Raw genomic sequence first — 72089 nt, 5'->3', positions numbered from 1 at the left:
TAATCATGCCATTTTCAGGACTCAACACATTTCTGTCAGGGTCAGCTAAAACAAACACAAGCAGTAAATGTCACCAAAGATTTGCTTATTTTTTTTTATTTGATAAAGGTTTCACACATTGTCTGGCATATTGATAGCCCCCCTACCCGCAAAGAATTCAAGGTATCTTAGCTGGACATCACGGGCACTCAGGGAGGGCAAGCCAGGACGGCCACTTTCAAGCGCCGTCAGGGTTGGTTCATTTTGAATTCCGGCTTCAGGCCCAACTGAGCCAGCATAGTTGGCAGAATGTTGCCGTAAAAAGTTGTGTAGAACACAGCACGCCAGGATAATATGATTAAGTTTATACTCCGCCATGTGTATGGGTGTAAGAAATAGGCGGCGGAACTGGCTGCCCATGATTCCAAACGTGTTCTCCACCACTCTTCTGGCTCTGGCCAGCTGGTAATTAAAAACCCTCTGGTCCAGGGTGAGGGTCCTCATCAGGAATGGCCACATAAGATGATCCCCCAGCGCAAAAGCTTCATCCGCAATGAAGACGAATGGGAGTCCTTCCACATTGTCTTCTGGAGGTGGCAAGTCCAAGCTGCCATTCTGGAGATGCCTGTAGAACTCCGGGCGATGACTCCACCATCGGACATCCGGCCATTCTTCCCCACGTCCACATACAGGAACTCATAATTAGCCGACACCACCGCCAACATCACAATTCTATTGAACCCCTTATAATTATAATAGTACGACCCCGAGTTGGGTGGTGGGACAATGTGGACGTGTTTCCCATCAATTGCCCCTCCGCAGTTAGGAAAGTCCCACCGCTGGGCAAAGTGGGAGGCCACAGTCTGCCATCCCTGTGGCGTGGAAGATAACTGTTGAGGAAAACAAAAAAAAATTAGTCTTTGTGCACATTAAAACATGGAAAGCAGATTAGACACAAACATTCTTGGCCAACATCAAGATAACATTTATTAATGGTAATTTTTAAAGACCAAAGTATAAGGTACACCTATCATATCCCCCCCCCCTCCTGGGCCATTTCTAACATTATGGGGGGGAACTCTTGGACAGGTAACCCTCTCCACTTCATTGAGAGATGAATGCATAAATAATGAGTATTACTTTGAACAGCCCCTCCTTAGTTACACTATTGGCAGCCCACTGGACAGGTAAGAAGTGTCATAATACAAAGATATAAATACACACTGTACACATTTGAGCACATGTGGACATTCTGCTATTACCTATCAAGATAATAATAGGATAAAAAAACTTTAAACAGTACCATTTGAAAGTATTCAGGCAGGTCCTTGCACTACATGCTTTGGGGAATTCATCCATACATCTGAGCACAAAAGAGATGGGTATAGTGTGTATGGGTTTGGCAAAGTCAGCAGATAGATGATTGAGGATAGATAGAGAATTGGTATCAGCTGACTTAGCAGTTGGGGGGAGGGAGGGTTCCAAATGATTTGGGGACCCCTAAAAAAAGCCTCTGTCACTCTGCCTGAATTTAAATTACAAATCCCATTTAAAAACATTTTAGGGGTGTTTGGGGTAAAGCACTACTATGGAGCTGATAAAATACATTGTTAACTGACTACATGAGGTGAATATAGGGCCAGGAGAGCATGCTGGGGAGGTAAGTGAAGGCAACTATGTCTGAAGGACAAAAAAAATAATTAGATAAAAATCCAGCATACATGAGGACAAAGGGGACATTCACAGCATATTACAATCATGGTAATTAGGGAACGAGGAAAGAAATACAATATATTATCAAACATTAAATACAATAAAATGTGATATAAAAGGATAAAAAACTTACCTTAATATAATCCTTCTGCAGGACCTGTATGATGGCAGAACAGGTCTCTGGGATAATGATCCCCAGAGCCTGGGGGGGGGGTGCCTGTCGAGAACTTCAAGTCCTGCAGGCTTCTCCCCGTCGCCAAGTACCGCAGGGTGGCAACGAGCCTCTGCTCCGCAGTGCTGGCTTGCCTCATGCAGGTATCCTGCCTGCTAATATAGGGGGTCAACAAAGCCAACAAACGGTGAAAAACGGGGTCCGTCATCCAGGGAAAGTTCCTGAAATCATCAGGATTATTCTCACGGATCTCACGGAGCAAAGGCATATGACAGAACTGGTCACGCTGGAGCAACCAATTCTTGGTCCATGAACTCCTCCCCACCCTGTTTGTTGACTGAACTTGTGTCAAGGTCAGGACCCCAACACCAAGCCCCCACACAGCACAAACTCTACGAGGAGAACGTATACGCAACATGGCTAGAAAACGGTCGGCTGCTCAGAACGAAGTAACAGAACGCACTGAAGAACAGCAGGGCCTGTGAAGAGCGACCTGAAAAACAGTAACAAACGAACAAGAACACAATGACTCAAATAAGTCACGCGGAGCTTGCTTGCACGCACTGAAGAGCAGATACAAACCCACAAGCACAAACTGAACAGCAGAAAACGATCTGAAAGCCACGAGTCTGAAAAAGCACGAATCGTCTCTCACCAAACTTTTACTAACATGAGATTAGCAAAAGGATCCCAAAGGGTGCCACGCTTGGTTCTGAACTGGCCTTTTCTAGTCTCGTCCTACGTGGTTTACGTCACCGCGTTCTTGGCGATCGGAAATTCCAACAACTTTGTGTGACCATGTGTACGCAAAACAAGTTTGAGCCAACATCCGTCGGAAAAAATCCTAGGATTTTGTTGTCGGAATGTCCGATCAATGTCCGACCGTGTGTACGGGGCATTATTGTTTGTTTCAGAATAAAACTTGCACTGTCCCTCCCTCTTACATTTTGGCCTATATATGTAGCTATGTTTTTCAGATATTGCACTCTCATTTTTATTGCAAGATTAAATCAGCCTTGTCTCTTTCAATTTGTTGCCTATTCAAATGTGTTTGAGTATGGTCCTGTTGCTAGCCAAATTCTTTCAAACACATACTGTATATTAAACATATATTTGGCTATTTTATCTTGTATAGTTGCCTCAATTTTCCCATGAAACATGGCCTGCTTTATTCTAGCTGTGGCCTCCAAGATACAGAGCTTAAGGATCTTCCAGGCCATTGCAACTGGTTGTTTGGCAGCCATGGTGATCTACAGGAGTAATTTGAATTGTGATCTTGTGAGCTCTGCTATATTTTTATTGAGGAGAGCTATAGTAGGAGCGGAAAAAAGGGCTATCCCAAACACTGCCCAGTACTTCTTGATTAAGGAGCATAACCTGAATTTTGGTTTTAAAGTGTTTTTGTTCACTCAGTTTTGACATTTTATTACACCTTCTAAACAATCCAGTGTGGTACTGCAAAAAGGTAGCTCATAAACTATACTATAAAACTGTCCCCCCCCCCCAGTTGAGGGTACGAAGTTGAGGGTTATAGATTCAGTTTTTAAGAGTAAACATTTTAATAGCTTTTTGTAATTTAAAGTATAGGAAAAACACCAATCTTACCTTCAAAGTCACATCGAAAGGAGGACCCTCTCTCTGCTCATTATTTTTGCATGGGTATATGTCCACATTGCAGCGCCCAGCTCCTTATGCCCCTTTTGACAGTTCCTTGCTTGTTGACCTTGGAACTTACCTGAATTGATGATAAGATTTCCTCCTCTCTATAGATACCAGTGGGAGTCAATTTTAGGTTTTTCTGCTTTCACGCAGGATTCGACAAACCCCCCACAAAGCAAACCAAGCTCATTCGCTCATCCCTACTTCATAAACACCTAACATTGCAAAAAAATTCAATGAGTAATGGTGATAAAGCGCACACAAGATGGGATTGCTGAATCTGTGACTGGTTTGCTATTGAACCTTGGGAGACAAACTGCTGCTTTCAGGTATTGTTCCGCCCAAATGAAGATCTCTCCTGCTACTTGAAGGAGTGCCAGGCTCTTCACTCTTCCTTGTTTTGCCACATAAAGCACTGCTGTTTTTCTGTATGACAAGATCCTTGTGAAAGGCTTCCAGAGCTCCAGTATTGCCCTTAACTCTAGCTGACTATAGCTCATTAAATCTGTGACAGGCAATTGTCCAGCATACTTCTCAGGACACGCTTCCAGAGGAGGCTGCCCTTGAAATGGATATTATGGGGTGAAATGTGATGCTTTCTAGAGACGTGGAAGACTTAGTATGTTTCCAAGATTTATGCTTGGAAGACTTGATGACTCAAATAAGCAGGCAATGTGGGCAATCAGTTTAACTTGCTGGGCTTTCTTCTGTCCTTGGCTCTTCTCCTATTAAAAATGGGCACTTTTTTTACAGGAATACATAAATATCTACTCTCTTCAGTACTTCTCCTTCAGGTCTGGGTGGACGCTAAGTAAAAAGGAAATGAAATCTAGGGAGGCACAGACAGGCAGCCATTACCTGGATCCAAAAGAGAATAGTCACCTATATGGAGGAGACCTTACAGAGATAACCACGTGTGCCCATGGATGGACTGTAATAAATACTACCCAGCTGCCATACATAGTATACTAATGTATATTAACCATGATGCCTCTGCCCATCTTCTTTCTCCCCCAGCCATGAACTACAGGTAAAGACCTCAGACTCTACTCGGGAGTAAAAGCTTTACACAGGCCTTTTTTTCTCAGAGAATAGGTGCAGGAACCCCCTTCTGAGTCACTTCTTGTCTCCGCCCCCTACCCACATCCAAGCATCATTCCTTGGTTCCACCCCCTTTCCACCTCCCAGTAGCACCCCTTTTAGAGAATACAGAGCGATGTATCATTTTGTGGTGCTAAGTAATTTGTATGGAATTTGTTAATGATATGAGCAGAAGCAATATGAAGGAAGGTAAAAAAGCAATGTGAGCCATATACACTGCACGAGATCAGTACTTCATGCAAGGTATACTAGATGCCACTCCACCACAAGGGTTCTTCTGCCTAGGAGAGGCAGAATTTAGGCAGGCTACTTAGCAAGCAATCTTCATAAAGAACATTGGGGAGATTTATCAAAACTGAAGCAGAGTGGGTTACAAGGCATGGTGGGTGTACTGCAAGATGAAATGGTGGGCGCCAGACACTTTTTGAGTGCAAAGAGATTTATTGTCTCTTGAACAGAACTGGGGGAGAGAGGGTTAGGGCCAGGATACCCTTAAGTAGATGAAATGATAATTGTCAGACTCCGAGACTTCTATAGGTAGACAGCTATACAGATGAAGGTCTCCATCCAGACACGGCTTCTGTATAGGTAGGACTGCTGTCTCCTATGGCAACAATCTTGTAGCAGTTACTAATGGTAGTTGTATTTAACTATTGGCAACACAAGCGGTTCTCCTCTTACTCCATAGTCACTCACTGTGAGTCTTCACTCAAGGAACTCCCAGTCTTTCACTAGACTTCATATCCAATAGCCACTGGATCCCCTGAGCTCTTCCACTTTTAGCACTCAGTATCGTACTCAAGTGTTGCCCCCGCTGGGTCCCTGGCTTGGCACTCACAGATACTCTTCAAGCGTCACCCCCGCTGACCCACTAGGTCCCTGGCTTGGCACCCTCTGATACTCTGCAGGCATTACCTCTGCTGTCCCGCTGGGTCCCTGGCTTGGCTCTCATTGAAGTTTTCCCATTTCTGCACCATCTCCGGTTGGTGAGATGACTGCTCTGGTACTGACTTCAGCTTACTCACAGTGATCTCCGGTAACAAGGTGGATGGTCCCTTAGTGGCGGCAGCTTCCCCTTCCACCTCTGACCACAGCTGGTTCCCTGTCCGGCTGAACCGCTACTTTTGGTTGGACTACAAGCCAGAAGTCCCAACCCTACGCTGCTCTCCTGCTCCTGGAAAGGCCCTCAGGAAGCCTAGCGGCCAAATGTCCCCGGGATAGGCCCCATGCTTCTGGCCTAGAAGCCCAACACACATACACCCAAATGGCCATCCAGGTGACACAGACCCCCGATCACCTGACTCCACCCAAATAAATAGACTCTCCCAGCAGGCCAAGGGACCAAAGAAAATCCCTGCCCATTGTCTGAGACACCCCATCCATTCATGTCTTAGCCTGCAAAGCCCCTGTCTTATCTAATGTCACTAGCATAGTGCCACCTAGTGACAGAAGAGACAGGGTGCAGCAAGTCCAGATTTAGAGAGGAGTCAATTTATCTCCTAATAATTGACCAAGGCAGTTATTGCCTGGCAACTAAATTTGATAGCAACCCTGCCTCAACATCAGGGTGCTACAAATGGACAATTATTTGTCCCATATTTTTATTGTGTGTGTACTAGGCCTTAGTTTTGGGCGAACAGTTCGAGCCGAGCAAAAGTTCGGCCCGAACATTGCCTGTTCGCCCGTTCAGTGAACATCCAAATATGTGGGATATTTGCCCACCGAGCGCCCCACAATGCACTGCACACTTCACGGTGCATTCTAGGGCCCTAATTGGATGAAGCCTTGCATCTGACTGCTGGTCAGGTGCAAGGCTTCGCCAATTAGGGCACCAGACACTGGCCCACCCCACACTATAAAAGGTAACTTCCCATAGGAAGCTTTTGCATAGTGTTGGAGTAAAGATAGATATAGAAAAAGTCACTCTAGGGAGAGTGTGTATCCTCTAATGGGACTTTAAATTGGGTCACTGGCAGGTAGGTTCTAATATATAAAGTGAGAAAGTAGTAATTAAAAGAGTATATTTATTATAGAAAAAAGATAAAAAATGATAACTATGACATAGCAAAATGAACGTCTAAAATAGATTCACATTCATGGATATAAAGATTGGATACAAAACATTAACCAACTCTATTCTGTAATGGTAAACAATAGAAGAAACCTAACGTTTCGAGGTATTTGTAGGTCAACCTCTTCTTTAGGGGTAATAGGTTTAGTCACGATAAGATTTACATCGTATGTTTTGCATAAAGGTTTTCAAGAACATCCACAGCATCCAATGTAGGATAGGTCAGCCGCAGCTCCACAGAGCCAGGAAGGGGGAAGGAAGAGAGCTGGGGCGGGAAGAGAAGGGAAAACGGAGGAAGAAAAGAGGACCAGGATGGCACAAAGGAGCCCCAAAAAGTGGACAAGGGTCCCTCAAGTGGACAGGAGTCCCCAGCCGTCACAGCAGTTCCACAAAGGGAACCTCCAATGGCGCACGTCCCCACTCCATAGAGGGGTAGGATAGGACCATTTCAAAAGAAATGGTCCACCACCGCTCCCAATCACCAAAACCCTAGCTCTCAGTTGTATATCCACAGATCAATGAAGGGGGCGATTTAATCAGTTGGTCAGAGATACAATGAAGGTTAAATTAAAACCTCCTTCTGGTGTATCAAGTAAGACTTTGGATCAGACTACATCTAATGCCCCAGGATATCTGTGGTATGCTGCAGCGTATTGGAGGTGCCCTTTGTGGAACTGCTGTGACGGCTGGGGACTCCTGTCCACTTGAGAGACACTTGTCCACTTTTTGGGGCTCCTTTGTGCAACCCTGGTCCTCTTTTCTTCCTCCGTTTTCCCTTCTCTTCCCACCCCAGCTCTCTTTCTGCCCCCTTCCTGGCTCTGTGGAGCTGCGGCTGACCGATCCTCGATTGGATGCTGTAGATGTTCTTGAAAACCTTTATGCAACACATACAATGTAAATCTTATCGTGACTAAACCTATTACCCCTGAAGAAGAGGTTGACCTACAAATACCTTGAAATGTTGGGTTTCTTCTATTGTTTACCATTACACAATAGAGTTGGTTAATGTTTTTTATCCAATCTTTACATCCATGAATGTGCATCTATTTTAGACGTTCATTTTGTTATGTCATAGTTATCATTTTTTATCTTTTTTCTATAATAAATATACTCTTTTAATTACTACTTTCTCACTTTATATATTAGTACCTACCTGCCAGTGACCGAATTTAAAGTCCCATTAGAGGATACACACTCTCCCTCAAGTGACTTTTTCTATTTGTACTAGGGATGTGGGTTCACTGACTCCATAGTTCCATATAGGGGTGACACCGCTCTCCGAGTAAAGATAGATAGAGCAGGGCTCAGTTTGCTACTAACGAGTTAGTGTAGAGCAGGGGTCTCAAACTGAAAGCTTGTAACTGTCAGCCTTGCAATGCCTCATGGGACTTGTAGTTTTGAAACAGCTGGAATGCCGCCAGTTTGAGACCCCTGGTGTAGAGTGTTAGTGTAGTTTTAGTGTAGTACAGTGTTTAACAAAGCTTTGCATAACATTTGACTCTTAGTGTAAAGTGTTAGTATAGTGTGTGAACAGTGGCCCGTCCATAGGGAGGGCACGGCCCCCTAATCTACATGCAGGGCGACGGACACATGAATTTCAATTTTCATTTTTTTTCAGAGCACTGCCCCCTGAGCCCACCAACTTGTGTGACAATAGCGAATTAATGTTCGATATTGCCCTCCTGATTCTCCTCCTGGCCAATCAGGAAGCAGTTCCTGAGACCCAATTGACCAGGGAGTATTAGGACTCCCGGTCAATCGTGTCTCAGTCAGGACCCACTTCCTGTTTGGCCTGGAGGAGAAGTGATGGCCCCGGAGCGAGGAGCTGCAGGCAGATCCATGGAAGAGAAGGATAATAAGTAATTCTGCGCTGCCAAGAAAGAGGGATAAGCAGCTAACACAGCCAGTAGGATATAGGCATATAGCAGTAAAACAAAGAAAAATTGTGTAGCGCTAAAAGTTCAACATGAAAACAATGTCCAACCAATGATGAAAGATATCCAAGCAAAACTTAGAAGAAAGTCCTCCATGTATATAAGACTCATAGAATAGTCGTTGTAAATTCAATGACTTTGTGTGAGGAACATATCAAAAATGTGACATCTGGAGTGAACACAGAAGAAACACACCACCACCAACAATAGGGAGGCTTATCACGTGGAAACAAGGGGGGCATACGCCCAACTGGGTAAAATCAGGCTTGGGTGGTGGGTAATGGTGGATGTTCCGGAGGGTTGGTGAGGATGGAAATCCAAAAGCAAACCGAATGCTAGTAGGTCCCTCAAGGTGATGTTGGGAAGCGGGTAGCAGTGTTATATAGCAGGAAGGAAAAAAGGCCACATAGTGTAATTCCATAAAACAAGTACCAAATTTATTAAAAAAGAGATACACTCACATGAAATTCTTAAAATCAGCGCTGTGAAAGTATGGCGGCAGTGGGGTCCTACCCGACGCGTTTCGTCCTCTTAGACATGGTCTGGGGGGGTCCCCCCACTGCAGCCAGCAGGATATATATAGGTGGAATGATCAGGATGATGGGAGGCCACTCCACATTGTGTACAATTGCTACTTCCGTTTTTCGGGCAAGATGGCTGCTCCACGCCTCACTATGAAGCCTGATGCCGGTACCGGAAGTAAAACCAATGGGGTTAATGAGAAACCAAGTAAACAACCCAAAAATGTCACATTGTAACCTATATCTAGTTTCTGTTGCATATAAGGATCAGATGTGCGTGCGGCTGCTAGAAACACAATGACCATAGATGGAATTACGCCTCAAAACTACCATCAGTGACGTGCACGCGCACCACGATGAACGCCCGCTCGTATGCAGCACAAAACCAACAGGGATGTGCACGAGCACTGCGCGCATGTGCACAGGTTGGATAAACATAGCTAGGACATCATATTATTCGGACAGCGGTCCGCCCTCTGTGTTAGGAGTACGCACTACGTGAGTGACCTTTCGCATATGCAAAACAACATGGTCACATGTATTTGTGCGGTGGCCCCAAACAAACAAATACTATGAGGTCAGCGTGGTGTATGAATATAATGTGATAAATACACAAAAATAAAGCACAATATTGTGTGTGTGTGTCTGCATGTAATATGACAGAAAATATATGCATGTAAAGTGTATGAAAGATTGTTAATGTTGTCTCTGCCTGTAGGGAGACAACATAAGTATCAACACATAAAAATGTGTGGATGTGATGATATCCAAGGGACAATATATGTCCCTATATATGGATATCTAATAACAGTGCAAGGCCAATAGCAGTGAAGGGACTGCCCATATGCAAAAAACTTTTTTAAATAGTGCACACATGTGAAGTGGGCTCCCCTCACGATGTACAGGCAGATATCATACAAGTGCAAAACTGGAAAGTGAAATATATCTACATAAGTGCATTATACCAAAATTGTGAAAAACAATGGGAAAATATAAATAAGAAATAATTATAAAAAGATTTTTTTAATGAATAAAAAATACTAAAAAATATATATAAAAGAGAGAGAGTATGCTGAAAATAATGGAAATAATGGTGGAGCTGGGCATCAAGCCCTATTAATAAAGGCATTGATGTCCAGCTCAACGTTAATACCCAGAGGGAAGTACGTTCGGAGCTCATGGATCCAGAAGGTCTCCAAACGTGACACCCCTCTGGTCCTAGCACCACCCCTCCATGGGGGAATGTATTTGTCGATTACCACAAATTGCGTTCCCTCAATTACCCGATTATGATTTAGCTTATAATGTCTTGGGACAGTATGTTTGGTATCACCGTTCTTGATGAGGGCAATATGCTCTGCTACTCTAACCGCAAAAGAGCGGATGGTGCGGCCCACATACTGTTTCCCACAATGGCATGTGATCAAGTATACAATATAGCTAGTGGTGCAGGTGCAAAACTGCTTGATGGGGTACCGTTTTTGGGTGACCGAAGATGTAAAGGACACAGTTTACAGTAATAGGAGGATTAATAACGTTTGGGGCAACTACAGAGCAAAATTGCCTCAAACGTTATTAATCCTCCTATGCGCCAGCCTTTCTTCCATGAGATGGAAGGTTTTTACTCGTGCAGAAAGTGCATAGTGTGTCAGCATAATTCTGGGATAGGACAGAAAACTGTGTCCTTTACATCTTCGGTCACCCAAAAATGGTACCCCATCAAGCAGTTTTGCACCTGCACCACTAGCTATATTGTATACTTGATCACATGCCATTGTGGGAAACAGTATGTGGGCCGCACCATCCGCTCTTTTATGGTTAGAGTAGCAGAGCATATTGCCCTCATCAAGAACGGTGATACCAAACATACTGTCCCAAGACATTATAAGCTAAATCATAATCGGGTAATTGAGGGAACGCAATTTGTGGTAATCGACAAATACATTCCCCCATGGAGGGGTATTGCTAGGACCAGAGGGGTGTCACGTTTGGAGACCTTCTGGATCCATGAGCTCCGAATGTACTTCCCTCTGGGTATTAACGTTGAGCTGGACGTCAATGCCTTTATTAATAGGGCTTTATGCCCAGCTCCACTATTATTTCCATTATTTTCAGCATACTCTCTCTCTTTTATATATATTTTTTAGTATTTTTTATTCATTAAAAAAAATCGTTTTATAATTATTTCTTATTTATATTTTCCCATTGTTTTTCACAATTTTGGTATAATGCACTTATGTAGATATATTTCACTTTCCAGTTTTGCACTTGTATGATATCTGCCTGTACATCGTGAGGGGAGCCCACTTCACTTGTGTGCAGTATTTAAAAAAGTTTTTTGCATATGGGCAGTCCCTTCACTGCTATTGGCCTTGCACTGTTATTAGATATCCATATATAGGAACATATATTGTCCCTTGGATATCATCACATCCACACATTTTTATGTGTTGATACTTATGTTGTCTCCCTACGGGCAGAGACAACATTAACAATCTTTCATACACTTTACATGCATATATTTTCTGTCATATTACATGCAGACACACACACACAATATTGTGCTTTATTTTTGTGTATTTATCACATTATATTCATACACCACGCTGACCTCATAGTATTTGTTTGTTTGGAACCACCGCACAAATACATGTGACCATGTTGTTTTGCATATGCGACAGGTCACTCATCACTCACGTAGTGCGTACTCCTAACACAGAGGGCGGACCGCTGTCCGAATAATATGATGTCCTAGCTATGTTTATCTAACCTGTGCGCATGCGCGCAGTGCGCGCGCACATCCATGTTGGTTTTGTGCCGCATACGAGCGGGCGTTCATCGTGGTGCGCGTGCGTGTCACTGATGGTAGTTCTGAGGCGCAATTCCATCTATGGTCATTGTGTTTCTAGCAGCCGCGCGCACATCTGATCCTTATATGCAACGGAAACTAGATATAGGTTACAATGTGACATTTTTGGGTTGTTTACTTGGTTTCTCATTAACCCCATTGGTTTTACTTCCGGTAGCGGCATCAGGCTTCATAGTGAGGCGTGGAACGCACGCCGAGCAGCCATCTTGCCCGAAAACCGGAAGTAGCAATTGTACACAATGTGGAGTGGCCTCCCATCAACCTGATCATTCCACCTATATATATCCTGCTGGCTGCAGTGGGGGGACCCCCCCGACAATGTCTAAGAGGACGAAACGCGTTGGGTAGGACCCCACTGCCGCCATATTTTCACAGTGCTGATTTTAAGAATTTCATGTGAGTGTATCTCTTTTTTAATAAATTTGGTGCTTGTTTTATGGAATTACACTATGTGGCCTTTTTTCCTTCCTGCTATATAACACTGCTACCCGCTTCCCAACATCACCTTGAGGGACCTAATAGCATTCGGTTTGCTTTTGGATTTCCATCCTCACCAACCCTCCGGAACATCCACCATTACCCACCACCCAAGCCTGATTTGACCCAGTTGGGCGTATGCCCCCCTGGGTCTACATGATCTGGTAAGCCTCCCTATTGTTGGTGGTGGTGTGTTTCTTCTGTGTTCACTCCAGATGTCACATTTTTGATATGTTCCTCACACGAAGTCATTGAATTTACAACGACTATTCTATGAGTCTTATATACATGGAGGACTTTCTTCTAAGTTTTGCTTGGATATCTTTCATCATTGGTTGCACATTGTTTTCATGTTGAACTTTTAGCGCTACACAATTTTTCTTTGTTTTACTGCAGGCAGATCCATGTCTGCCTGATCTGCCTCCTTCCTAAGGTAAGGAGACCTCTGATCGCCGCCGCATTCCGTCCATCTCCCCTGTGGGATGTGGGGTTGTCGTTGGTTTGCTGCCCCTCCCCCAAAAGTTTAACACAGCATTACATAACATTTAGTGCTGTATACAGTGCTGTATACAGTGCTGTATACCCTTTCTTTTTTCCGCCGCTTTTTTTCTGTCAGCCACAGTTTTTCTGACTGCAATGCTGGTCTTCCCCCCTTTTTAATTTTTTGTATAGTTTTTACATTTCTGTCAGCGTCAGTCCACAATTTAAAGTGCACCAAACACCACTTTTCATTCTATAAAGTGCATCCAATTACATATTTCCCAGTTTCTATTAAATTTGGGTGATAAGATCCCCCCATTCTGTCTGGGAGGCCAAAAAGGAGAGGTAGACGTTCCCATGCCACTATGAGGGGGCCAACAACGCCTGTGTCCACAGGCAAAGGTGAACATGGTCTGTCCTCAGGCAGGGCACGTTTGTCTCTGTTTAGTGATGTTGCCCGTGCTATCCAGCCAGAGCATGCAGAGGAGGTGGTGGACTGGCTTACTAAACCATCCTCATCCTTCTCTATGATCCAAGCTGACACTAGTGCGCAGTCCACCGCAGCTGCCAGAGCTTATTCTGCCTGGTTGTCCACAGGTACTCCTGCCATAGCCCCAGCATCATGCACGGAGGAGTCAGCTGAATTATTTGAACACAGAATCAGCCACTTGCTTCTTGAGGATGTACAGACATTACTTGATTGTGATGTTGGTTCTGAGGTAGAGGAAGGGAGTAACATGAGCCTACAGAATGGGGAGAAAACTGATAAACAATAAATTGGCAGTCATGTTCCCCCAGCCGCAGCATATTGCCAAGTTGGCTCCAGTGATGATGAGGATGGAGGGGATGATGATGATGAGGTTAATGATGCAACTTGGGTGCCGGAGAGAGCAGAGGAGGAAAATGAAGGGAAGAAACAACCCAAACGAGGCAGCCATCATGGAAGAGTAGAGAGCAGCCACCCTATTCCATCAGATTGTGGAGCTGTTATCTCCCGGGCCACTTTTCACAACTCAGCTGTCTGGGCTTTTTTTAGCACATGTGCAGCTGATCGCACATTTGTGATTTGCAATCTCTGCCGCAAGCAGATCAAGCATGGCAAAAACACCAGCCATTTGGGTACCACTTCATTGACAAGGCATTTAACCTCCCACCATTCAGCCCATTGGCAAGGGCACCTGAAAGCCACACACAATGGACACAATTCTTCTCCTCCTCACTCCTCACCTTTCATGTCTACCCCACTATATCTCATGACCTCTCAGCAGTCTTCACTGACAGGGAGGGTCGTATAGCAAAGGGTGTCATAGGTCCTTGCAACACCAACTGAGTATACCAGGCAAACTTCTCTGCCCCAGCTTCTGCAGTGAAAAAAAATACACTTCTTGCCACTCAGATGCCCAGCTTCTAAATTTCAGCTTGTCCAAATTGCTGGCTTTACAACTCCTGCCTTCCCGTCTGGTGAATTCTGCCCCCTTCCGGGAATTTGCAGAATGTGCTATACCACAATGGCAGGTTCCCAGCCACTATTTATTTGCACGTAAGCCCATTCCAGCTCTGTACCATCACGTGGAAGGCAATATTTTGGCATTGCTGGGCAAAGGAGCGATTTGGATACTGTCTCTTTATATGATGCACCTCCATCCCTAATTACATACAATACAACAAGCTTAGCCCATGGGACTTTAAATGAGGTGATCATAGAGGTAACAAGTAAATGGAGTAAATCTCAGGATTTATTGAAATTATAAAAACAACATAAAGCATATAGCTTACAACCATAGACATGTTTGGTACAATGCTGGAAATACAAAGTATGCATATACATCTGTAAACTCAACGCTGTTGCGAGCTCTGCTCGCTTCCTTAGAAGTTGATGCATGTGCAGGGTGTCTATAAAAAAAATATCAGTGAGATATAACATTCAATGATGGTTGTGGTTAGCGAAGAAGCAGGGGGCCTGAATAAGGGACCACATACTTACGTTTTTGTCGATTGGTCCCAAGGACTGATTCCCAATGATGACAACGAAAAATAATCCAACCAGGAGCTGAAGGAGCAGAATCCGCAGCAGCCAACCGGAGGCCAGGTGGAGGGCGAACATGGCAAAGAATTAGGGTGAAAAAGAATGTGTTCCTTGATGTGCCCCATAGGCCATATATATCATGACAACTGTAACAGAAATATATATCGAAGTCCATTCATAGTTGCCACAATAGTAATCTGCGAGTGTAGATATTTAGGAAGTATCAATGTTATGTAATGAGGTCCATGGAAATATGGGCAGGGGTGCAAACAGGGGAAGAAGGAATGAGGAAAAGGAGAGGAGCATCAAGTGTGAAAAAAAGTAGAAAAGATAGAAAAGAAAAGAAAAGAAAAGAGAAAGATTTGTCCCTTGGTGTGCCCCATTGGCCATGTATACCATGGCAACTACAGTAATACCTCGGATTGCGAGTAACGTGGTTAACGAGCGCTTCGCAATACAAGCTATTTTTTTTTTTAAAATGGTGACTCGGTTTGCGACTGTTGTCTCGCAAAATGAGCAGGATTCAAGATTCTTCGGTGTGCAGTACCGCATTTGGCCAGGGGTGCGGGGGCGCCGGTGACACTCTGAGCCGCTCAGATGCACTCGGAAAGGCTCGGAAACACTCTGTTCCAGAGTGTTTCTGAGCCTTTTTCGAGGCTTTCCAAGTGCATCCGAGCGGCTCCGAGCGGTCTCTCCAAGTCTCTCCGGCACCCATCCACCTTTGGCCACATGTGGTACTGCATACAATAGAAGTCAAAGTGGAACGAATTATCTTAGTTTCCATTGACTTCTGTGGGGAAACTCGCTTTGATATGTAAGTGCTTTGGATTACAAGCATTCACCTGGAATGGATTATGCTCGTAATCCAAGGTTCCACTGTATAACAAAATATATATGTAAAGAAAAAGAAATGTGTCCGCTCAAAGGAATAAGTACCAGCTCAAAAGTTGGAATTATTTAATGGAACTGCTGCCTCTACCAAATTACTACCACTAGGTGGAGTAAATGAAAAATAGAAGAAACGAAAGTAGATATTGCGCTGTTCTAATACTAGATGTTATTGTTAAAGGGTTAATTAAAACCACTGATGTTACCAATTAGTGGAATGACTTAATGATAGGGAGAAAGAGGTAGATCACAATTGGTACTTCTCTGCTGACAGTAAAACCCCACATAAGGGTAAGCAAAGGTGCCTGTTTAAAAACAACTTAATCTCCCAAATTTTCCTGCAAATGTGATGTGAAAATTAAATGAACTAAAAATAACTAGAACGGGTGTGGTGATACTAAGTGTATAGTACCCCGAGGACTTTGCTTCCCATGCCCCTTTCGGTGCATGGGCTCCCTTATTCTTCAAAGCCTGCAAAAGGACCCAAGATTTTGTGGCATCAAGGAGAAGGATCATTATTAGTTGGCAACCCTCCTTGACCACCGTTACAAGGGGAAAGTCTTGAAACTCATCCTTCCCTCGCAGAGGGAGCACAGGATGAAATATCTTGAGGACACCTTAAAAGAGGGTTTATGTAATGTATTTCCAGACTCTGGTAGGTTACAGTCTCATGCAAAAGCTAGTTTTGAGGCTTCTGTTGGTCAAAGGAGGAGTGGTGGAGAAGAATAAGAATACTAATGCCCTGTACACACGATCGCACAATCCGACAACAAAATCCAGGTTTTTTTTCCCGATGGATGTTGGCTCAAACTTGTCTTGCATACACATGGTCACACAAATCTTGTCGGAAATTCCAAGAATGTGGTGACGTACAACACGTACAAAACGAGCTGAGAAAAATGAAGTTCAGTAGCCAGTGCGGCTCTTCTGCTTGATTCCAAGCATGCGTGGAACTTTGTGCGTCGGAATTGTGTACACACGATTGGAATTTCCGACAACAGATTTTGTTGTCGGAAAATTTGAGATCTAGATCTCAAATTTTGTTTGTCGGAAATTCCGATGGAAAATGTCCGATGGAGCCTACACACGGTCGGAATTTCCGGCAACAAGCTCCCATCGAATATTTGTTGTTGGAAAATCCTATCGTGTGTACAGGGCATAAGAGACAATCTCCAGTGTATGGAGCGCAAACACAAAATACTGTATTGGCAGACTCAAGGAGAATTGTGTCAGATTCATTAGCAATTGAGGGATTTGGAATTCGTTGTTCAATTGTCATCTCTTCTGATGCAGAAGAAGGATCATAAATAATTGGAAAGGTACAAAAAAGCACACTGCTACCATAAAAAAACACCACTCCACAAAAATATGAGAAAGAAATGGGGAAATCAGTTAAAAAATTTGCTCCCTGCTTAACCAGCTGAATTTTGACTAGTGTCATCTTTAGATTATCTTTCTCTAACTGAGAGTACAGAGTAAGGCTAGGTCCACATCTGTGTGGGTGGTTCCCGCTGCAGGTTCGCTCCTTTTCCCACAGCCGCAACCACCCGCACAGAAAAACCTGAAACAATAATCCTAATGACACGCTGCATGCACTGGAAACTGCACTGTACTTGTGGTTCCCATGCGGGCTGCGATTCCAGAAATAGAATTTCCCTGCATTTCAGGAGGCACGGCAGCCCGTTCAAATAAAAGGGCTGCCATGCCCGTGCAGCTCGCAGCTCTCAGATGCAAACCAATGTGAACCTAGCCTAACAAGATGACTGCTTCAGAGACCTCAGAAACAGAATGTTCAACAGACAGAAACAGCAAATTCTAATCAGAGGGCAATGCCAATTATAATGATTTTAGATTCAATTTATATAAATGTTTTGAAGTAGAACTTTTGGCAAAACTTTTTTTCATTTTGGATAGAGTAATGGAAGGTTATATCCCCTGCCAGGTTTGTTTTTGCCATCTGTTTCTGAGTGGGGAGATTTCCCTATACTTCCTGTCCAATAACCAAAACACCAGGGTCGCCAGATCTAGTGTCCCCATTGGAGGATTTCCCATCTCTTATTGTTCTGGGGACAACCCAGAATGTTTTTTTACTTTCAAAGATAGCAGCAAACAAGTGTAATATAGAGAGTGAATCTCTCTAACAGGGGCACAGACAGCAAAAAAATCTGATAGGTGTCCTAACCCCTCTCAACGCTATCCAAAACTAAAGAAAATGTTTTGCCTTTAAGTCGGCCATACATGGATTGAAATTCGGCTGCTTTAGCAGGGACCAGCCAAATTTCGATCCATGTATGCCCAGGGAGGTTGTACACAAATTGAGCTAGTGATTGACTTGTGTACAACAAGCCTGTTGGAAATTTTTCTCTTGAGGAGTGTACTCTGACAGCAGAGAAATCTCCCCGTTGTCAGGATACAATAGCTCAGTGGGAGGGATTCCCCCATCCACATCGAATGTGTGGACGGGGTAACAAAACAAAATGTTTCGTGTATGGTCAGCCTTAGTAATACTTTAACCGCTTCTGGACTGCCTACCGCATATAGACTGATTGGACATAGCGGGAGCCCATCAGCGGGTCTGGCCACCGCGACCCGTGGATTTTTCAGAGGAGAGATGGAGCAGCGGTCTGCCTATGTAAACAAGGCAGACCACTGATCTGTCAGGGAGCAAAAGAGAGATCTTGTGTTTAAGCTAAGCTAAGCTGAAACACGGATCCCTCTTTTCCTCTAGTGTATCCCTCCCCCACACAGTAGTAAGCACCTCTTAGGCCTCATGCAGAGGCGGCTCTCTAATTAGGTGAAATAGGCAGTGGCCTCAGGCCTCACAGTCTTAGGGGCCTCACACAGCTGGCTAGTTTACCTAATTAGAGAGCTGCCTCTTCCAGCAGCAGAGATATCCACCATCACACAGTCCCGTATCCCCTCGCTTTGCTACAGGAGAGATACGGGCTGCGAATGAGACGTGTGATCGGAGCTCACCTACATCTCCGGATCACACACAGGGAGAGCCGCTCAGTAGAGCCTGTTCTGACAGATCTCCCCCCTCCCCCTGCTGCCCGCACAGTCAGACAGAAGAGGAGAGAGAGCTTCTGCTCCTCCTCCTTCCGCCCTCTCCTCCTGCCCCGCCCACTCTCCTCTTGTGTCTGCCCCACCCACTCTCCTCGGGCAGTGTTCTCTGTTCTGCCTCAGAGAAGGGGATGTGTGGGTGGGAAGATTGAAGCTGAAGCTCAACAAACAGAAAACTACAAAGGGAGTCTGATCCATCCATCCATCCATCCAGCCCCTCCTGCCTGCCAGTGAGTACACTGATGTAGGGGATGTTCTTCCTTCCCTTCTTCCTCCATCCCCCTCGCTTGCTTTCTTTCTTTCTTTCTTTCTTTCTTTCTTTCTTTCTTTCTTTCTTTCTTTCATTCGTTCTTTCTCTTTCTTTCTTTCCTTCCATCCTTCTCTCTCTTTCTTTCTCTTTCTTTTTCTCTCTTTCCTTCCATCCTTTTTTATTCCTCTTTCTTTCTTTCCTTCCATCTTTTTTTTTCTTTCTTTCCTTCCATCCTTCTTTCTTTCTCTTTCTTTCTTACCTTCCATCTTTCTTTCTCTCTTTCTTTCTCTCTTTTTCTCCTTCCTTCCTTCCTTCCTTCCTTCCTTCCTTCCTTCCTTCCTTCCTTCCTTCCTTCCAGAGGAGCTCTGCTTGAGGAAAATATATCTTTATTATGCCCACTTACCTACCCCCTGTACTGTCCACTCCCCTATACTATACCATCCTAATACAGTTAATTTTCATCCCTTGAATTATTTTTCCCATTATGGGAGTGAGTGGGGCCTCATGTCTAAGCTTTGCCTAAGGCCTCACAAAGTCTAGAGCCGCCTCTGGCCTCATGCTGGTAAACAGACGTTCAGAGGCAGTTGGCTGCTTTTTTCAGCTGCCCCTGAACTCATCCAATGTTATCTTATGTGTACATGTCACTTCATATAAAGTCCCAGGGCAATCCTTTCTGTATATATGTTATAATAGGGATGGAGGTGTGTCACTGGTGACACCAGACCTTTCTCATTGTTTAAATTGAACCCGGGTGGAAGACACCCATACAGCCTAAAAACTGGTCTGCTGTCACCCTGTGTTCTACATTTCCAGTATACATACATTTTTCAGCCTTATATGTTGTTTGGATCAGTGGTGATTCTCTATGGCAGTGGTCATCAACCCTGTCTTCAGGGCCCACTAACAGGCCAGGTTTGCAAGATAATTGAAATACATCACAGGTAATATCTTTTGCTGCTCAGTGATTTCAGTATTCTAGTCTGCATCTCCCCAAGATAATACATAAAACCTGGCCTGATAGTGGGCCCTGAGGACAGGGTTGATGACCACTGATCTATGGCACTGTATTCCCCTCCTGCCTCCCCTGGCGGTCATTGGTGTCATATTTGGTGTGGGAGCTGCGATATGCAACAAGGGAGTTTCCTGTCTACTGCTGTCCCTTCCCTATCCTTTGACGGGAGGGGCCACCTGCATATCGGCGCCATATATCCACACCTTTTGAGTGGCGTCCGCGGCTGCGGCATCGCCTGGTAGGGTATGGTGCATCATCACGGATGGACGGGAAACCACTAAGCATGTGTGCTCCTGTTGACGGCTGACGCTTCTGCGGGTCTGACCATCCTCGTATGGTGTTGGGGGCAGAGCTTACCGGACCCCTCCGGGGATATAGGCTGGGCGGTATGACATGGCTGTGATTACTTTTTTCACCTATTCACACTTGATACATCAGAGAGGTTTCTGCTGCTGCTGCTGCCAGGCGGTCTACAAATGTAAGGGTAAATACACTTGCTTTACCATATCACTCATTTGATGTTTTACTTCATTCACTTCACTCATTTACACCCGTCTACCCGTGCATTGCCTCTCATATACTTTGTTTCTTCTATTTCAGGGATTGCCCTCCCACATATATTTTAGGTCATCTAATTTACCTACGGTCTCTATGTCTGCTCCATTATTGGATCAGGTCAGTTCACATATGTTCTCATACAAACAATTGTACTATTTTTGTCTACTTTTGCTTACTTAGCAATGATTGACATATTGTATATATATTTGTATACTAAAGAATATATACTCATATATATATTTATATATATATATATATATATATATATATATATATATATATATATATATATATATACCTATAATATACTATATACTTTTTGTTTACTCACTTGGCTACCTACTGAGAGATATACATTTGTGTTTCAGCTGATATCCACCAATTTTCATATTGAGACATCCAGGGCCATACACTTATCTATGCCATGTCTGCCGCCCAGCTGCTCCCTGGTGGTGTCTGTGTTCGTTTTTGATGTCGTTTTTAGGCAGTTGAGTTTAGAGGCCTTTTTTGGAAAGCAAAAAAATGAGTTCAGACACTAAGTTTAGAGGCATTTCAAGCGCCAAGTGCTTCTAAATGCGGCTAAACGCAGTAACTCGCGCTTAGCCGCTTTTCATTTACAGGCATTTTTCATTTTTGGCTATTGTGAAAAAAAAAATTTTTTTTCAAACGCTTCTAAATGCAAAGCTAAACATGGCGAAACAGACGTTTTAAACGTGGGTTACTATCTGTCAAGTTAAATCGTTCAGGAGAGGTTGTAAAAACATCCCGTGTACATTAAGCCTTAGGGACACACTTAACCCTTTGATCGCCCCTAGTGTAACCCCTTCCCTGCCAGTGTAATTTATACTGTGACAGTGCATTTTTATTAGCACTGATCACTGTATTGGTGTCACTGGTCCCCAAGAAGTGTCAATTAGTGTCAGATTTGTCCGCCGCAATGTCACAGTCCCGCTACAAATCGCTGATCGCCGCCATTACTAGTAAAAACAATTTTTTAAAAAGTCCCTAGATCTATCCCATAGTTTGTAGACGCTATAACTTTTGCGCAAACCAATATATACGCTTATTGGGATTTTTTTTACCAAAAATATGTAGCAGAATACATATTGGCCTAAACTGATGAAGACATTAGATTTTTTTACATTTTTTTATTGGGAATGTTTTATAGCAGAAAGTAAAAAATATTGTTTTTTATTCAAAATTGTGTTTTTTTTGTTTATAGCGCAAAAAATAAAAACCGCAGAGGTAATCAAATATCACACAAAGAAAGCTCTATTCAAAAATGACAGGGGAACCCTGCCTGCTCCTGCTATCACATGGTGATACAATTAAGCCCAATGTTGGTGAAACATGTCAGAGGGGTGTGACCAATGCGTGGGAATTTAAGATGCAGACTGTCTTTCATTTACTTCACACTGGAGCTGAATACAGTGTGCGATGATACTTGTATGCTTTATGGTGCAAAAGGAGATGTCAGGGCACTGTTCGCAGCAGAGGTGTTCGAAGACCTGTCATTCCTGCCAGTACTTTGCATGGCCTCAGGAATGCGCATTGGCGCATAACTATGCGTGCCCCCGGCCTTTATAAGGAGGCCAGTCACTCTACAATTGCTGGTTGATCTTCAGCTCTCCTGTGCATTTGTTCCTGTGTACCCCTTGCATCTGTGAATACTTGTTACCGACTTGGCTTGCCTCTGGACCTGTCTTCTACCTGCCTCCTGACCTGACCCCAGCTTGTCTAACGGATCTTCTCTCTCTGCTCTCCTGTGTATGACCCTGGCTATCTTCCTAACTACACGTGCTGTTATCCATACCTGGTACCTGACCTTGACTTCAAACTGACTTCTCTCCTGTTCTCTGTTCTGCTTGAAACCTGCTGCTTTTTACTGGGACCACCTATCTGCAGACACCATTCCAGTGCATCAGTTGTATACCTGGACGTTCTTCTGACAACGTCTCTGTAAGCACTCCAACAGCCGACCTGTGCTTCTTTGAGCCTGATTCCTCCTGTTCCACCTTCGGGGGAGTCTGAAACTTAGTCGCAAGGGAAGCCCCCTCTCTCTTTCAGCACCAGGTACTTGATAGGTGACCTTAGCTTTGAAAGTGGTTCTAAAGCCTACATTTTTTTTTAACCTTAATGCAGGGGTCTCCAAACTTTAGAAACAAAGGGCCAGTTTACAGTCCTTCAGGCAATAGGAGGGCCGGACTGTGGCCATTGGGCATAGAAAAGGTCCTGATGTTAGTGAAAAAAAAGCAATGCCCCACCTTTGGTGTCACTGGGCCCTATTGTTGGGAGAAATTGGGCCCCATTGTTGGTGTCTTTGGGCCCCATCATTGGTGTTATAGGGAGGAATTGGGCCCCATTGTTGGCATCATTGGGAGGAATTGGACCCCATCATTGGTGTCATTGGGAAGAATTGTGCCCCTTCATTGGTTTCAGTGGAGGGAATTATGGCCCACTGTTGGTATCAGTGGATGAAAAAGTGCCCCAAGGGCCTGGATAAAAGCAACAAAGGGCCACGGTTTTGAGACCACTGACTTAGCGCATACCCTGCATTAAGATAATGTTTAGATAAAAGTATCACCCCTTCTTATAGCTAGGCCAGCCATAGACAGAACAAATTTCTTCCTGCAACCACAGAGACAGTGCTGACAGATGAATCCTGTCCTTCTGTTTGTGCTCTACAAGCACATGGTTTCTGGCTTCTTCGGGAGAATGTGAAGATGGAAAACATGAGAGATTGTTAGATTCATAACATACATGTGATAGCAGCTTCAACATACTATGAATTATATGCTTGCATGTATATATTCAGTATCTCACAAAAGTGAGTACAACCCTCACATTTTTGTAAATATTTTATTATATCTTTTCATGTGCCAAAACTGAAGAAATGACACTTTGCTACAATGTAAAGTAGTGAGTGTACAGCTTGTAAAATTTGCCGTCCCCTCAAAATAACTCAACACACAGCCATTAATGTCTAAACTGCTGGCAACAAAAGTGAGTACACCCCTAAGTGAAAATGTCCAAATTGGACTCAAAGTGTGAATATTTTGTGTGGCCATCATTATTTTCCAGCACTGCCTTAACCCTCTTGGGCATGGAGTTCACCAGAGCTTCACAGGTTGCCACTGGAGTCCTCTTCCACTCCTCCATGACGACATCACAGAGCTGGTGGATGTTAGAGACCTTGCACTCCTCCACCTTCCCAGTGCCGGCAGCACTCATGCAGCCCCAGACCATGACTCTCCCACCACCATGCTTGACTGTAGGCAAGACACACTTGTCTTTGTACTCCTCACCTGGTTGACGCCACAAATGCTTGACACCATCTGAACCAAATAAGTTTATCTTGGTCTCATCAGACCACAGGACATAGGGTGCGACAAGTTGCTCTGGTGTGAACGGGGAGTCTCTCTCTAATGGACACTCCAAACAGATCTGTATAAGCTGTGCATCCATCTTTCAGAGGTAGAGATCCTCGCCTGCCTTCAAGCCTGCTTCATTACAAATATAATACTGTAGGTCTACCGCACAGGACGTGCAGGGTGGTAAAGCGGGAAAAATCTCAGAACTGTATGGACAAAAATACAACCAAACTGATAAGAGGCATGGAGGCACTCAGCTATGTGGAAAGATTAGAGGAACTGAATTTATTCTCTCGTAAGAAGAGGAGGTTAAGGGGGATATGATCAACAAGGACAAGGGGACACTCTTTACGTCTGGAGGAAAAGAGATTTCATCTCCAAATACGGAAAGGTTTCTTCACAGTAAAAGCTATGAAAATGTGGGATAGACTCCCTCCAGAGGTGGTTCTGTCCAGCTCAGTAGATTGCTTTAAAAGAGGCCTGGATTCTTTCCTAAATGTACATAATATAAGTAGATACTAATATTTATTAGTAAAGTTTATCCAGGGAATATCTGATTGCCTCTCGGGGATCAGGAAGGAATTTTTTCCCCTGCTGTAGCAAACTGGATCATGCTTTGTTGGGGGTTTTTTGCCTTTCTCTGGGTATAGGATTGTGTATATAAGATCGTATGATTTATTTTTTTCCCCCCCATTTTATTGGTTCAACTGAATGGACTGGTGTCTTTTTTTTTTTGCCAGACTATGTAATAAATCCTTTTGAAGGTAAAAAACCTTCTGTACATGCATTACACTTGTGTATTTAGTGGTTTTCCTGGGCTTTCTGCTCTAAGCCTTGGTTCAAACCAGTGCAATTTGACAGTTCAAAAATCGCATGACAAGTCGCACCCCATTGCCACCAATGGAACAGTTCAAATCACCACGACTCATGTCGCAGCAACTTTGAAACAGGTTCCTTCACTATTTCTGTGCAACTTGCATTGACATCTCTGTAAATGAACTCGCACAGATGTCAGCAAGCTGCACATGAAATTGCACGGTTTCAAAGCCGCACTGGTGTAAACCAGGGCTAAAAGTAACTATAGAGAAAATGATAGAATTTTTTGTCGAAGTTTAGGCGATAACCATTAAACTTTCTGGACGATATCAAACGAATAAAGCACAAGTATAACCTGGAGAACATGGAACCACAAACCCCAGACAGAACACGGAACTGTCTTGGATTTATCCTTTAATTAACAGTCAAGTACCTATAGGTAATAACTGCAAGCAAGACACATCTCCAATCCACCATTTAAAAGGATTTTGAGGGAGGGTGTAATTGATTCTTATTTTACTCCCATCATTGATAAGAACCTGCTAATATAGAATATTTATGACATAAGCTGCTTATCCAGTAAACAAAAGTAATGACAATCATTTGCACTTTAGAAGTTTATCCTGCCAGTCAGGTCAATGCTTGAATTCCTCAGTAGCAGACAGCTGTCAGAATCCACTGGTATATAATGGGGAGGGTAATATTAAAGTGCTAGAGGAAAGCTCATTTAGAAACTTACGGGTAATAATGTCTCATACAAAAGGAGTGGCTTAAGTTCATAACAATGAGACTTTGTGCTCCTGTGCAGTAAAGCTTACCATTACAGGCTCCATTTAATGCCATTAAACCAAGCCTTTCATTGTTTTGCGAAGATGTTAATATTTTTCCTTTAAACAACTGTAGGAGAACTGCAGGCAAAATACAGAATCCGGAGGAAGTAAAAAATGTGCCAACTGGAAAGCAAAAAAAAAAAAAGTAACATTTTGGGTTTGTAACAGAAGTAGTATATAATATCTATCTATATCACACATCAGATCTCTGCGTTTTGGACGTTAGCCATCATACACAATGCAGTTTGAGTATTCTTAACCCGCATTAGATGCTTGGACAACAAAGTACACACTAATGTGATGTATGCTTACAAGTCAATTTTAGAGCACATGTAGAAGACCCCAAGACCCACCTGCATCACCCTGTGGTCAGCACAATCACTTTTTAGCAGGGGGCGCCCCCTGCCTGCTACTTGTGGATTTTACTGAACCCTATAAGAGCAGCAAGCAAACTGGGGCTATACTGGTGTTCTTTGATTTTAAAGCCTTTTTTCAGGGTAAATAGAATGCAATTTTACACATGATATCTCTATATATATATATATATATATATATATATATATATATATATATATATATATATATACACACATACACACACACACACACACACACACACACTACGTTACCAAAAGTATTGGGACAAACATGAATTTTAATGGCATCCCAGTCTTAGGCCCCATACACACCATTACATTTTCTGCAGATTTTTGTCTTCAGATTTACCAAAACCATTAAGTGCAAAGGCCTGCTTGATTGCATACAAATTTAAACGCTTAGGGTTTGACCTAATCATATATGGTTTTGGTAAATGTGAAGTCAAAAAAAAAAAAAAAAGTCTGCAGAAAATCTAATAGTGTGTATGGGGTCTTAGTCCATAGGGTTCAATATTGAGTTGGCCCACCCTTTGCAGCTTCAACTCTTCTGGGAAGGCTGTCCACAAGGTTTAGGCGTGTGTCTATGGGAATGTTTGACCATTCTTCCAGAAGAACATTTGTGAGGGCAGGCACTGATGTTGGACGAGAAGGTCTGGCTCACAGTCTCCGCTTTAATGCATCCCAAAAGTGTTCTATCTGGTTGAGGTCAGGACTCTGAAAGCCAGTCAAGTTCCTCCACCCCAAACTCACTCATCCATGTCTTTATGGACCTTGCTTTGTGCACTGGTGCGCAGTCATATTGGAACAAGGGGGGCATCCCCAAACTGCTCCCACAAAGTTGGGAGCATGAAAATGTCTTGGTATGCTGACACCTTAAGAATTCCCTTTAATGAAGAAAGAAGAAAATGGGACAGCCGCACTACAATGCGGTACAAACATCTGATGCATTTCACACCCTTATTGGTGCTTAAGCATAGTTGAGAGTTCCCTTCACTGGAACCAAGGGGTCACGCCCAACTCCTGAAAAACAACCCCACACCAAATGATTTGGACCACAAAAGCAAGGTCCATAAAGACATCGATGAACAAGTTTGGGGTGAAGGAACTTGACTAGCCTGCACAGAGTCCCGACCTCAACCCAATAGAACACTTTTGGGATAAATTGGCATGGAGACTGAACCAGGCCTTCTCGTCCACATCAGTGCCTGACCTTACAAATGCACTTCTAGAAGAATGGTCAAACATTCCCATAGACATACTCCTAAACCTTGTGGACAGCTTTCCCAGAAAAGCTGAAGCTGTTGTAAACCAATAAACCATTAAATTGGCAAACATATTTGAAATCAAAAATGTATTTTTTGGTACCAACATGGTGTGGGTGGATTTCTACCAGTCACAGGATGTCACAACCCTCCAGCTTGTGTCCTTGAAAAGAGGGAAGGTGAAGCCACCATTAATCTACATGTAATATCTTAACCCCATTGTGTTTAGCAGGTATGGAGGAGGGGAGGGAGGGAGCGGGCTGTCATTTACCACTGTGTATACACCCACATGTGTGACTATAGTCACATGGGCCGCTTCAGATGGGATAGTGAGGAAATATTCAGCATAGAAACACACTGAAAATTGAGCATGTGCAGAGCTGTCAACACTACTCTGCAAAATCCCTAGCTGCATTGGGGACTTGGACAGAAGGTGGAGATAGAGAGCAGCAGGATCAACCAGGTTTTTTTTTTGCAGAATACAGAAAACGAAGCTCATAATGACAGAGTATGAACAGTATGTAATACAGCATTTATTTTTTTAAGATTTGGGTTTAGTGACACTTTAATGGTATAGCATATGACTACATGTGTCTACACCTAGAGCTACATGGATTTAGATACACTTTAGGCCACAGAAAATCTCCCAAGAACAAGTAGTGTCTTCTTTTGCAGCTTACAGGTCTTTAGAGGTGATGGATGCATTTGTTTTCTTTTTACATCCCATTTTCATCTAGTGATTCTGACATCACATTCTGTCCTGGGGTGACAACTCATTCACTGTCCTGTATTCATAGGAGCAGCATTGTTTTGCTCCCTGGACAGAGGGAACATAAGGATTATACAACACATTCCACCTACTTATAACATAGGGGTGAGGCGTTCTGTAGTTTAGATTTGGGCAGGGCTGAGAACACCATAGAGCGCGCAGCAAACTTACTTTTTTTCAGTCATTGCAGGATGGAGCTTTCCTGTGAAAATTCACCACACACCAAAGTTTCAAAAAAAATATAAATTTTATTTATTTCAGCTCATTTTTACATTTTTGTAGAATAGGAAAATGTTTTAAATTTTATACACCTTAATTAATCACTCTGAAATATATAAAACAATGTATTTATATTTATACAAGTGTATATAATTAGATATAAAAAATATGAATTACTGTATAAAACCGCTGGCAAATGATTGGCTACCACATTATCATCTGCTGTTACAAGTATTTTTTTTCAGTTTCTTTCCCTGTAACAGAAGACTTTTATTTCCCAACACCTCTAAAACAGGTGTTGCCAAGTATAGAGTATCCTGGCAACTGTGTTACCAAGATGAGAACAATACTTTATTAATATGAATTAAATAGTTATCTTTATATATTTAAAACATTTACATTCCAGAAAAAAAAAAAAAAAAAAAAAAAAAACACACAAAACAAAAAAAAAAAAAAATACATAATGCTGGCATTTATATAAAATTTAAAAATAGTACATTTGGAGTTTGTGAACAACTGCAGTTTAACTAGAGAAAGTTGCATTTTGAGCTGAAGTTCATCTTGGGGTAACAGGAGAATCCATTGGTTATCAATTTGGACAGTGAAAGAATGAAAAATTACATCATTTCAAAAATGAAAATTTCTAAATACCCTATTGCGCTGAATAACTGCACTTTCCAGCCTTTGGGAAAAATAGCTTAGTACGGAAATGCAAACATAGAAGGCAAATTTTGATGGTCTACTTTGATTTGTGCAGCATACTGGATGGCTAGTCTAGGCATGACACACAAGGAATAGGCAAACCAGCTATACTTTTATTGCTGTACTCATTACCCCATTTTTAATGTACAAATGTACGTTGTTGGACTTTTTTGCCCTGTCTGTTGTGCTCAATAAAAACTTTTAAATGAAAAATATATATATATATATATATATATATATATATATATATATATATATATATATATATATATATATATGCAAACCAGCTAGTGTTCTTGCTCTGGTTATTGCAACGTATGCAGAGAGAAGTTCTACATCATCAGCCCTTCTTCCAGCAAACTTGCAAACTTTACAGCTTTCCATGTGACAGCAAGATCTAGGGGGAGCAGTTCATTACTGGAGTGGCAGTTTAATGGAAAGGAGGAAAAAAAAAAAAAAAAAAAAAAAAAAAAAAGAGAAGAGGACAGATAATCCCTGCTGGTCCAGTTTGTGATAAGGTGTTCTAGTCTGTTCTAATCAAAAAACAGTGTTGTTACTATGTTTAGAATCTCAGGTGTCCATAGACAGATCTAGAACTAGTTATAATATATTAAAAATACATTTCCCCCCCTTCTCCAGGGATCTGGCAAGAAACACTGGTTACATGGCAAGTGCTGCACCATTAAACACCACAACTGTAAAAACCATTAAAATGTTACTGCACCCCCAAAAAACTGCAGACCTTCCACATTAGGTGAACGGTCCACCAGGCACCACTAATATGGGAATTTACATAACACTGAACTCAGTGGTTTAGAGTGAAAAATGGCAAAACCTCACTTTTAACCCTCATTCACACTTTCCTCCTATGTGTTTTATTTAAATGCAGGAGGGCTTGATCTGGAAAGAATAAAGTTTTATACTTTCCAGACTAAGTTCTCTCGTGGTAAATGGACTTGCATTTAGACAGATGCGTTCACAGTAACTGATCTGCGTCTGGACACATGAATTTCTATTTTTTTTTTAATACAGCCAAGGTAAAGCCAAGTAAAAAAACAGTGTGAATGATACCATTTAAAGTGTTACTAAACCCAGGCCCCTGAATTCACTATATCTGGTCTCCCACACAGTACACAGAACATGGAAATGCAATTATTTTAGTAAATATAAACGGCTAAATACGTTTTCTTATCAGCTGTATATAGCAGTCTTGTGGCTATCAGTATCTGGTTAAAGCTTGTAAGAGTTCATTCTACTCTGACTTTCCTATTGTCCCGTGATGCTGCAGGACCCCTGACCCCCTGTCTGGACAGTGCTGATCAAATGCACTCTCCCCCCAAAAAAAACCCTAACAATACACACCAAACTGAGCATGTGCAGAATGATTCTAAAGGCTCTGTCTTATGAGATGGTTCGGGGGCAGCGGAATAAGGGGAGGATCAGAGAAGACAGGCTTTAAACAGCTTTTTTTTTTTTTTTTTAACACAATGCAGAGGATTAACCCCTTAGGTTCCACAGCGAGTATAACAAGCATGCTTTACTACATATCCAGACTGATTTTACTGTTGTGGGTTTAGTAACACTTTACAGTCATCAGGTGCATTTAAAGGTTTTTAGAAAAAAAAAAAAAAAAGGCCTAAAACCACATATAATTGCACACCTGTGTGAATGAGGTCTGATATTAGGTTCACACCTATGCGTTTTTGCAAGCTGCATTTGAGCAGGCATGACAGCCCAATCAAGTGATGGGCTGCCCTTGCTGTGCTTCTGCAAACCCCCCCTCCCAACAAACCAGGGCTGCAGGGAAATCACATGGTCTTTTTGATCATGCAATTTTACATGCATGGGGTGCCATTCAGAATGAATGGCAGCTCCGTGCAGTTTTACAAAGCAGTGCGTTTGATTCCTGCATCCAAAGCTACGCACATAAGCATGAACCTAGCATTAAAGTTTTACCTACTACACCAGTACAGGCGGTCCCCTAGTTACAAACATCTGACTTACAAACGACTCCTACTTACAAACGGAGGGGCACAGGAAGCGAGAGGAAATCTACCCCTAGGAAGGGAAATTCTCTCCTGTAAGAGTTATGGGAAAAGGTGTCTCCACTGAGCTTTTATCACCAATGCTTGTTTCCACAACAACCCAAAATTTTCAAAATCTAAATTGTCATTGGGACAGAAAGTGAGGTGAAATCTTCTGAACTGGGGCACACACAGCAAAACAAAATGTTACAGGGGTGATAACCCTTCCAAAAAGCTTAAAAATAGTTCTGGCTGGAGCTACACAAAAAAAAAAAAAAAAAAAAAAAAAAAAAAAAAAAAAAAAAGTACCTGTTCCATCGTACAATCAGATTCAACTTAAGAACAAACCTACAGACCTCATCTCGTTTGTAACCTGGGGACCGCCTGTACTGTCCAACTCAGTCCATGATGGCCCGATCCTCCCAAGTATTATACCATTTATGACAATAGGAACTTCTTTACCCTAATGAATTAATGGATCCCACTGAGTCTCAGTAAGCAAAATCCATATTTCTGTAACAGGGTTGTTTACTAAAATTGTAGAGCGCAAAATCTGGTGCAGCTCTGCATGGTAGCCAGTTTCTAAACTTCAGCTTGTTCAATTAAGCTTTGACGAAAAAAAAAAAAAAAAATAATAATTATAGTATTTGGTTTCTATGCAGAGCTGCACCAGATTTTGCACGCTCCAGTTTTAGTAAATCAACCCCAGTGTTCTTGTCTGGATACAGCCAGGACTTTAGATGGACAGCCTGGTACAAGTTTATCCTTTATATCTGGATGATAAAGTTAAGTACAGACTTTAAACAGGGCGTCTAAATATGCAAGAGGCTTAAAACGCCTACTAAATGCCCAGTTTTCTATTATTGCTTAAATAAAAAGGCATGTTTTAGTTTTTGTGCTTTTACAGTATGTACAGAAGGCAATCAAACCCTTTAAGTTAAGGGAGAAAACAAACCCTTAAAACAGAGTATAAGAATTAGTCGCTATGGCTTCAGTTATACTTGTCCATATACTTCGCTCAACAGGATCATAGTGAGCCCTGCAAAAAGCATTCTGATGGGACCTTCATGCTGGATCCAAAAAGACTATCACATAAACAGTCCAATCTGTTCCTAAAACAGAACAAATCTAAGGAGAAAGTGATGAGACCCCCCGATTGCAAACACAGAGGGTCAGTTTACCTCTATATTAAAAACTAGTACCACAATGTAAATTCAGCTATAAAAAAAAAAAAAAAAAAAAAAAAAAAAAAAAAGGTATTTCAAAATAGACTTAAAGTAAAAATGTCAGATGGCAACATCCCTCTGATCAGTATTGGCTGTGAATTCTTGCTTTACAAACAAGACAAGAATGCCAGCAGCAAACTGAATTAGCAGCATTTGGATCAACTGTTTTGCATAGCTTGATGACCAGAAATAGAAAACGTGTATCCTAAAAGTAGCTGTCATCCATAAAATCATCAATATTCAGCATTAGCTGAATATACAGGAAAGCTTTTACTCTTCAAACTGATGGCATGTTGATTTTTTTTTTTTTTTTCGCTCTGAATGGTCCAGGTTCTGACCTCATTCCATGAAAGACAACTGACCAATGACAATCAGCTCTTCGTGTTCTGTAGTAAGGGTGTTTGACTATCCATAGACTTGCAATGTTGGATTTTGTAGTGGTAATTCACAACATAGCAGGCAATGCTCTATGTTATATGGCAAAGTCCCCTCCGGTCCATAAATAAAAAAAAAAAAAAAAAAAAAAAAAGAAGAAGAGCTATGTGCTATATAAATACACTGATGTACATAAAATGTACCTGAATATACTTCGTGGCCTTAAACATTCAGAAAGTGAGGATTTTCACTTTTTGCACCTGGAAAACCTGCTTCCACTTCCATATAAAGTTCAGTTTTTGTTAAAAGCAGAATTCGGTATGGTTATCCACAGCATTATCAAAAACTTCTGCTTCACATACTGCATCCCTGCGCAACAACCCAATGGACAACTTTCTTTGTCCCTTTCTCTAGGCCAGCATTCCATTTATACTTCCACATGCAAGGTGGTTCAATCTCTTAAAATCATTGCTTTATCCATTTTTGTCCTTCTCCACTTCCATCTTGCTGCTCTGTCCCATCATCCAGGAAGACTTTATTTCTACAAGCAGCACTAAGATGCTATTCACTTGTGTCAAGTGTACATTCAACATGCTCTCTCCACCTTGCAGATAATCTTTTCTTCGTAGAGTGGAAGTACGGCATCCTCCTCGGAGATCTCTTGGAATACAGCGTTGCATTCAAACTCCTGGCTCTCCTTTTTAAAGTAATATCTGAAAATGATAAGTAGGGGGTTACTCTGAAATCAGTGTACAGTAGTCCACATCAAAAATCAGTCAGCTTTTTAACATTCCACTCAAAAGAAAAGTTTACAGTTGGTTGCAATAGATTAAAGTGGAGCCACTCTCCCAATTTTTAATCCTCATGCTGCTAGCATTAGTAAATAGATACGATCTACTTTCCCATTTACTATCCTAAACTTTTTTTTTTTTACATTTCTTCAGTTACTTCCTGGTGTTTTACCTCTGTAAATGTCATACATTCCAGGAGGCTTCAGGAGGGGGAGGGGCTTTCTCAGCTAAGCACACTCCTGCATGTGTGCCTGAGCCAAGTGCAAATGGATTCCAGGAAGTTCTACATTAATCGTTTGCCCTTACTCAAGATAGCCACAGCCAGAAATACTAGGGGAATGTTTGTCAGTCATTTCTCAACAAAGCATGGAGACATGGATGAATGGAAGAGTTTCCTTTGAATATTACAAAAAAAAAAAAAAAAAACCAAGTAGCGTTTTTGGTGCTCACATGCAGTGAAGATCCGCTTTAATGCCTTGATTTTCCCTTAGTTCTACTGTATTAACATTTAACCCTCATAAAAAAAAAAAATCCTCAGTACTTACTTGTAGCTTCCCTTCTTGCTCAGCAGCTCTTTAAATTCTTGCAAAGTCAAGCTTGGCTCCTTTGTTCGAATCATGTAAGGGATTCTTTCGCCACAGAAGTAGTAAACGATCGCTAAACCTCCTTGCCCTTGATCGCTGCTCAACTTTTTAGCGGACTTCAGCCTATAAAAAACATAAAATTATCAAGTTTGAAAAAAAAAAAAAAAAAAAAAAAAAGGAAGAAGAGAGAGTACACCTGCAGCTCACATGTGTTTAAATTGCCTCTAGGGCACTGTACCGCTGCCTGCACTATAATTTGGGTTCATTAAATGAGGCTCATTAACTGTCAGGAAAAGTAGTGATGATCACTTCTTCCTATGCTGAACTTCAAAGAGTAGGGTACTTGTCATGAAAAGACATTCTAGGAGCCCCCCCCCCCCCCCATCACCTGGCACTTGCAGCCAGAAGGCCTACTCCTGCCTGTAGTGAGCTCCGACTCCATGCAATGCCCTTTTATTGGCTCTGCAGGTGCCCACATGACAAGGATTGCATGTTTGAGGATTTGCTTGCAACAAAGAGATTAGCGTATAAGAATAATATTTTTCACCAAACAGGTTCATTTTAAGTTGTTCTAAATTCATAAGGTTTTTTTTTTTCCCCCCCTTTAATGCATTAAAGGAAAAAATATAACACCACAAACCACTTTACAATCACTGAGTGCTACAGAGAAAGCCACCAACGAAATATGCTTGATGTCAGCAATATACGCATTGTACTGCCTTGTGCTTAACAGTCTGACCACCCCTGCATTTCAAAGCCAAGAACCAAGGAGGGAATGGAGCTCAGCGGAAAGAACACAAGCACACAATATATAAAAAACCACCACCACAGACACATGCGTATTTCTAAGCTTCTGCAAAACAGTGACAACTGCTACAGTGAAGAAGTGACACAAGATCACAAAGTACTTACTCTTCAGAGAGTTTCAGTGTGGAGAAGCCAGAGGAGGAGACGCTCTCACCAGCTTTGCTTTTTTCTTTCAGCGTTGCAGACTGCGCACACCTGGAGTACAAGCAGACAGTATTAAAACTTCAGCCTAAGCAGCTAGGCAAGATTTACGTTATTTGATTTACATGCATGGCAGGATGCTTAGTGTGCAATAATGATATCACTTCCTAAATGCAAGGTATCCAGCTTTAGCTGATTTTTCAAATATCTATTTTTTTTAAAATCTATCTTGTACCTGGCTAAAAAAACAAAAAAAAAAAAACCAAAAAACCCACACACCAACAGAATGTCCGATTCCACCCTGCTGTCACATCTGTTGCAAAGCCAAGACCAAGTATTATAGGGAAATCCAACTTTCAGAGAGTGACATGCCTTCATTGTGGCTTTAGGAAAGGAGCAGACACTCAAATTATTGTGGGAAACTTCACCACAGAGCCTCAGTGGGATGTGGAGTCAGAAGCAAATTCAACAGAATGAGATCCACCCAAATGTTCAGTGGATTCCCCCCCCCCACCAACACACACACACACACACACACACACACACTATAAAGCCAACAGAATGATCCATGCTTTCAAGGAAAAGTCTGTGCTGTGTACACCAATCTGCAATCACAGCAGGAAGATCATGCTGTGGAGTATCAAAGACATGCAGAAACCAGGGGCGAACATGAACAATGCCATTTCACAATTCTAATGAACTTTACCTGTTTTTATGAAGTTTTGGAACTCTTTTTTCCTCAACTAGGCGTCTGCGAGCTTCTTCCAGCTGGTCGAGGGTATTCGGAGCATTAAGAGGTGGCATAGAGGTATCCTGCAGGAACAGATGCGCTGGTTGGGATGCTGTACGGTGTGTGGTCCTCTTTATCTCTGGACAGTGGTTTACACTGTAGAAAAAAGGAATTTCTGTTAGCAAATAGACTTTCAGCAGTCAATCGGTTTCAACCACTATGACATGGAAGTCATATAATAAGCGTATGCAATGTATTTTTCAGGTTCTGCACTTGTAGCAAACATTTACCAACTGCATAACTTACTTGGTGGTAGCATCCCGATTATGTTTCTTCATCATTTTGGCACTGTCAAGAACCCACTGCAAGACACTATGGCTGCGTTCCATTTCCTGCTCGGCAGAAAGTGGTGTGGTCAGCCCAACCGAGGATTGACCTTCCTCCGGCTTCTGTGCTGTTGCACAGCCTTCTGGCTTTCTGGAACTTCTTGTACCCTGGGAACTAAAGAAGCACATAATGTAAGTGTACAGAAAAAAAAAAAAAAAAAAAAAAAATTGGGAGCTATGTACAGCAGTAGTGATGATCTGCATGATTTAGTGGCATCTATAGGCACCGACAATGCATGAGAGAATGTCAAGTATGGGGCTGTATTAGGTGCTCATAAGCATCAAAAAGATATTCTAATTCAAACACACAAGACACTAGACCCCCCCACTGGCATGGGCATACATACCTCACAGAACTGCGTTGCTCTACATTCTGTGTGACAGGTGCCTCCATTCCTGGGGGAGCTTTTGGCCTCAAGTGACAGGAAGTTAAGCTTTGACCTTTGCCAAATGATGCTTGACCTTTGGCTTTTCTTTGTATGAAGGGGGATTGAGATCTAGGCGACAGATTTGCTGGCGTCTTCAAGACCCTTGATACGTGGTCATCCAGTATAGACTGTGGGTCATCCTCAAAGGAAGCAGCTGGCACGTTGTCGTTAGACGGAGGGATATCATATTCCGCTTTCTCTTCTTCCTGTTAGGATAAAAAACACATTTTTCTCAAAATATTGTTTTCTTTTAACATTCCAGCCCCAAATTTTCTTTCATAGTACAACCAAGCCACACCGTCAGTCTTTAGCCTGCCTTTTGAAGAGTATAAAGTAATTAAAGCTACTCCTGTATCTTTAGGGCAGAACCTTGCCAAAGGCAACTCCAGTGGTATTCTACAATTTGCATGCCTGAACTTGTCACCTGTCATAATGCCAGGTGTACGCTACGATCACAGACATTTTTCCGCTAGTGCCGATAAACTACTGCCTCCCTCCTGGAAGGTGTCTAAGTTTTTTACCTCTTTCAACCTCTGCAGCTTTTCCTCCAGCTTTTCTTCTGCGTCTCTTTGTTTTTTAACTTTTTCCAAAGCTTGCATTAGTTTTGCAGCAAATTCTGCAGGGTTTGTTGGCATCATTTCAGCTGGTGGGCGCAAGGTTCTCTGTAAGAAAAGAGAATGTTCAGGGAGGAAAAAAAAAAATCTGGCTGCTATAATAATAAACACAGACAAGCAATATGCTTATATAAAAGAAGGCCAAGGTGGTACAAAGTAGCTAAATCACAGCAACCAATCAGAATTTGTTTTTCAGTGGTCAGATGACAAACTCAAATCTGACAGTTTGCCATAGGATATTGCATTCTAAAAATCTGAAGTCTTCCTTGCATTTCGTTACTAAATATGCCCACAATAGGCTTATTCAGGAACACGGTGCAAAAGTGAAGTGTATCAACCCTAAGCCAAGTCATTTGTAAACCAAGGTCAGGTGGCAGGAAAACAAATTCCGATTACTGCCATGGATTACTGCACCCTGCGCTTGGCCTCATTAAACTGGGTAATTTTTTTTTCAGACTTGACAGTTTTTAGATGCCCAACAGATTGCTGTTGCAGAGCAACTCCAAATGACTGGCAATTGTACAAAGCACATAAGTAGGAGTGGACCCATTGAGGTCCAAAAAGTAACCAAGCGAACTGCTGCTGTGGTGCCGATAGGATCTGGCATATAAAGCAGGTATTTGCATTCAGAATCATTCTGGATGGGCTTATGCAAAAATGACTCAATTCCCCCAGCCACACATTCAATCTGGTTGGAGGGATCCTCTCTGCTGCACTACAGCCTGTGACGCTGATCAAGAAGAGAATGTCTGACTTGTGTGCAACCAGCCTGTCCATGCAAATCAAATTTCAGCTTTAAAGGGTTACCTGACATTGACAGCTGCCTAACCTCCCAGAATGCACATTATAAAAGCTAGGAAACGGTCTCTTGAGTTCAGGCAGTTGACTTTGGTATGCCTACATAATATTAATGACTGAAGACTAAATATGGGTTTTTTTTTTTTTGGGTTCAACAAAAAAAAAAAAAAAAAAAAAAAAAAAAAAGACAGATGACCAATCTATGGACTTCATAACCCGCCCAATACATACTAAAGTGTTAATGTGGACAGAACATGTAGAGTTTAAAACACTGTAGTGTGAGCTTAAAGTGGTTGTAAAGGCAGAAGTTCTTTTTTATCTTAATGCAGTCTATGCATTAAAAGGTAAAAAGCCTTCTGTGTGCAGCAACCCCCCTAATACTTGCCTGAGCCCCATCTAGATACCGCGATGTTGCAGCAGTGTTTTGACTGCCAGGGACTCCTCTTCCCATTGGCTGAGACAGCAGTGTGGCGCCAATGGCTCCCGCTGCTGTCAAAGTCAGCCAGCCAGCCAATGAAGAGAGAAAGGGGGTGGGGCTGGGCTGCAGCTCCATGTCTAAAAACACACAGAGCTGTGGCTCGGGTGCCCTCAAAAGCAGGCTGCTTGGTCAACAGGAGGGAGGGGCCAGAAGCTCCAAAGAAGGACCCAAGAAGGGGAGGATCCGGGCTGCTCTGTGCAAAACCATTTTACAGAGCAAGCATGTATAACATATTTGTTATTGTTAACCAAAAAGCTGCCAATTATGAATTCTCCTTTAAGAATGCTAGTTCCTTGACATTTGCTGACCATAAAGAGAAATGGTTCTGACACTCATTTACACCATGAATGTTCTAGGACTGTGAACCTAACATACCAAAGTCAGACAAAGCTAGGCATCTAGCATTTTCAGAAGGAGGTTTGCAATGGCAGCCTCCATTCTTTCTCACGATAGAGAGACTAATATAGGTGGACAAGTTTAAACCTCATATAGGCAATTGTGTATACAGCCATCTGGTTTTTTTTTAGGCCACCAGATTTTGTTCTGGTGTGCCTGAACCAAAGCGTGTGGCATAAGCAAGAAAACATGTCATTGATAGATTACTCGAAAACAGTATACGTGCCAATTAAAACCGTACCAAAACCATGGGCCATTGAACACCAACATTATCAAGGGCTGAGAATATTAGGACTAAGCCAGCACAGAAGGGACATTCATTATTAGTTTTCATTTTGCATTGCCTATGCAGACACTTGACAAAATACTTACAGGAATAAAAGGCAGAGGCACTTGTCCATTGGCACTGACACTCCTATGGATTTCCCTTTGCTTTTTGGAGCGGTAGGGTGGAATTCCATCTCTGTTAGTAAGATAAAAAAAAAAAAATAACCAACACGTACTGACTAACAATTTAGCTAGAGTTTACTTAAAACACCTACAAATAAAAAAAAAAAAAAAAAAAAAAAAAAAAAAAAAAAAAATTCTGTGCTACAGATAAGCAACACTTAGACAGGCCATACAGAGTTCAAATCGGCCGAGATTCGAACAGTGCATGGGCAGGCTGAATGTACCAAGCTGAGCAATCAACTTGGGTACAACCAGCATGCCGTATTTTAACTGCGCATATCACTGGCAATAAACACTGCCTTCTCCCAGTGGGGACGGCTTCCCCCGCCCCCAGGCAGGAGGAATTCTTGCATCACTGTTGATGGGGGGGGGGGGAGAAATCAAGCGAATGTCATTCCTGCGACCCGTGGTTGAATGAATTAAATTTGCTTCGTGTATGCCAATATAAGTCTTGTCCCTCCCCTAGTCTATTACTGGAATGGAGAAGCAGTAGATTGATGAGCTTATCCCTGCCCCTCTGCTCCCTTCTCCTATCAACAGGTCTCACATGAGCACTACAATATAGCTTTTAATACTTCTAATCCCTTTTCCAGTCTAACTTCTGCTGTACAAGAATTGCAGGAGGCTGTATCAAATACAATTTAGGTAATTACGTTGCTTACATATCAACATGCATATAATTATTAAAGAGCTTAAATTAATTTGGGTCTATGTCTGCCTGGGAGTTCACGTTTACCAATTTTAATTGAGAACATTACTAAAGAGGACTAAAGAGACTTCTATTCTGACATCACCGGTGTGTCCAGTGTACACATCAAAATGATGCAAGGAACAAAATATGATGGGTTCTTACAGCTGTAAAGGTGCCAAAAACACACACACACACACACACACACACACACACACCACTTATGGGAGCAATGCACTTGGCAGTTTCATTGCAGTGAGCAACAAAATTCCATGCATTGTCTTCAACAATAGGAAAATAAAAAGCAAGAGGCCATGTGTTTCTTGACCTGTACCCTCTGGCAGTCTACATGTTGAAAGAACAGAGGCCTGCATGACCACCTGCCAAAGAAATCTAAACGTGTCCAAGCATGTGGAATTATTATTTCTCTTCTAACTCCTGCATTTCCTTTTGGGATGCTACCATTTCCCCTCATGTTATTTGTTTTTTTAGAGCTCACACATACTAGATCAAAGCATTTAATATTGGAAATGATAGACCTAAATATTCCTTCAAATCGCTAAAGAAAGTCAGGTCAAGGCAAAGAAATATGCATTTGACCTTGGCATGTTATGTAAAGATCAAATACTTACACACTACCGTCTGTTATAGACATGCTGTCTTCTGTTAGGGCATCGCTTGAAATCTCACTGTCATTGATACTTGCTGCAGGGGCAAAGTACTGGTAGGCTGGTTCAGTCTTCCGCAGATGGGATCTGTAAAAAGATATAGATTTAAATAGATTAAATACTAGAAAATTTTGCTTGAAAAAGGCAACTGATGAAGACATTTTGAAGAGGAGATAAAAGGTTTTGTTGCAATTCTATTGCAAAATTTTCAAAGAAAATATCAAAAAAGCAAGGCCAAAAGAAGACTATTTAAACTTTCAGTACTGCCACCCACTCCTCCAATCTGCTTGTGACAAGAGCCATGGCCACTTAAATAATCTGCACATTTGACACTTTCGAGAGTGTCGATGCCCAAGCTTTGCACTGGGGTTTCTTCTGCAGATCCCTTCATCACTATTATGTTCCATAGTGGTACAAGAGCCAGCAGAAGAAGCCACAAATGCGATGTGTGGGCTTTCAACACACGAGGAAGTGTGTCAGTTGCAAAGAGGCTGTTGCTCTGTAGGGGAGCAAAGATCAAAGGAATGGGCACCAGGTGACATTTTTAACAGGTTTTACCTCCATGACACAAGTCACTTTAAAGTGGTCCTTAACAAGTGCCACCATTTTGTTACATTTAAAAATGTTTACAAAAATGGAATCTAGCGAGTCCAGTAAGGTCCACAAATAAGGGAACATACACATCCAATGACAAGAGAGAGCTCAATGGCCTTCACAATGTTCTACTTAAAGTTGTACCCCACTTCCTGGAAAGACCAGTAGTCTTAGAGAAAATGCCAACTTGACTTGCATGTAGGGCAACTGGTATGTGCACCAAAAAGTAGGTTTCTACCAAAGTCTAATTTAAGACGTTATCTGTAAAATCTTCTGCCACATGAACTCTTTCTTCTGGAATTTCTCTAGCATGGTTTCACATTACTGTAAGCTGTTATACTAACGACAGTAATGTGTCAATACAATATCAAATCCTCTTTCTTGGTTGAGCATCATGCAAAAAAAATAAATTCTCTCAAAAGGGAACTTGGCTGTTTGCTGCCATTTTATTTTTAATAGGAAGAAGTTTGGACAAACCAAAAAAAAAAAAAAAAATAAAAAAAAGGCTGTAGCTCAAATATATCTTCCAAACTGATGCGTCTAACAGATTTACTATCTAATCCAACATAAGCCATAAAAAAGAATAACTGTTATTTAAAAAAAAAGTCATTATAAGATAAGAAGGCTTTGAAACAGTAAGGCATCTTGGGAGGGAGGGGGAAGCATAGAGGGAGAAAAAAAAAAAAAAAAAAAAGGCCGCTTCATGGATATGGTTCTTTGATCTCTGGAGCAGGGAGAGATTTTGTTCACATCAAAGATATGTGAGCTCAGGGAAAGGAATAACAGCTAAGTTAACCTTTAACACAAGGAGGGGAGGAACAAAGAAAATGAAGAAAAAGTGCCAGAGAACAAACAAAATAGCTTGAAGTAAAGAAGAAGAAGAAGAAGAAAAAAAAAAAAAAAAAATTAACCCATCATTAACTAAAAAAAAAAAAAATATCCTATTAAAAATGCAAAAAACGAACATGGGGTAAATGACACCATTAAAGAAACTGGTTAGTTTCCTGAGACTCACCTTTGGTTTCTAGGTGGCAAACGTGAGAAGGCACGGTTTAGTTTCCCCATTCCTCCCGAACCAACATTATAGTGGTGGAACCCACCAAATTCCTCATCCTCAGTCAGAGTAGGGAGACCAGGTCCAGGGCTATCCGGAGTGGGACTATCCACAGCATGAGCGTATTCCTTGCATATGTCAGACTGCAAAAAGGAAGGAAAGGCCTCTTGCTCCATGGCCCTCTGAATCTCCTGCTGAGCTTGGTCAAACAAAGTCCTATTCAGCTGTTGGTTCTTAACACATTCCTTCACTTGGGCCCTTGTAGCTGGCTTTAAACGTCCTGAAACAGCTTGGCTATTTTGTACATACCAACGGTATATGGCTTTGGCTGTCTTTGAAGTCTTGGGTTCTGCTGGGTCCATGGCTCTAAAGCCATTGCATGCAAACCAAAAGCTTAGAAGATCCACCAAGCCCTGCCCTTCCAGATACATCCGAAAGAGTGTAGCACCATCTTGATCATCCAACAAAAGATTGAGGGATCTTCCCCACCGAGAGAAACGAGTGTCATTGGCAACACAACCTTCAGCCTCCCTAAGGGGCTCTTCCTTGTGCTTCATTTGTTGCTCAAAATATTGTGGTTCCATACTGAATTTTTCGGTCTTAATTGAAAGAAGAAAAATAAATTGGTTAGCATGGTACTCTGTGGCAAGGTTTATCAAGTACTTACAGACAGACCTCAATTATAAAAGCATCAGAAGAAAGTTTTGGCTGTATTTAGATCATCAATTCTTCATGCTGGTTAGGTTCTACGGGCACGGCAACTAGTGCTAATCTTTACATGAGGCCTATATGCTCTATATAAATAAATCCGATTTATAGAAAAGAAATGGAATTACTCTTCTTGCCTTAGAAAGCTGGCCAAGTGGGTTTAGATTATGACTGAAGTTAACAATTTTGTAACAAGCATTGATATCATGCTAGCTCAGTGGTTCTCAACCAGACTTCCATGGAACCCTAGGGTTCCTCCAGAGGTTACTAGGGGTTCCTTGAGCACGTTCTACCTCTTAGATAAGTTCACACTTATCTTTTTAAGCCATCTGTAAGGGCGTAATATTTCCAATGACCACAAGTGTAAGGAGCATTCCTCCTACTAACCATCACACTAAATGTACCACGAGTTGTAGATATAGTCAGTCATTTTTAGCAGGGGGCTCCCTGAGACCAGAAAGTTATTTCAAGGGCTCCTCTGTTGAGAATGTTGCGAAAGGCTGTGCTAGATAGAAGATGGGTTGTTCAGAGCAGGCCCAAATATAGTTGGTGAATGTCTACATTGGGTGATAAGGGCATTATCTCTTAGGAGTAATAAAAGCTTACCTTATAATTCTTGGTCTCCTGGCCTGGCACTGGTGGGCGTATAGAAGTCTCCCTGAAGATTCGTCCCGAGTCTGGCATGCAGGTCAGCACCCCAGCAGAACTCATGGCTGCCAGAAGTTGTGACAACTGTCTGATAAAAAGAAATTACATGTTAGTGAAGAATGACTCATGAGATGCATGATGAAACATTTCCCTAATTTAGAGGGAACAGTGTCCCAACGTTATCACAGTTGTATGAAAGCGCCAGAGACACACCTATTTAAATAAAAGGCTTAACACAACAAAGCATCTGTGTGGTTTGCAGTAGTGGTCTCTGATGTATGCTGAATGAAAGGCAATGGCTTGTTGTACAGGGAAACCCCAGTTTACTACTAACCAATGACATAATTTGTAGCCAATAACCCCTTTGGTCTAAATATTACGCAACCATTGGACTGCGCATTTCCACCAAAAAGGGGCTGTATATAAGAGAACTGGAGATTTATGCCATAGCAACTAGAGAGTCTTGTGACTCCCCTTAAAACAACAATTTCTTTAGTTATGACCCGTTTTTCTTGTGTACATCACTCACAAGTGCCCTAGGGCCCCAAGACATCTACTACTAGCAACACTTTGCAACGCAGAGCAAAAAATAATGTTTCATCTGCCTCCTACAGGGAAGATTTTTAAATGGAGGTTGGCAGAAAGTGAAATAGACTTTGTAAATAGGCCCCACAGCATTCATTTTCTGTGCTTGGCCATTATACAGCATACACAAATTGTTCCCCGTTTGTGGAGCCTCAGGCAAAAGGATACATCCCTGTGACTCGTATCATCCGCCATTGTGGCTACAGCCAATAATATATGCCAAAAACAAAATGACATTTCATTTATAAATATTTGCTGAGAAAAGGCTGCGGCCTGTACACTGCGGCAGAACCACGCAGGGTGAAAAACATACACAAAATGCAGTGGTGAAAATGTGTTTTTGCTCTTGGCTTCATAAAGTTTATTGTGAATCATTAAGTGTGCATTAAGGGAAGAATCCACTTTAGACTGCAGCCCATAACTCCTCCGGAACTGCAAGTTTCTATTACAAGTAAATGGCCATCTGGGATCCATTTTCCTCCTTTTCAACATGACTTACGCCATACCCTGTCGCCCTGTAGAATTTTTCAAGAGAAATTATTCACAACAGGTGGGCCAAAGGCTCTCTTCCCCAGCATACCAGTGAATGTGTCCAATATATCCAGATGTTTGAACACTTTTATAGGTACAAGTTCACAGACATTTGCGGATGAGGGCAGCAAGAACTATTTCACCAATTCTCATGAAATACTATACAGTTGAGGCCCACTTTGCCCCTCGCCTGCAGACAGCATGAGAGCTGCGATAGGTCACACTGCAGCTTCTCCATAGAAGAGAACGCAAAATACTGCTGTTGCTCCTAGCAACTTGAGGCCAGCTAGCATGCTTTGACTATTCTGTGGCCCCAGGGTATGAGAACACATTCTGTGAGGGTTATGAAGGGGGTCCCAAATCAGTAAAACTTACAAAGGGGTTCCCATAAAAAGCACTATAGGCTCCAGTGAACTGCGCTTTTAACACTTTTGCTTTAAAAGACTTCTGCATTGCAGGTACATTTGTTGCGCTGTAGTGCGATTTGTTTTAAAATTGCACCCCAAGATGTATATTTAGCGCACGACAACACAATAAAGAGAAAAAAAAAAGAAGAAGTGTAAGCCTTTTACAATATGCACTATTCAAAAATGAGCTGGCTGCCAGAATTAGTGCACACGTTTGCATGTTTAATGCACTGCCATTGAGGTCTATGGGGCCAAAAACGCACATTGATCCACCTGCAGTATCTTTTTTCTGGTGTACGGAAGCCCAGTGCACCACCACACTTGTTGCGGCGACGCACCGTAATGCAATGGATCAGTAAAGCATTGCTGATCTCTCACACCAGAAAAAAAAATAATAATTAAAACGCCACAAAAGGAATCAGGTTGCTATGGACAACGTCTCCACTTTTCTTAGCTCCAATACAAGCCTGCTGAGTAAAGACCGAGACAATGAGATAATTTACCTACATCTGACCCCCAATTAAATAGACCATTGGTGTCCGGTTAACTTCATTTCAAAAGCGTGACACTTGGGGGTTGCATCCAGAGCCCCCCCCCCTGCTGGGACACAGAGCAAGCTTTGGATTGCACAGGACATGAAAGCCTCCCTGCAAATTGATGCCTCTCATTTCCCATAGTGGGGTAGGTGAGAACGACCTTTCAGAAAATATTTAGCTTGGCGGGGGTGTAGTATCCTCTTCCACTGGAACACACTGCATACTTTGATAATCAAGAATGCGCACAATGCGGCGTTAGGCTAAGCACAACATTATTAAAGCCACCACGTTATAAGGCGTCCTCGCAGGATCTACCAGAAAATAAATTGTTCTGAATTAATCAGAACCTCAAGGCCACAACACCGCTCATTACTTTATTAAGGACTTGACTACACATCAAGAGGGGGGGGGGGGGGGGTAGGCTTAAGCCACGCTTGTATCCATTACAGCCCACATGGAGAACACTGGGAATGTCACGCAATAAAGTGCCTTCAAACTTCCATGAAAAGATGAAATGCCTGCAACAAACCACACAGCCACTACGCCAACCAAAGGAAAAACTTCAGAACAGAACTGCAAACCTCTAACAGGACATGGTATCGCTAATGCTAAATAAATAATAATAATAAACAATAACAAATAAATAATACCCCCCTTACGGTTTATTTAGCAGATAGAATACTTTTTTTTTTTAAATAGCACGTGGGGCTAGCAGAGCGGAGGTTTACTATCAGGACAGATATACAAAAACTGGGTCTGAAAATCAAATCACTCAGGAGGAGAATAATGTTAAAAGGCAAAAACTGTTTCTTCATTTTGAATAGAGTGGAGAAAGATGAATGACCCTTGTCAAGTTTTTTTTTACTTTTGGGGGGATTTAACCTCACTTCCTGTTTCCGAGACACAACAAGAGGTAAGAGATCTCTGCAAGGTGGGGAAAACCCTCTTCTAGACAGCGCCCCCCACTGGAAGATTTCCTCTCCATTCTCATTTTGGTAACAATTCAGAATTTTGGATTTTTATCAATTCCAGTCCCACTGGCAATGGTCATCAGGACAAACAGAGAGTGACTCTTTAGTAGGGACACGGACAGCAATAGAAAAACGACTCTTGCAATCTCCCCACTCAAACAAAAACTTAAAGAAAAAGTTTTGACTTTAGATAGAAATAAGCTGTATATAATGAAACTAGTATTGGGGAACAGCATAACACAAACCTGTAGGTACCGAGAAGCCCATCTGCCAGCCCAGGACATTTGGTTGTTTTCCAGGTCTCCCCCCCGTAAATGAGCTTTTATGACAGAACTATTCTTCCTTATTGGGAAGTAAGTGTGTGGCCAATAATTATATAGAGAAAAAAAAAACACTGCTATATCAGATCCTGCGGGGCCACAAAATGGGGCATATAATGGTCACCTTGATCAGAATGCTTCAGGTCCACTTCCAGGGACAGATCTACAGATCACTTGGAATTAGGTCAGGATAATACCTGGAGACAGTATTGGGAACTTCATTGTAAAGTTGATCTGAGCAGATCAGGTCCACTTCAGGGGACATATATCAAGTCACAGGGCCCAAAAAATTTTAAAAATCATCATCACTGGGTATCGGTGTACAGAAGGCCAGGATAACATATATAGATCCAGCGGCAGCATTGGGGAACTGGGAATGTCATCCAAAAGTTGGCCAATGTATGGGAAGTGATTGGATACAATCACTTCCCATACATTGTATCCAATGTAGCCAAATACTCTCAGTGTTTCGGTCTGGGGGTGTAGAGGTGATCCCCGGGAAAGGGGGTGTAGAGGTGATCCCCGGGAAAGGGGGTGTAGAGGTGATCCCCGGGAAAGGGGGTGTAGAGGTGATCCCCGGGAAGGGGGGTGTAGAGGTGATCCCCGGGAAGGGGGGTGTAGAGGTGATCCCCGGGAAGGGGGGTGTAGAGGTGATCCCCGGGAAGGGGGGTGTAGAGGTGATCCCCGGGAAGGGGGGTGTAGAGGTGATCCCCGGGAAGGGGGGTGTAGAGGTGATCCCCGGGAAGGGGGGTGTAGAGGTGATCCCCGGGAAGGGGGGTGTAGAGGTGATCCCCGGGAAGGGGGGTGTAGAGGTGATCCCCGGGAAGGGGGGTGTAGAGGTGATCCCCGGGAAGGGGGGTGTAGAGGTGATCCCCGGGAAGGGGGGTGTAGAGGTGATCCCCGGGAAGGGGGGTGTAGAGGTGATCCCCGGGAAGGGGGGTGTAGAGGTGATCCCCGGGAAGGGGGGTATAGAGGTGATCCCCGGGAAGGGGGGTATAGAGGTGATCCCCGGGAAGGGGGTATAGAGGTGATCCCCGGGAAGGGGGTATAGAGGTGATCCCCGGGAAGGGGGTATAGAGGTGATCCCCGGTCCGGGGGTATAGAGGTGATCCCCGGTCCGGGGGTATAGAGGTGATCCCGGTCCGGGGGTATAGAGGTGATCCCGGTCCGGGGGTATAGAGGTGATCCCGGTCCGGGGGTATAGAGGTGATCCCGGTCCGGGGGTATAGAGGTGATCCCGGTCCGGGGGTATAGAGGTGATCCCGGTCCGGGGGTATAGAGGTGATCCCGGTCCGGGGGTATAGAGGTGATCCCGGTCCGGGGGTATAGAGGTGATCCCGGTCCGGGGGTATAGAGGTGATCCCCGGGAAGGGGGTGTAGAGGTGATCCCGGGAAGGGGGTGTAGAGGTGATTCCCGGGAAGGGGGTGTAGAGGTGATCCCCGGGAAGGGGGTATAGAGGTGATCCCCGGGAAGGGGGTATAGAGGTGATCCCCGGGAAGGGGGTGTAGAGGTGATCCCCGGGAAGGGGGTATAGAGGTGATCCCCGGGAAGGGGGTATAGAGGTGATCCCCGGGAAGGGGGTATAGAGGTGATCCCCGGGAAGGGGGTATAGAGGTGATCCCCGGGAAGGGGGTATAGAGGTGATCCCCGGGAAGGGGGTATAGAGGTGATCCCCGGGAAGGGGGTGTAGAGGTGATCCCCGGGAAGGGGGTGTAGAGGTGATCCCGGTCCGGGGGTATAGAGGTGATCCCCGGGAAGGGGGTATAGAGGTGATCCCGGGAAGGGGGGTGTAGAGGTGATCCCCGGGAAGGGGGTATAGAGGTGATCCCGGGAAGGGGGTATAGAGGTGATCCCCGGGAAGGGGGTGTAGAGGTGATCCCGGTCCGGGGGTATAGAGGTGATCCCGGGAAGGTAGGGGGGGGGGGGGGGTCACTGTTGGTGCCGGGACAGCGGAGAGCCCGGATGAGAAGAGCTCGCTGCTCCCCCGGACTGATGGGAAAGTTGTGATGACTCACCTCCCAGGCGGATCCCGGTGCGCTCGGTGTGTCGCTCGGTATTCCCGGATCAGAGCGGTGCAGAGGGCCGGGGTAGCTGACTCATGGCCGCGGTCCTCCCATGTAAGCTCCAAGTTTATAATCCAGCAGGCTGCTCTGTGCAGAGCGAAGCTCCCACCTTCCTTCCTTCCTCGGGTAAGCCAGAACTGGAAGGACTCCTCTCCTCTCCCTCCTCTCTCTCTCCTCTCTGAACTTTTTTTTTTTTTTTTTTTTAATCAAAACCAAAAAGCCCTTTTTCACTCCCCCTGGGGACAAAGCCAAAAGAACAAAGGGGTGTTATGGCTTTAATGAAACATCAGTGGAGATCACTGAAAGCTGCGTCCTGGAAGCTCCATACAAGCGCCTCTCCTTACAAAGCGTCTAAAAGCGCTTCAAAAAATCTCTCCGCCGTTCCCTCGTCTTTCCCGGGGACTTCTAAAGACGTAGCCTCGCTTTCTCCGCTGAAATAAGGCGGCTGGGGATTTTTGCGAGCCGGTTGAATGGTTCGCTTGTGTCGGCGTCTCTGTCAGGACCTGGGATTTCTGAATTCCTTTCTTAAAGCCAGACTCCCCCCTCTGGTTAAGAAAAAGAGTCCTTTGAAGGGCGCCGGACCAATCAGCGCGCAGAGTCTCCAGCAGCTATTCCTTTCATCCCATCTTCAAAGAGCCTTCAATCACTGTTAACCCCTCCAGTGCTGCCAGCCAGGAGGCCGAGGAAAGGGGAGGGGGTGGGGAAGGGATTTGAAGATTTTTCAAACTTGCAAAATCAAACTGTTCCTGAACTGGATGAGCAGAGGAAGGGGGGAGGGGGGACAACTACAAGGAAACAAAAAATAAATAACACATTTTAGAGATGAGGAATCACATGCGCTCCACATTTGTCAATGATTAGGGAAGTTTTTTTCTTCCTTCTCTCTGCTAAGTACTAGCATGTGTTTTAATTCGGATTTTTCTAGTTTTTGAACTAAGTGACCTGAAAGGATTTAGTTTATGCTGCAAAAATTGCACTTTGTTTCCCGGCTACTAAAGAGGAGCCGTCAGTGAGAATCGTTCCTGACGGGGAAACGCGCCACGGACGCGACTTTTATCTGTAAACAGACCCTGTCACCGAGCAAGTCATGGAAAAGTGACAAGGACTAGATCCCCGGGACCCGGGGGACACACGCAGGGGCCCCTGATCCAACCTTTGATCCCCGGGACCCGGGGGACACACGCAGGGGCCCCTGATCCAACCTTTGATCCCCGGGACCCGGGGGACACACACAGGAGCCCCTGATCCAAAATTGATCCCGGGACCCGGGGGACACACACAGGGGCCCCTGATCCAACCTTTGATCCTCGGGACCCGGGGGACACACACAGGGGCCCCTGATCCAACCTTTGATCCTCGGGACCCGGGGGACACACGCAGGGGCCCCTGATCCAACCTTTGATCCCCGGGACCCGGGGGACACACGCAGGAGCCCCTGATCCAACCTTTGATCCCGAGACCCGGGGGACACACGCAGGAGCCCCTGATCCAACCTTTGATCCCGGGACCCGGGACACACACGCAGGGGCCCCTGATCCAACCTTTGATCCCCGGGACCCGGGGGACACACGCAGGGGCCCCTGATCCAACCTTTGATCCCGGGACCCGGGGGACACACGCAGGGGCCCCTGATCCAACCTTTGATCCCCGGGACCCGGGGGACACACGCAGGGGCCCCTGATCCAACCTTTGATCCCCGGGACCCGGGGGACACACGCAGGGGCCCCTGATCCAACCTTTGATCCCCGGGACCCGGGGGGACACATGCAGGGGCCCCTAGTCCAACCTTTCTCCACCCCAGAGGAACCCTTCAAATAACTTCCAGGTCTCAGAGAACCCTGCTAGAATAAAATAACAAAGCTTTAACCACTTCAGCTCCAGGAGATTCCCCCCCATGACCAGGCTATTTTTTGCAATACGGCACTGCGTTACTTTAACCGACAATTGCGCGGTCGTGCGACACTGTACTCAAATAACATTTATGTCCCCCCCCCCCACAAATAGAGATTTCTTTTGGTGGTATTTGATCACCTCTGCGGTTTTTATTTTTTACACAATAAACAAAAAAAGACCAATAATAAAAAAAAAAAAAAACAAAGATTATTTTTTACTTTCTGCTCTAAGGGCTGATTCACACTACAAAAACACGCTCCAGGTCCGTTCCGGATGCGTTTCTGCATGTGTGTTTTTGATGCCTTTCTGGATGCATTCCAGATGCTTTTTATCTTCTTTTTTCTTCTTTTTTTCCTGTTTTTTTTTTTTTTTTTTTTACTGTACTGGGTTCCAGTGCGTTTTTGATGCATTTTTAAAGTGTAACCAGACTAGTTGCCACCTCATCCCTTTAATAACGAACACATATTTATTACACAGCAGACCTTTAGTCATTTTTTTAACTTTCCATTTATTACATTTTCTGCCCTTGTTGTTTTAACTTTGGATAGTAAAACATTTTTTTTCTGCCAGTAATTACCTTATACAGCCCTCTTCTTGTTTCTTGTTTGGTAAAAAGCCTAGGCTTATGACATCATGCACAGCTCTCTCCTGAGAATTTGCCATGAAGGGAGGGGGGGATGAGTTATAAGAGGGCCAATGAGAGCTGCAGGGCTGCAGAGCTGGAGGTGTGCCTCTGTATGTCTGTGTAAATCCAGGAAGTGAACAGGCAGCAGCTTCAGCTGCCCACAGTTAAAATGGATGCAGCCAGACTCAGTGGAGGGAGATTTGTGCAGCATATTTGGCAAGTACAGAATTACATTATATATATAATATATTCAAAGTGGTTGGAGGGAAGCTTCAGAATGGCAAAGATGTTTTTATTACAAATTATGTGAGAAGACTGCAGTTCCTCTTTAAGGTGGTAAAACTTCCAGTGCATTTTTGATGCATTTTACTGTGTTCCAGTACAGACCAGTGTAGGAAAAATGCATCATGTTCTACTTTTTTTTTTCTGGCACTGGAAAGCCCTGGAACTGACTGCACTGGTGTGAACTATGCCATTGGAAACCATACAACCCACTTTCCATACACGGTATATATTTATGGAATTTAAATTTTTTTTTTTTTTTTACTAGAAATGGCGTCCATCTGTGACTTATAGCGGGAGTGCGATATTGCGGCGGACGAATTGGACACTAACTGATACTTTTGACACTTTTTTTGGTGACCAGTGACATAATACAGTGATCAGTGCTAAAAATATGCACTGTCACTGTACTAATGACACTGCCTGGGAAGGGGTTAACATCACAGACGATCAAAGGGTTAACTATGTGCCTAGCTGGTGTTTTACTGAAGTGTGGGAGGTACTTTTGCTAGGGGAAGGCATAGATCCTGTCCTTGCTTTGCAGTAATACAGGATACATGCACTCCTTACTGACAGAACAGCGATCTGCCTTGTTTACATAGACAGATCGCTGTTCTGCGTGTGTACCGAATGATCAGCGGGTGCCAGCGGACATCGGGTTCACGGAACCCGCTGATCAGCTCCAGCTGTGTAGAATCACAGTGGGAGCGCACTCATGCCGGATGCCCAGAAGTGCACGAACAGGTATATATATATATATATATATATATATTAAAAAACTACTATAGGGCAGTCGGCAAGTGGATAAAAACACTGCTTTTAGGCCCCATTCACACGGCCATAAAAATTCTACTGATGTTATTACGCGTTTTCTAGGAGAAAAGTTCCTACGTAATGATCAGTAAAATACTGGCGCATAGAGACGTTTAAACCACCAGAAGACCCGCCTTTTTCTGATACTTTTTGTTTACAAGTAAAAATCTGTATTTTTTTATAGCAAATTACTTAGAACACCCAAACATTATATGTATATATTTTAGCAGAGGCCCTAGTGAATAAAATGGTTGGTTTTGCAATTTTTTATGTCATACAGTATATGCGCAGTGGTTTAATGAACGCAATGTTTTTGGAAAAAATACACTTTAATTAATTTTAATGCACACAAGCACAATATAATACCAAATGTTTTGGTAAAATATAAAAGATGGTGTTACGTCAAGTTAATAGATACCTGACATGTCATGCTTTAAAATTGCGCACACTCGTGGAATGGCGACAAACTAAGTTGCCATAGGCGACGCTTTAAAAGCATTTACAGGTTACCAGTTTAGTGTTACAGAGGAGGTCTGGTGTTAGAATTATTGCTCTAGCTTTGACGTTCTCGGCAACACCGAACAGCGATCGCTGTTTACATATGCCTCTGGGACCAACGCGTGTGTTTGCCTTTGCGCGCGAGCATGGGGAGACAGGAGAACGTTAATTTTTTTATTTTTACATTGTTTTAAAAAAATAAAAATGTATCACTTTTATTGCTGTTATAAGGAATGTAAACATCCTTTGTAACAACAATAGGCAGTGACAGGTACTCTTATGGAAATATTGGGGGTCTGTTAGACCCCAGACCTCTCCTCTGCCCTAAAAGCATCTGATCACACCAGGATTGATGTGTTCAGATTCTTTGCCCATTTAACCACTTCAATACAGGGCATTTATACACCCTTCCTCCCCAGACCAATTTTTAGCTTTCAGCGCTCTCACACTTTGAATGCCAATTACTCAGTCATGCAACACTGTACCCAAACAAATTTTTTATCATTTATTTCATACAAATAGAGCTTTCTTTTGGTGGTATTTAATTATCACTGGGTTTTTTATTTTTTTGTGACATAAGTGAAAAAAAGAGCTAAAATTTGGAAAAAAAACTTATTTTTAGTTTCTATGGTAAAATTTTGCAAATAAGTCATTTTTGTTCATAAATTTGGGCCAGAATTTATACTGCTACATCTCTTTGGTAAAAATAACCCAAATTAGTGGATATTGTTTAGTCTCTGTGAAAGTTATAGTGTCTACAAGCTATGGTGCAAATCATTGAAAATTGATCACATCTGATCACACCTGATGCACTGACGGCCTCATTTCTTGAGGCTCTGAAATGTCAGGAAAGTACAAATACCCCCCAAATGACCCCATTTTGAAAAGTAGACAGTCAAAAGGTATTTAGTAAGAGGCATGGTGAGTTTTTTTAAGTTGTAATTTTTTCCCACAATTTTTGGGAAAATGAAGAATTTTTTTTTCACAAAATTTTCTTAATAACAAGTTATTTCTCACACACAGCATATGCATACTTCCAATTACATCCCAAAAATCATTCTGCTACTCCTCCCGAGTATGGCGATACCACATGTGTGGGACTTTTACACAGCCTGGCCACACAGAGAGGTCCAACATGCAGGGAGCACCATCAGGGGTTCTAGGGACATAAATTACACCTCTAATTTCCTAACAACCTATTACATTTGTGAAGGCGCTGGAGCACCAGGACAGTGGAATTACCCACAAAATGACCCCATTTTGGAAAGCAAACACCCCAATGTCTATTCTATGAGGCATAATGAGTCTTTTGAACAGTTCATTTTTTTCCACAAGTCTTTGGAAAACGTGGAAAGAAAATTAAAACGTATTTTGTTTTACACAAAGTGGTCAGTTTATAAGATATTTCTAACTCAAAGCATGTATAAAGCAAAAATGACAAATTCTACTACTCCTCCTGAGTATGGCGATACCACATGTGTGAGACTTTTACACAGCCTGGCCACATACAGAGGCCCAACATGCAGGGAGTACCGTCAGGCGTTTTTGGAGCATAAATTACACCTCTAATTTCCTAACGACCTATTAAACTTTTGAAGGCCCTGGAGCACCAGGACAATGGAATTACCGACAAAATGACCGCATTTTGGAAAACAAATACCCCAACGTATTTTTTGTGAAGCATTATGAGTCTTTTGAATGGTTAATTTTTTTTACAGTCTTCAGAAAACATGGAAAGAAAATTAAAATCTTTTTTTTGTTTTTTTTTTTACACAAAGTTGTCAATTTATAAGATATTTCTAACACATAGCATGTATATAGCAAAAATTACACCCCAAAACACATTCTGCTACTCCTCCTGAGTATGGCGATACTACATGTGTAAGACTTTTGCACAGCCTGGCCACATACAGAGGCCCAACATTGAGGGAGCACCGTCAGGCGTTTTTGGAGCATAAATTACACCTCTAATTTCCTAACGACCTATTAAACTTTTGAAGGCCCTGGAGCACCAGGACAATGGAATTACCGACAAAATGACCGCATTTTGGAAAACAAATACCCCAACGTATTTTTTGTGAAGCATTATGAGTCTTTTGAATGGTTAATTTTTTTACAGTCTTCAGAAAACATGGAAAGAAAATTAAAATCTTTTTTTTGTTTTTTTTTTTACACAAAGTTGTCAATTTATAAGATATTTCTAACACATAGCATGTATATAGCAAAAATTACACCCCAAAACACATTCTGCTACTCCTCCTGAGTATGGCGATACTACATGTGTAAGACTTTTGCACAGCCTGGCCACATACAGAGGCCCAACATTGAAGTAGTACCTTCAGGCGTTCTAGGAGCATAAATTACACATCTCATTTCATTCCTACCTATCAAACATTTGAAGGTCCTGGAGCACCAGGACAGTGGAAATACCCACAAAAGGACCCCATTTTGCAAAGCAAACACCCCAACATATATTCTATGAGGCATGGGTTGCAGATAGGTACTCGGGCACTCTGATGGGCTGCAGATAGTTACTCGGGTACTCTGATGGGCTGGAGACAGGTACTCGGTTACTCTGATGGGCTGGTGACAGGTACTCTGTTACTCTGATGGGCTGGTGACAGGTACTCGGGTACTCTGATGAACTGTGACAGGCATTCGGGTACTCAGATGGGCTGTGACAGGTACTCAGGTACTCATATGGGCTGTGACAGGTACTGAGGTACTCGGGTACTCAGATGGACTGTGACAGGTACTCGGGTACTCAGATGAACTGTGACAGGTACTCAGGTACTAGGGTACTCAGATGAACTGTGACAGGTACTCTGGTACTCGGGTACTCAGATGGACTCTGACAGGTACTCAATGCATGTAGACAGTACATGTGACCGGCTGTGATTGGACACAGCTGGTCACGTGGTAAAGAGCCATTTGTTATTGGCTCTTTACACGGATCTGGGATGGGCTGTGTCCGAGGGACACACCTCATCCACGATCGCCACGCTGCGGGCCCCCGGAGGCCCGCAGGAGCGGCGAGAAGCCGAGGACATCAGATGACACCCACCCAGGATGGAAGATCCCATGTGGCATATGACTATAGCCCAGTATTGAAGTGGTTAAAAATGGCACTGTTTACATCTGGGGAGCCAGAAGTGATGTCGTTTCCTGTACCACAGAGATCGTTGGGGACCTTCCAGTCCTCCATGATTTCTGTGGTAAGCTGAGTGAATTGCATACCTCCCAACTATCCCTGATTTCGAGGGACTATCCCTGATTTGGAACAAAGTCCCTCTATCACTCTTTCCTCCTCATTTGTCCCTCAATTTGGTCTGATCTATATAGTTGTTCAGTGAGGGAGAAAAGTATTTGATCCCCTGCTGAATTTGTACATTTGTCCACTGACAAAGAAGTGATCAGTTTATAATTTTAATGGTAAGTTTATTTTAACAGTGAGAGACAGAATAACAACAGAAAAGTCCAGAAAACTGTATTTCAAAAAATGTATAAATTGATTTGCATTTTAATGAGTGAAATAAGTATTTGATCCCCTATCAATCAGCGAGATTTCTGGCTCCCAGGTGTCTTCTATACAGGTAACGAGCTGAGATTAGGAGCAATCTCTTAAGGCCGGGTTCACACTATAATCTGTTGCTGATCGCACAGGAGCGCTGTGCATCCCTGTTCCCTGTTTCAGGGCCGGATCTATGCCTGAATTCGGCCCTGAAACTGAGCCAAAGACGCACAGCCTTTTTGTGGAGTGCCCTCCGCAGCCGCAACGGAGCTATGTGAACCGGCTCCATAGGGAGCCAGTCACATTCTCCTGCTTTGCGAATGTGGGAAAAGCTGCATCTAATTCGAATAGGTGTGAGCCCAGCCTAAAGGGCGTGCACCTAATCTCAGCTTGTTACCTATATAAAGAAGCAATCAATCAATCAGTCAGATTCCAATCTCTCCACCATGGCCAAGACCAAAGAGCTGTCCAAGGATATCAAGCTTGCAGACCTACACAAGGCTGGAATGGGCTACAAGACCATCGCCAAGCAGCTTGGTGAGAGAGTGACAACAACAGCGATTATTCACAAATGCAAGAAACACAAAATAACTGTCAATCTCCCTCGGTCTGGGGCTCCATGCAAGGTCTCACCACGTGGAGTTTCAATGATCATGAGAACAGAGAGGAATCAGTCCAGAACTACACGGGAGAATCTTGTCAACGATCTCAAGGCAGCTGGGATCATAGTCACCAAGAAAGCAATTGGTAACACACTACGCCATGAAGGACTGAAATCCTGCAGTGCCCGCAAGGTCTCCCTGCTCAAGAAAGTACATGTACAGACCCGTCTGAAGTATGCTAATGAACATCTGAATGATTCAGAGAAGAATTGGGTGAAAGTGTTATTGTCAGATGAGACCAAAATCAAACTCTGTGGCATCAACTCAACTTGCCGTGTTTGGAGAAGGAATGCTGCCTATGACCCCAAGAACATCATGCCCACCGTCAAAAATGGAGGTGGAAACATTATGCTTTGGGTGTGTTTTTCTGCTAAGGGGACAGGACAACTTCACCACATCAAAGGGAGGATGGATGGGGACATTTCCTGTCAAATCGTGGGTGAAAACCTCCTTCCCTCAGCCAGGGCATTGAAAATGGGTTTTGGATGGGTATTCCAACATGACAATGACCCAAAATACATGGCCAAGGCAACACAGGAGTGGCTCAAGAAGAAGCACATTACGGTCCTGGAGTGAACTAGCCAGTTTCCAGTCCTTAAGGTGGGGGAGGGTGACCCTTCCTGCCACCCGTAGAAGCAATGCAGCGGCTAATTATCCGCTAGGATGGCTATTATTATTATACAGGATTTATATAGTGCCAACGGTTTGCACAGCACTTTACAACATAAGGACAGACAGTACAGTTACAATACAATTTAACACAGGAGGAATTAGTGGGCCCTACTCATTAGAGCATACAATCTAGGAGGGAGGGTCAAGTGATACAAAAGGTAATAACTGTGGGGGATGATCTGATGGAGAAAGTAAAAGTACAGTTGTTAGGTGGGGGCCGGATAGGCTTCTCTGAAGAGAAGGGTTTTCAGGGATCATCTAAAAGCAAGCAGAGTAGGAGATAGTTGGACAGATTGGGGTAGGGAGTTCCAGAGGATGGGAGAGGCTCAGGAAAAGTCCTGGAGGCAAGCATGGGAGGAGGTGACGAGGGAACTAGAGAGCAGGAGGTCTTGGGAGGAACGAAGGGAATGAGTAGGTTGGTGTTTTGAGACTAGGTTAGTGATGTAGCCGAGTGGATAGCTTTGTAAGTTGTTGTTAGAATTTAGAATTTAATTACATAAAAGCCGATTGCTGGTTTTAAAAAATTATACCTGGATGATGCCTGCAGTTGCAGGAATCATCCCTGTAAAACCACTTAAAGCCAAAAGACGTACATGTACGTGATGTGGCGTTAGGTAGCAAATGCGTAAAGACACGTAAGCACGTAAAGCAAACATTCTTAGATGCAGATTTTTGTATTTTGTGTTACAGATCTGAAAGCAGCTCATGTGTTTACACCTATATGTATGGCAATCACAGCCAGTGAACCAATAAGGAGAGAGAGGGGGCGGGCACAAGCCATGGCTCTGTGTGTGAATGGACACACAGAGCTACGGCTCGGGAAGGAGCCTGCTTGGGTGCCTCCATTGCAAGCTGCTTGCTCTGGGGACACTCAGCAGGATGGAGAGGCCAAGAGTAGGGTTGCCACCTGTCCGGGATTTACCCGGACAGTCCAGGTTTTGAATCATGTGTCTGGGTTTCAGACCGCCTGAAACCCAGACACATGATTCAGAATGGACTGTGCTTCCCCAAGTAACCAAGTACCACAACCAGCGAGTGTATAGGTGTGCACATGGGCCCCATCGCCATACACAGACAGGAAAGGAAATAGGGCTTGATCTGCTCCTTCTCCTCCCTCCCACACTCCAATCCTTGACGTTCTGTGTCTCAGGAAAGGGATGTGTGGGCTGGAAGTTTGAAGCTCAGCAACCGGCAGATACATCGTGGATGAAATGTATTGATGTCTGAGCCTCCATCCTCGGGTGAGTGAGCTCACCATTCAATCTCTGTGACTGAAGTCTTACCCCTCCCTCCTTCTCTCTCCTGCCTCCAAGCAAGTGAGTACACTAAGGTAAGGGGGACTCAGATGTAAGGAGTGCCCTGTGGGCTCTGATGTAAGTGGGAGGTTTGTTGAACTGAACCCCCCTTACATCAGAGTTCCCCTTTACACCAGAGTCCACAGAGTTCCCCCTTAAAAATAACATTACCATGCGCGGCCAAAGTGTTCGGGTTTGGCTTGAAGAAAAGGTGGCAACCCTAACCAAGGGCGCCGGTGAGGGACTCGAAAAGAGGAGGATCTGGGCTGCTCTGTGCAAAACCACTGCATAGAGAAGGTAAATATACCATGTTTTTTTTTTTTTAAAGAAAGCCTTTTAGAATCACTTTAAATCTGAACTCCAGGTAGGGACTGCATTGTATAGTTACTTGTATTGGTCCTATTTGGAGCATGAAAGTACATATATTCCATACCTGTGGGATCCCTGTGGAAGCAGAAAATGACTGTAGTAGTCACTGCTACTACCGTGTTCCTCATTGTGTTTGGGGTCCTGTGCTGAGCAGCTTCTCTGTTGATTGATAACCACAGAGGTTGCTCACTCAGCACGGGCACCATTCACAGAACGCCTTGCAGTTTTCTTATTGAATGCAACACATTCTCTGATTGGACATAGTGGAGGGGTAGGTGGTGATGTCACAATCTCCACCTCTTCCAGCCAGAGAATGCTTTCCATTCATTGACAGATATTTATAACATTCTGTGAATGATGCCTGTGGCAAGCAAGGGACCCCCTGTGTTCCCTGCTGCGCATGACCCGCAAGACAGCGGCGGTCACTGGAGTAGTGGTAATAAAGTACAACAGTGATTGGCCGCTTCACAGGGATCCCACGGGTGTGGAATATGTGTACATAAATTGCTCTAAGCTGGACCAATGTAACTATACAATTTACTTGGAGTTTAGTTTTAAATGTTGCCTGCCTGCTGCCTTTATAATGCAGCATAGCATTTGTAAAAAATAACAGTGGGAATTACTCATGTCTAGATTGATTGTATTAGGTGTATGTATGCATGTGAAATAAGAACCTCAGATTGTAAGCTCCTCGAGGGCAGGGACCGATGTGAATGTACGGTATGTAAAGCACTGCTTACATTTTTGTCACAGTAGATGCCTGCATTAAATAAAATCTTTCATGCTATCTTGCTCTTTTCTGTGCTTTACATCCGTTTTCTCTTTTATGCTTTGTTTTTCAGACTTTTTACAATGGAATTTGCTGAGAGAAATATCAAATATGCCACACTTACTATAGGAACTATAGGGAGTACAAGTGTGGTAACAATGATTTGTAAATGGGCTTTTTATAGCAGTGATCTCTAACAGTCTCTTTTTTTTGTCTCCAAAATCATGTGCCTGGTACCATGTTAGCAGTCTCTGACCATCTCCTGCAACATGTTAGCAGTCTCTGACCATCACCTGCAGCATTGTTAGCAATCTTTGACTTTCTTCTGCAACCTGTGAGCAGTTTATGACCATCACCTGCAACACAGCAGTTTCTGACTATCTCCTGCAGCATTTTAGCAGTCTCTGACCATCTCCTGCAACATGTTAGCAGTCTGACTATCTCTTGTAGCATACCCACAGTCAATGACCATCTTCTGCAGCATGTTAGCAGCCTCTAGCCATCTCTTGTAGCATGCCCATAGTTTTTGAACATCTCCTGCAGCATGTTAGCAGTCTCTGACCATCTCTTGTAACATATTAGCAGTCTCTGACCATCTCATGCAACATGTTAGCAGTCTCTGACCATCTCTTGTAACATGTTAGCAGTCTTTGACTTTCTTCTGCAACACGTTAGCAGTTTCTGACCATCTCCTGCAACATGTTAGCAGTCTCTGACTATCTCTTGTAGCATGCCCACAGTCTCTGACCATCTTCTGCAGCATGTTAGCAACCTCTGGCCATCTCTTGTAGCATGCTCATAGACTCTGAACATCTCCTGAAGCACATTTACAGTCTCTGACCATCTCTCATGACATGCAAATAGTCTCTGACCATCTCCTACAGCATGTTAGCAGTCTGTACCCATCTCTTGCATTAAGTTAGCAGTCTCTGGCCATCTCCTGCAGCTCGTTAGCAGTCTTTGAACTTCTCTGCTGCAGGCAAAAGGAAGCATTTTATTAGTCTCTTCTCTCTTAATGACTCTCATTCAGAATGTACACTAAAGCTTTGTAGCAAGTCACAAAGTGAGAGGTTGCAGCAGGTTCTGATCTGGGGCAGTCATTTGTGAGCACAACCAAAACTGTACAGACACCAGAGATCATTGCTGCTGCTGATCCACTATTCCATTGATCCATTGGCTGCATGGCAATTTTAGGGTGGATTTCCTGATGGTGACAACAGTGGACCATGCCTGCATAATATCTGTCTAAACAGTCTTTATTGGGAACCTATTCGACAGGGTGGTGATGCAGGTGCCCAGTTGGAAGGCAGGGCCAGGGCATTGTCACCCTATAACAGGAAGGACCTAAACAGGACCTTTATGGCAGGATTTCCCTGTTTTATTTTAATAAAAACTTCAGATTTATCAATACTTAAAATTACATTAACCCCTGCCTGAGAGCTGCCAACAGCCCTTTAAATTGGCTTTAAGGCCAGGAAGTGGAGCACTTTCCAATCATGTGACCACAGTGGTTGGTTCTCCCAATCAGAAGTCGTGCCTGAGAGTGTCTTGATCAGTGTGCCGGGAGCGCCCAGTGAGCATGCTCTCAGCACACAACCTCAGACTGCTATGGATGCAAATACTGTATGTAGTGGCTGGCCATTAAAGCCCACTTTTCCTGATTTTGAATATATATGTTACACCATCATAAAGAGGTTAACATGTCAGGGCCTGTGTCATCAGACCTTTGTTTGCTTCAGATTGGTTTTGCGTGCCCATACAATTCCATGGGATTGCAGAACCTGCTTGATTCAGCCCAGAAGAATGGTCAACTGCAGGTCATATACATTCTGAGTGATTTAAACTGTACCAAAAATAGATATGAACAAGTCAATAGTATAGATATTGTCTGAATACAATATATAGTCATATTTATTGTGTGGCCCATATGGTGTCCACAATGACTGAAATATGGGCCATTGTGTACATAGGATGGAAAAGCCATTGTACCATAACAACATCTCTCTGCCTAAGGGCTCTTTCACACAGAGTGGGGTCCGCTACGATTAGCAGAGGATCTATGAGCGGATCCCCTGCTAAATCTGAGCCGAATGGGACAAATGCCACTTTGTCCGGCAGACACAGGTGGACCCGTAATAGCTCTATGGATGATTGTATGTAAATGGACTCCGGTGTCTGTTTACTAGAGGCGCACCGAATGGAAATTTTGGTGCCAAAACCAAAAATGCAGGGTGCACTTGTCTGAAAACCGAAACCGAAAATGACAGTTTTTAAAAAATATTTATATTTTTATATATAATTGTATTATATTCAACTTTGTATTTAATATCATCAATTTAAATGAATATTGGCACCTTTAGCGCAAGAAAAGCTCAAGAAAAGTGTATCCCTTTAAATTCTATGTATGTCTGCACGCTGGTCCATTGGGCTTCCATTGTGTTGTTAAAAATCATGCTTGCTGCATTTTTGGTCAGTTAAAAAAAAACCTGATGTTTAAGCAGGGCTGCTCTTAAATTTACCTGCCAAGTGGTAGTTGCCTTGGCCGATTATTAGGAGGTCATTTGATGTCACCATAATTCTTTTAGTTGCTGCACTTCTCTCTTCTGTCACTAGATGGCTGGGTATCTGGTGGCATTAGATAAGACAAGAGCATGGCAAGGACAGATTAGGAATAGATGGGTGTCTCAGCCAATGGGCAGGGATTTTCTTGGGTCCCTTGGCCTGCTGGGAGAGCCTATTTATTTGGGTGCAGTCAGGTGATCAGGGTTCTGTGCCACCTGGACGGCTGTCTAGGTGGACGTTTGTTGTGCTGCCCCGGGCTGCTAGGCCAGAGCCTGAGGCCTATCCCGGGGACATCTGGCTGCTAGGCTGTCTGAGGGCCTATCCAGAAGCAAGAGAGCAACGTAGGGTTGGGACTGCAGCTTGCAGTCCAACCAGAAGTGACGGTTCGGCCAGCCGGAGAACCTGTCCTGGTCGGAGGTAAAGAGGAAGCGGTCGCCACTAAGGGACCATCCACCTTGTTTCCGGGAACCACAGTGAGTAGCTGAAGCAAGTACTGGAGCAGTATTCTCACCAACCAGGGATGGTGAAGAATTGGGAAACTTCAGCAAGGTGTCAACCCAGGGACCCAGCCAGCGGAGGTGATGCTTGCAGAGCAGTCATGTGTGCCAAGCCAGGCACCTCTTTGCAGTCAAGAAGTGTCTGGAGCCGATGAATCTACCTTGCATTACACCCACTATGCCTTGTAACCCACTCTACACAGAAGAATGCCAGCTGTCCCTAACTCTGGAGGTCACTATTAGGCCTCTGGGGAACTGGGACCCAAGTGCCATTTTCTTGTAGTTCATATGGATCTTGACAAGCTAGCATCCATCCCGAGGAGCTCCAGCTCTCAATGTAACCAGTCTGGTGGGGATATCTATTAGATTGTAAGCTCTTCTGAGCAGGGCCCTCTTAATCCTCTTAATCTTACTGAGGCATCTTAAATGGTACCAATTTTTTTGGTATTATTATTATTTTTTTTGCCAAGTCACCTTCTGTGCAAGCCATGCTAGATCACTAAATGAAGAAAATAACTTTTTTTAGACAATATGTTTGTCAAGAAAGATGATTTTAAGGATGCGGTTGAAGGCCTTAGGAGTTGTAAAGTGCTAAGAAGCACATGAAAGGAAATCCTAGAGAAGAAAGACTTGTAAAAAGTCCTCAGTGTCAGAGGGTGTGAGGAGGTGTGGGGTAGAGGTTGTGTTTTGGTTGGTACCCTTATAGTTCTGAGTACAAAGGGATCAGATTATAGATCACTTTGTAGGCTAGAGTTAAAGTGGAAATCCAGTCAAAAGCTAAACTAAACCTAAACTTACTCCCACTCCCATTCTAATGCCTGGTACACACAATGAGATTATCAGATGAATGACTGTCCATTTTTTTTTGCATACTAGTCTCATATCGAAAATGAAGAGTTTACTAAAGTTACGAAAATTCTCGTACGACAGAATAAAAATTCAGAAGTGATGTAATGTATTGTAGTGTATTTGTATTGTATTTTCAAACAACAATTGCACTAATTAAATGAAAATCGTATGATTTGGTATCGTACAAGAAAACTTTTCGTGCTTGTCCCATCGGATAATTTAGCATGAACTGTCATGATCAACTCTTAAAAGCTGTGTACTAACGATCAGATTATCATGCGATTGCTTCAAAAGTGGTATTTTTCATACGATTTTCTGATCATGTGTATGGACCATAAGCCCTATTCTAACTATCCTGTAAAGGAAAGAGGTATATACCTTTCCAATGTAAGGGTGCTCCAATCCGGTCATGTGACCCCCCCCCAGTGGCTGGCTTCAGGGGAGAGGAGAAAAAAGCAACAAAAGCTGCAGATCCTGGGCAGTGACATCACCTATAGACTTAAGCCCTGTACACATGGGCTAAATGTCAGGAGACATCGACCGGTTCAATAAAAAACGTCCGACATTCAGCCTGTGTGTATGCCAGCCAGTCCAACAGAAGCCAACTGTGCATGCTGGAAAACCAGCAGCCGACCGGCTCCCATTCGGAGTGTTCTGCTCAGCAGGGGAGATCGCTGTACTAATGTTGGATCGTTAGTGCAGCGGCTCCGAGCGGAGCTGACAGTTTTTTCGTTCAATCCGCTGGGATTAATGAAAACAACCTTATAGTGTGTACCAGGCTTTACTGTGTGATATCTGTTGTTGGCTGTCCCTCCTCTACACTGAAGCTGGCGCTGGGACCCAATCATATGATTGGATCGGAGTGCCCTTAAATTAGGTAAGGTAGGTATAAACATCTTTGCCTTACAAGGTAGTCAGCATAGGTATTAAAATTAAGGTGGGAGTAGGTTTAAGCTTAGCTTTTGACCAGTCTTCTACTTTATGGTGCCCATAGAGAATAGATGTCCAATCCAACCAGTTTCTCCTGAAAGCTCTTGCCACATCACCTTCTAAAATATATGATAACCTTTAGAATTTTAAATTACGGTACATGATCTGGGAAAGTAGCAGCGAACTGAGGGACTGACTTAGAAGAGCAGCATTTGAGAAGTAAGAAGAGCTGAGCATCAGAATTAAGGATGGACTGATGCCAGTATAATTGTTGGTAGGAGAATGTTACAATGATCAAGCTGGAACTGATAAGTACATGTGCTAGCATTTTCGTTGTATCATGCATAAGGAAAGGGCAAATGTGGGCTATTTTTAAAATGGTGATGACAGGAGGCTGTTAATGAGTAAACATAAGGTTTAAATTGGACAGCATAAATATTTATTACCCCTAAGCAGTGAGCTTGGTAAGCTGGGGTTATAGAGTCATTGTTGCACCAAGGTGTGTATAGAGCTCATATAGCGATAACAGAGGTACTAGTAATGGCATTTATTCATGTATTAAAGTAAACCTGCCATGGGAGAAGTATGGAGGGTTCCAGGTTTTCCTTAAAAAAAACAACTTATTACCTGCAATAGGGCTGTATCGCTCGTACAGTTTTTACCTCATAATAGCCTGTAACAGACATAGTTGATCCACTGAAATTCTTTCTCGGTGGACACAAATAATACTACATTTGTGTGTAGGTACCAATAGATTTTAAATGATCTTCACCCAAACCAAATTTTTTTGGAAAATATGATGAAATACTTTGTGTCTAAAAGTTAGTCACAGAGGGCAATCATATTTGCCGATATGTCTTTTCTAGCTTATAGCAGCTCCATATTCTTGCATGCTTGGCTTAACTGAGCGTGCATGCTCTTTTTTTATTATTCAAAGTTTTATCAAAAGTTTTATCTGTCACAATTGCACTAATACGGCTACAATCAAATCAAGTATCAAAAGCTTAGAAACGACAAAAGCATAATTTGACAATCAGGACATTAACGTTTTAAGAAACTCTGAGAAAACCCATCAGGTGTGTTATAAAAATCGAAGTTATGTTTCACTCCTGGGTAAGTAGTAGTTATCTGTATTTTTACTTTGTGGGAGTGGGAGCAGTCTGGCCAGGTGTAAGTAAGAGGAGTTATCTTGCAAATCTCTAAAAGAGACAAGTTATGGGTTGTCCTCCAAAAGCATAATGTGTGAAGGATGAAAATGGTGAGAGGGGTGGAAACGGGGTAGTGGAGGTGTGGATGGGGGGGGGGGGGGGGTGCTCTCTTGGGCCTCCTGAGCCCTACTGCAGTGAGTCAAGTACTGGGCGGTCCACAAAGTTCTGCAAGTATCACAAAGCCTTTCATGAGATGATTGTATTGCTCTGATTAGTGAAATATCAGCCAAGGGTATCAGGGTGTTTTATTATGTGAGGTGGGAAGGGGACCTCCAGTACTGGCTTTTTACATAGGTTGGACTTGATGGACTTGTGTCTTTTTTCAACCTCACCTACTATGTAACTATGTAAGAGGGAGACAGTAGAAATTGCTCCAACAATATGATGGCTATTTCCCCTTAGTTTTGCTGTTATTGTTGAATTACTTTAGACCACTATTTCCTTGCATGTATACATCCACACCATTTAGGAGAGGATTTTGTCGATCATATTAATTTCTAAACATTTGAATGTCCTTTAGGGCCTACAAATACCTTAACTGCTGCTATTTTAAAATCAGTAAATGAAATGTTCAGGTGACTGCACCAAACCTAACTCTGGTCATATACCCATCTGTGATCTAGAAATGTCCCCATTCTCTTTTTGGTTGTATTCTGCATACATAATTCTACATCATATGAACCACAATGAGCTGCAGGGCTGTTCTTGATTCTACACTTTCACTTTCTGGTACTGTAGAATGGGCTCTATTTGAGTCTGATTGTTGTCAGAACTTATCTAATGATGATTTATAATATCTATTGGTACCTTTAGAACAACATGTTTGCCCAATCTAATAAATTGATAAACCAAACATCTAAAATTTACAATTAAACCAATTGCAGAGAAATTCTTTTTTAATGTGCAGAACAAAATGCAAGCCTATACAAATATGTATGTTTATACATATTGCAAACACCTTCACCAACCTTATTACCTTGGGGAATTAGTCGATAGGTTGAAAAGCCCAACCCAGTAAATATCATTAACTCTGAGATCCACTGCCTGATGTAGATCAAGTACAAAGAGTCAAAGAGGACCTATAATCATCACAGTCCAATCCTTTCAAAATCTAAAGACACCTTTTAGTGGGACTATGGAGAGGGAGGAGGAAAGTAGCAACCAGAGCAAAGAGAAACAATAGTCCTCAACACAACCTGATGCAGTCCTGCCAGTCATTTGTTTATCCTCATGATTGTTAAGCTTCATGAGCAGGGCCCATAGACGTGATAATATTGCCTGATCTAACTTTAGAGGCTAGATTTCATGTTACATTTTGGTGAGAAGAGTTTTAAGGATAAGTTCACCTTTAGGAACAACTTACATCTTCCACCCATTTTTAGGGTGGAAAATGTAACAGGTTCTCAATGCTGCAGCTGCTCCCCGACTCGCTGCCTCTAGTAACAGCGAGCCGGGGATCTTCTCCCCAAACTCGCAGTCACAATTAGACATGTGCACAGCCAAAAAATTCATTCATTTTCGTTTTCGTTTCATTAGTTTATTATTTTTTTCATTTTTCAGGTCATTCGTTATGATCGCGATTCGTAAATTCGTTCATTCGTAAATTCGTAAATGCGTACATTCGTAAATTCGAACATTCGTTCATTCGTACATTCGTTCATTTGTACATTTTTACACTTGTACATTCGTAAATTAGTACATTTGTAAAATCGTACATTTGTAAATTCGAAAATTCAGAAATTTGTAAATTCGAAGTTTGAAAATCCAAAAACCCGAAAATTCAAAAATCTGAAATAGTAACTAACTATTAAATAATAGGTATTGTATTTTCCTTTCAAATTTGACTGTCAGTGAATGTAACAAATACGAATTTAACCGAAGTTACGAATTATCCAAAACGAATGCTGCATCTAAACAAATGGAACGGAACAAATTAATAATAAATAATAATAATAAAATGTTGTTATTATTATTATTGTTATGTATTATTATTAATTCATTACGTTCCATTCCGTTTTTTCGGATCATTCATAACTTCGGATAAATTTGTATGTGTTACGTTCACTAACAGCCAAATTTGAAAGGAAATTACAATACCTATAATTTAAAAGTTACTAGTAATTACTAATAGTTAAGTTATTATTAGTTAACTATTATTTGAGATTTCCGAATTTTCGAATTTACAAATTTACTAATTCACTAATTTACTAATGTACGAATGCACGAATGTACGAATGTACATTCATAAATTGCGAATGTACAAATGTACGAATGTCCGAATTTACGAATATCCAATTTTATCGAATTTACGAATATTCGGAAAAAATTCATTAAACGGGTTTTCGTTAATTCGGATATTCCCGAATTAACGAATTTGTTGAAATTCGTTAAAAAACGAATTCGGACGAAACGAATTGCACATGCCTAGTCACAATTTAAATAAGAAAAACAGGGCTGTGCGGGGTTCCGCCCACACAGCCCCGTCATTCTTTAACAGAGCTCTGTGAATGTGAGAGCTACAAGTACCGACAGCCTTTACGACTGTCGGCTTGTAGTTCTCAATGAGCTACCAGGGCGCTGTTGGGCACTATAGGTAGTTCATTGTTTCTTCCTGTCAGTGTGTAACTGCCTGCCTGTATGAGATAAGAGCAGACAGTCTGCAGGAGCCCTGCATTTCACTTGCCATCTTTTGATGGGTACAATGCATTGCAGTCTCCTATTAAAAAAAATAAAATAAATGCACATTTTCTTTGCAAAAAGATGAGCATTTATTTTTTTTTTTTTTACAAAGAACTTATCCTTTAAGATGGTCAGTAATAATAAACCAGTTTGACAAGCAAAATAAATCAAAGTGTGAATATTTATAATAACATTGTGAATCCTAAATATAAGATGGGTTTTATCTCTGTTTTGAAATTGCAAGGCTTCCCTGGTCCATGTGGCCATGACAACCACCATAAAGTATATAGAAAGCCATCTCATTAGATCCTCATTTTGCTTTTTCTAATGCTTCAATTGGTTAGTGTCAGCCTTTGCCAAGATTATACCTACAAGTTCTACTCATGACTATAACTACAGTATACAAAGCTCTTTCTAAGCAAAGCTTATTTATCAAGCTATGCGTGAAAGGTGCTGAGATCAATCACGCCAACAGTTCTTATAGTATGTCTGCTGTACAGGTCATTATATCAGCAATGTTCCTCAAAGTCCTCTAATGGGCCATTATTCACTTCTCACGGATTTACAGGTGAGATAATGAGTGCTATTTTCTTTGTTTTGCTACTAATGAACACAGCAGTGACCTTACCTGGAGGTGGCGAAGGTATTGACTACTACAGGACATAGCTGAGCTTATTTTGATTATCATAAATCGAGTTTGGCTTGTTTTTTGGGTGAGAACAGAACCAGAGGATTAGGTAATAGTAGCCCCCCTCCTACTGTGAACCAATCTGTCCATTTGTGGTCATTCAATGTGCGCAACCTCTTGTTCTTGTAAATTGTATACATGTATCATATCTCTCATTGCATAAAAGTACAGACCTAGCATTGGCCAGGGAACACTGGCACTCATAGTTCTCTGACAGCTGAAACGCCACAGGTTGCCTAATCCTGGCCTAACTCACCACTTGATTCAGAGTCGTGCATCTGCATCTGCTTTTGTTGTGTTTGGCAAGTCTACAGCACATGCTGCAAGCAACAACAATACATCAAAAACCTTTTTATATAGGAGGGCTGCAAACCGTGATATGTTTGCTACCAAACCTTGTTTATATACTGTTCGCAAGCTAGCACTACGTTACTAGTATGTTTTGCCAATTAATTTGAATACCTGATTGCAGGAATTGGTGAGTAACTGGTTAATGGGATGTTTGGTTGCTGTGCTGGGTTTGGTTTTAATTTGGCTTTATGAAAAGCTGCCAATTGAAACTCCTTTGAATGGAGCAGCCACTCATGTGTTGGCAGCTCTGCATATTTGTCTCGGTGACTGTGTGGGCCTGTGTGTGTGACAAAGTGTGTTTTGACTACTAGTGATGCCACCAGCTTGGAAGAGAGCTGCTACAAAAAGTGCGTGGCTTTTTTCAGTATGTCAGTATTGCAGCTTGGTTTTGTTGTAAGACTGATTAATTAATTGTGGCTCCTTCATATAGAAAATAAAAGCCAAATACAAGTATTTCTTCTATTAGGTACTATCTATTGTGACTGGGACTCTGTATCTCAGCACTCCATGTTACTGGCCATCAATACCTCTTTCACCTTGTATTTATATGTAGATTGATGCAAAGAAAACATGATAGCTCCAATAATGGGGAGGATTCCTAAATGACAAACTCCAAATCTATAGGAGGATCTGAGATTTCATATTCAAGCATGCAAATTAAAGATCCAATTGCCAAAGACATAAGAAGAGATTGAATGTGCGGGCTCAAGAATTGGACCAGATATCCAGTATCCAGATATCAAGGGGCTTTAGGCACATGTATAAAGACTACAACAAACAAAAATAGAAATCGGGCTAGTGTAACTAGTGATAATAAACACAGCTGCCCGAGATGATGTCCTATGGGATGAAACACACATTGGGCAGAACCTACGAAGGCGACACTGTCACGTTCTTTGGAGTTGGAACCTTTGCTGTACAGCTTGAAAGTGTGACTTTTTATGTGCTTAACCTTTATTATCATGTGAGTAGAATGTTTATCATGTGTTTACATTAAAGTGGTTGTAAAGGCAGAAGATTTTTTTTATCTTAATGCATTCTATGCATTAAGATAAAAAACCTTCTGTGTGCAACAGCCCCCCTAATACTTACCTGAGCCCCATCTAGATCCAGCGATGTTGTAGGAGTGTCTCAGGTGCCCAGGACACTCCTTCTCATTGGCTCACCCGCCATTGGCTCCCGCTGCTGTCAATCAAACTCAGTCAGCCAATGAGGAGAAAAAGGGGGTGGGGGCGGGCCGTGGCTCAGTGTCTGAACCAATACACGGAGCTGCAGTTCGGCTTAGGTCCCCCCATAGCAAGCTGCTTGCTGTGGGGGCACTCAACAGGAGTACAGCAGGGACCCGAGAAGAGGAGGATCGGGGCTGCTCTGTGCAAAACCATTACACAGAGCAGGTAAGTATAACATGTTTGTTTTTTTTTTTTTGTTTTTTAAACAAGACTTTAGTATCACCCCCCTGTTCGGTTCGCAGCAGAACATGCGAACAGGCAAAAAAATGTGTTTGAACACGCGAACACCATTAAAGTCTATGGGACACGAACATGAAAAATCAAAAGTGCTAATTTTAAAGGTTTATATGCAAGTTATTGTCTTAAAAAGTGTTTGGGGACCCGGATCCTGCCCCAGGGGACATGTATCAATGCAAAAAAAAGTTTTAAAAACGGACGTTTTTTCAGGAGCAGTGATTTTAATAATGCTTAAAGTGAAACAATAAAAGTGTAATATTCCTTTAAATTTCATACCTGGGGGTGTCTATAGTATGCCTGTAAAATAGCACATGTTTCCCGTGTTTAGAACAGTCCAAGAGTAAAATGA

General features: G+C 42.8%; 1 protein-coding gene across 1 annotated transcript; it reads right to left on the bottom strand.

The window, feature by feature from the left end:
• Window positions 1-28445: 28445 nt before the first annotated feature.
• On the bottom strand, window positions 28446-49615 carry LOC141110928 (axin-related protein-like). Its single transcript, XM_073602731.1, has 12 exons — window positions 49074-49615; window positions 43666-43795; window positions 42313-42950; window positions 40668-40790; window positions 39270-39360; window positions 37133-37273; window positions 36531-36817; window positions 36104-36298; window positions 35774-35953; window positions 35032-35121; window positions 34081-34242; window positions 28446-33457 (listed from the first exon to the last, which is right to left on the bottom strand). Exons 2-12 carry the CDS (start codon window positions 43768-43770, stop codon window positions 33331-33333), a joined length of 2139 nt encoding a protein of 712 aa, XP_073458832.1. The 5' UTR covers window positions 43771-43795; window positions 49074-49615; the 3' UTR covers window positions 28446-33330.
• Between the last annotated feature and the right edge of the window lie 22474 nt (window positions 49616-72089).

Source organism: Aquarana catesbeiana, linkage group LG10 (genome assembly GCF_042186555.1).
Source record: "Aquarana catesbeiana isolate 2022-GZ linkage group LG10, ASM4218655v1, whole genome shotgun sequence".
NCBI classification, from domain to species: domain Eukaryota; kingdom Metazoa; phylum Chordata; class Amphibia; order Anura; family Ranidae; genus Aquarana; species Aquarana catesbeiana.
This window is presented reverse-complemented; position numbering and strand designations above follow the sequence as displayed.

What these genes read in the sequence shown, in the direction of transcription:
- LOC141110928 (XM_073602731.1), bottom strand. Translation starts at nt 43,770, where the DNA reads ATGAGTTCTGCTGGGGTGCTGACCTGCATGCCAGACTCGGGACGAATC. An exon ending in TGCCTCTGCCTTTTATTCCT is followed by an intron (nt 37,274 to 39,269) that starts GTAAGTATTTTG and finishes CTTTTCTTACAG; the next exon opens with AGAACCTTGCGCCCACCAGC. An exon ending in AGCTGCAGAGGTTGAAAGAG is followed by an intron (nt 36,818 to 37,132) that starts GTAAAAAACTTA and finishes TTATCCTAACAG; the next exon opens with GAAGAAGAGAAAGCGGAATA.